Below are 71,326 nucleotides of genomic sequence, written 5' to 3' on the forward strand. Positions count from 1 at the left end.
CCAACATGCCATGAATTGGGGAGTAGATAAACCTATATGAATTTTCTTCCACACTTGAAAAATTGATTTGGAACTTCCAAAAATCTAAGTGAGCGCAGGAAGGACTTATCCCCTGAGTCAAAGCAACACACACACAAACCATCCCTGCGAGGCGGGCAGGGGAGGAGGAAGGGAAGGCAGGCAGGCAGCAGACATTTCTGGGGGCATAAGGAAGTGAGCCAAGAATAGTTTCAAAGCCAGTAATGTAAACCATCCCTGTGAGGTGGGAGCAGCACAGAGAGATGCCTTTTCTTTTGCATCCCATAACTAGGAGGCTAGGAGGATAAGAGTAAAGCTTTGTGATCCTTGCTTCAGAGTTGATTGACTGCACTGTGATCTTAGCCATTACTAAACAACAAAATAATAATGTTAATAGCAGTACTAATTAATATTAATAGCATCAATAACAACAACAACAACAACAATAAGGAGTTGAACCACAATGAAAGCCTGCCTGACTTCACTGAAGAGGAAAAGCCAGGAGAGCTTGGGCTATGGGGTGTAAATTTAAAATGGAATGAATGAATGAATAAATAAATAAATAAATAAACAAACAAACAAACAAACAAACAAAGGAGGGGTGGAATTAAAAGCAGCAGTGTTGCTGAATAAACAACAGGAAGAATTTTTTTAAAAAGGCTATGTCTGTCTTTTACCAGTAAGAGGAAAGTGGACGTGCCCAGGGGGAGGGGGAACTATGCCTATTTGACTGGCCCTGTCTAGGGACCATTCTTTAAGAAACAACCTGCCACTTCAACTCATGACAAGCATTAGTCTCCAGTGGTTAACCTTTGGAGGATTCTGATGATCCTCCAAGTGCAGGAGTGTGCACTGAGCATGTCCACATGCCCTAGGGGACCTCATCCCCTTGCACCACATCTATTCAGTTGTTCACCAAGGTTAGGGTGGGTAGCAGTGCTGTGTTTCCTATCTGTTATTTATTTGCTTAGTATATGATTTCAGGTTGTGTTTGTGCATTTGGTGGGGCTACTGTTTTAAAAAACACTGAGAAAAGTCCATTCAGACTAAGAAAGAGAAGTTTCCCAGTATCCTAAGTTACCCATTTTGCCTAACCCCTCCTCCAACTTTGGGATCATAACTCTGCCTCTCAGCACTTCAAAAAGGTACCTCTCCTGGGTTTTTTACCCGATTTTAAAAAAAATTCTAGCAAGCGAACCGCACCACGCAGAGAGCTGAGAGTAGGCTCAAAATGACCACCAGCCACGACTCTCTAAGCACAAGAAGTTTCAGAAAGATAGCTTAAAAAACAACACAGTTAACCCCTATTTTTTTCTGCAATTTTTTCGCTATGGGCGAAATTTTCCAAAATGGCGATCGGATCGGTCTGCGAAAAGAGAAGTGCTCCGCGTATGGGCACTTCTCTTCGCCGTGCTTCTAAGGGTCTGCGGTCCGCTTCTACTCCGCCTCTGGGCAAGGCAGAGCAGGCCAATTCGCTTCTGATTCTCCGATTCTAATCGGAGCGGAGCACATGCCTAATAAATATAACCTGCAAGGAACAAGAGCCATATAGGAAACAGCAGGAGAGACATTTGTAATAATTCTTTCTAATAGAGAACTCAAATTTATTTATTTATTTTATTTATTTATTTATCATACTTATACCCCGCTCCTCAGCCAAAAAAGGCTCTCGGAGCGGCTTACACTTGGCAAAAAAAGACAGTCCCTGCCCTCAGGCTTACAATCTAATAAAGACATGACACACAAGGAAAAGGAGTCAAGGAGGGAGGGAGGGAGGAGAGAGAGAGAGAGAGAGAGAGAGAGAGAGAGTCCAGCAGGAGCAGGCCCCAATGTTACTTCTGCCTGCTCCTGTCCCCTCAGTCCTTCTTCTTCCCCACAGGGCCAAGATGGCAGTTTGCCCTGCGGGGGGGTGGGAAGAGTCCAGCAGGAGCAGGCCCCGATGTTACTTCTGCCTGCTCCTGTCCCCTCGGTCCTTCTTCTTCCCCACAGGGCCAAGATGGCAGTTTGCCCTGGGGGGGGGGGGGGAAGAGTCCAGCAGGAGCAGGCCCCGATGTTACTTCTGCCTGCTCCTGTCCCCTTCGTCCTTCTTCTTCCCCACAGGGCCAAGATGGCAGTTTGCCCTGTGGGGGGGGGGAAGAGTCCAGCAGGAGCAGGCTCTGATGTTACTTCTGCCTGCTCCTGTCCCCTCGGTCCTTCTTCTTCCCCACAGGGCCAAGATGGCAGTTTGCCCTGTGGGGGGGGGGGAGAGTCCAGCAGGAGCAGGCTCCGATGTTACTTCTGCCTGCTCCTGTCCCCTCGGTCCTTCTTCTTCCCCACAGGGCCAAGATGGCAGTTTGCCCTGTGTGGGGGGGGGAAGAGTCCAGCAGGAGCAGGTCCCGATGTTACTTCTGCCTGCTCCTGTCCCCTCGGTCCTTCTTCAAATAGTTGAGTGCTGATAGAATTGGAACTAAAATCGGATCACACAGAAATTAGTGGGAGGTATTAGCATTCTCAGGTGAAGTCCAAGTCCATGGGGGGGGGGATTAATGAGGCAATCCTCCCCAAAAAACAGCCAGGCCCATAGCCCATGTTCCTCTCATCTCCTGTGGATGAGCCCTCCACTACCACCAAAGCCCATAGCTCATGTTTCTCTCTTCTGCTGTGGATGAGCCCTCCACCCCCACCCAAGCCCATGCACCATGTTCCTCTCTTCTCCTCTTGATGAGCCCTCCACCCCCACCCAAGCTCATAGCCCATGTTCCCCACTTCTGCTGTGGATGAGCCCTCCACCCCCACCCAAGCCCTTAGCCCATGTTCCTCTCATCTCCTGTGGATGAGCCCTCCACCCCCACCCAAGCCCTTAGCCCGTGTTCCTCTCTTCTCCTGTGGTGTTCCTCACTTCTCCTGTGGATAAGATCTGCACCCCCACCCAAGCCCATAGCCCATGTTCCACTATTGTCCTCTGGATGAGCCCTCCACCCAAACCCATAGCCCATAATCCTCACTTTTTCTGTGGATGAGCCCTCCACCCCCACCCAAGCCCATAGCCCATGTTCCTCTCCTCTGCTGTGGATGAGCCCTCCACCCCCACCCAAGCCCTTAGCCCATGTTCCTCTCTTCTGCTGTGGATGAGCACTCCACCCCCGCCCAAGCCCAAAGCCCATATTCCTCTCTTTTCCTGTGCTGTTCCTCACTTCTCCTGTGGATAAGCTCTCCATCCCCACCCAAGCCCATAGTCCATGATCATCTCTTGTTCTCTGGATAAGCCCTCCACCCCAACCCAAGCCCATAGCCCATGTTCCCCTCTTCTGCTGTGGATGAGTCCTCCATCCCCACCCAATCCCTTAGCCCATGTTCCCCTCTTCTGCTGTGGATGAGCCCTCCACCCCCACCCAAGCCCATAGCCCATGTTCTATTTTCCTCTGGATGAGCCCTCCACCCCCACCCAAGCCCATAGCCCATGTTCCTCTCTTCTCCTGTGGTGTTCCTCACTTCTCCTGTGAATAAGATCTGCACCCCCACCCAAGCCCATAGACCATGTTCCACTATTGTCCTCTGGATGAGCCCTCCACCCAAACCCATAGCCCATGTTCCCCTCTTCTGCTGTGGATGAGCCCTCCACCCCCACCCAAGCCCTTAGCCCATGTTCCTCTCTTCTGCTGTGGATGAGCCCTCCACCCCCACCCAAGCACAAAGCCCATATTCCTCTCTTTTCCTGAGCTGTTCCTCACTTCTCCTGTAGATAAGCTCTCCATCCAGACCCAAGCCCATAGTCCATGATCATCTCTTGTTCTCTGGATGAGCCCTCCACCCCAACCCAAGCCCATAGCCCATGTTCCCCTCTTCTGCTGTGGATGAGCCCTCCACCCCCACCCATGCCCTTAGCCCATGTTCCCCTCTTCTCCTGTGTTGTTCCTCACTTCTCCTGTGGATGAGTTCTCCACCCCACCCAAGCCCATAGCCCATGTTCCCCTCTTCTTCTGTGGATGAGCCCTCCACCCCCACCCAAGCCCATAGCCCATGTTTCTTTCTTCTCCTGTGGTGTTCCTCACTTCTCCTGTGGATAAGCTCTGCACCCCCAGCCAAGCCCATAGCCCATGTTCCTCTATTGTCCTCTGGATGAGCCCTCCACCCCCACCCAAGCCCTTAGCCCATGTTCCTCTCCTCTCCTGTGGTGTTCCTCACTTCTCCTGTGGGTGAGCTCTCCACCCCCACCAAAGCCCATTGCCCATGTTCCTCTATTGTCCTCTGGATGAGCCCTCCACCCCCACCCAAGCCCTTAGCCCATGTTCCTCTCTTCTTCTGTGGATGAGCCCTCCAACCCCACAAAAGCCCATAGCTCATGTTCCTCTCTTCTCCTGTGGTGTTCCTCACTTCTTCTGTGGATAAGATCTGCACCCCCACCCAAGCCCATGTTCCTCTATTGTCCTCTGGATGAGCCCTCCACCCAATCTAGGGTCTCCTGGTACCGCCAGGAAACTCCATGGCCATTGTGGGGGGCATTACAAGGAACGGGAGCTGCAGTCTCAGCCATGACAAAGGGGGGAGGGAGAAAAAAACACCACAAAAACTAAAAATTAGGAAGAGATGAAAGTGAGGGGTAGTGCAAGTCCACTACGCCACCTGGTACAGGTGGGGGAATAGCAGGCTGAAATGGATGGATGAGAGTGGATGAAAAGGGGGGGATGTAAATGAAAGTGAGGGCGGAGAGGTGTGAGGATGTAGTAGAGCAAGTCAGCTGGAGCACCCCATACAGAGGGAAGGAAGAAGTAAGCAAGTAAGTGAGCAGCCGGGAAAAGCCACGGACCCTGCTAGACCTTCCGCAGCCCCGGCCTCAGCCCAGGGCTGCGGAAAAGCCGGGCCATAACCGCATCCGGTTATCCCGGTTCAAGCGAGGACTTAGCCCAGCCTGATCCCAGGATCCCCTGTGTGTCATCTGGATGCACAGGAGGGAGACCGGCCTCACACTAGGCTAATGCCTCATCTAGCAACGGCCTTGGTCCCTACGCCTTTCATATGTTTAATATTGCTTTTAATTTTTGCAATGTAAAGCAATTTCTTAAGTTATCCTAGACATTATCCATTATCCAAGCAAACAAAATATGCCGACTTACCCAAACACTTTGGTAGAGGTCCCCACTTTTCGTAGTAAGTGCACTTTACTTCTTCAGATCCTTCCAAGACATAGCCAGGGAGGCACTCAAATGTTGCAGCACCATATGAGTCTTCCCCGTCTTCAATTCCATAAGCTCTTACAAGCCTTCCAAAATCAACTTCTGGTGGATGGCCACACACTACAATGTTATTTTTCATCAATATTATGAACAATCAAAGATGAAGGCTCTAGATTTTTGTATATCTAATGTTGCACACAACGGCAGCCATAATGGGCCATTTCCACAAATTAGAGGCCTGCAGGGAACATATGTGTCTCTATGTAAATACCTTGCGCTCACTCTCTCTCTCTCTCTCTCTCTCTCTGTGTGTGTGTGTGTATGCCTTCTGATTTAAGTATGTGTGTATGTTTCTTGTGCCTTGTCTATGTGTATGTTTCTTATGCCTTGTCTAGAATCCTAATCTCTCACATTGGCACCACCTTCGTAGCCGTTCTCCTAGGGCATTTTTCTTTCCCTTTCTATTCCTCTTCCAAGAACTGGGAGGATGGATGAGATAGCCATCTAGGACCCAAAGTTGTCGAATTTCCTTCCCAAAGCTTCAAAGTCTGACATGATTTCTTTGTAGCTTTGCTTGGCACTATCATTTGCTTCCACAGGGATGAGAAGAAAAGGATATGTGTCAGTGGGTTTTATGAGCTTTGGCAGCCCTTCAGTCATGTCTCTAATTTGTCCTCCAGGGAGACAGCATACCTGGCGTGTCCAGGGGTCTTCGCATCACCCTTGAGTTTCAATGCCGTGCAGCAGGGTATCTCCCACAACAACTATTCTTCTCTTCTTGTTGTTGTAGACCTTGGTATTGTTGCCTCTGCTCAACTGGCCTTCTGCCTCTTGCTCACTGTTGCTTGGGGTCCCCTGTAATTCTTCCTCTGAAGACTGTCCTCCAGTCTCATCTTCCAGTACCTGAAAGCAGTTACACAGCTCTAGTGGTTCCACTGGTGCAGAATGTCTTCTAGTTCTTCTGCTCCAGTTACCCTTTTCCAGGGAGCTTCCTCATCATTGGTTTTCCTTACTTCAGCATTCCCCACTTCTGCTTCAACTTGCTGTTGCTTTTCCACCTCCTCTGCTGTTGAAGTTCCACAGTTCTGTTTAAGAACTCTTCGTCTTCTCTTATTCATTAGAGGGTGGACACTCGTCGCTCAAGTATGCTCACTTTTTCTTCCAATAGTGCAACCAGCTTGCACTAGTTGCATGTGTCTGCCATGTTAATCTCAGGCAGGAACAGAAACATTGCACACACCTTGCAGCCACCACCACTGGAGAATCCTTTTTGTCCATAGTTAGGGTGACCATATTTTGGAAACCAAAAAGGAGGACAACATGGTCACCCCCAAGGGGGCGTGTCCAGTACCAAGGGGCATGCCCACCCGAACATAGCCTTGGTCACCTGTCTGATTTTACAGCACACATTTAAGACAAATCTGTTCTACATAACATCTTAATGTTAAAATCAATTAAATAAAGAACAAGTGAGAGATTCAATGTATCTGAAATTAACTTCACTCACTCCTACTTTTGTAGGTTTTGCTGTACTTTGAAGCTTTTGTTATACTCTGTGTGTTACATTCTCCCCTTCCCTCAAATATTTTTTTCTGACTGTATCTTCACTCATTGCAAGCTGCTGTTGTTGTTAACAGGGTTTGCTACTGGCCCCAGATCTGTTTCAAGTTTGGTGTTGCTAAAGCTCTACCTAAATCCTATCATGGTACAAAGTTTCATCTCTTTATCTTTAAAAATGACTATTTTAAAAATAATAATTTTAAAACCTCAATTTTAAAAAAAATTCTTAAAAAATCAATGGATGAACGGATCTGTTTCAAATTTCTTATGACTAAAGCCCTTCCTAAGAGCTACCATTGTGCCAAGTTTCATGTCTTTATCTTAAAAAATGATGGAGTTAAAAGCATTTTTGTTAATTCCCAATGAGCTGCCCTTTGATAAAAAAAAAAACGGCTTTCCCCTACCCCTCCCAGATTTGTCATCAAAAACCCGGACAAATCCGGGCAAAACCGGTCATATGGTCACCCTATCCATAGTCTCCTTTTGTTTCTGCCTTTCTGACTGTACTGGAATAGGCTGTGCTTTGATCTGTCCTCCCTGAAGTTTAACAACTGAGTCCCGTACTATATGTGTGTTACAAGAGCAACTTTTTGTTACCGACCTACTCCTTGACCTCCCCTGCTGAACTCCCCCTGACAAACTCCTGTTTGCTTTCCCTGATCACTCTCTCGTTCTCTCTTATTTATTTATTACATTTCTATACCGCCCAATAGCCGGAGCTCTCTTGGGAGCTCATTTCCTTATGTACCTTCTAATCCAGCTGGGGCAGCTTTCTCTTCTCTGCTCTGCTCTGCTAGGTCAGGAAACAGAATGAAATTCCCTTCCCACTCAGCTGCTGAGAGCGATCAGGCCATGCTCATTCAGGCCCAGCGGCAGCTCTCAGGACATGCCCCTTCAATCACAGCACTTAGGAGCACAAGACAAGTACATGGCAACTTGGAATAGGCAGCCTCCTGGATTGATTTGAGGCCTTTCTCCTCTTTCACTACACTCCCCATGACAAACTTCTGTTTGCTCGCCCTGATCACTCGCTCTCGGGGAGCTCGCCTCTTTATGTAGCTTCTAGTCCAGCTGGGACAGCTTCTTCTTCTCTGCTCTGCTCAGCTAGGAGTCAAGAAACAGAATGTTTTATGTATAATCGTATACTATTGTTTATTTCATTTATGTTTTGCCTTTCCTCACCTGTGAGGCAGGTGAGTCAGTCACTGAAAAATCACTGAAATAAGGAACAAGTGAGAGATTCAATGTATCTGAAATTAACTTCACTCACTCCTACTTTTGTAGGTTTTGCTGTACTTTGAAGCTTTTGCTATACTCTGTGTGTTACATTCTCCCCTTCCCTCAAATATCTTTTCTGACTGTATCTTCACTCATTGCAAGCTGCTGTTGTTGTTAACAGGGTTTGCTACTGGCCCCAGATCTGTTTCAAATTTGGTATGGCTAAAGCTCTACCTAAAAGCTATCATGGTGCCAACTTTCAGCTCCTTATCTTTAAAAATAACAGTTTAAAAAATAATAATTTTAAAACCTCATTTTTAAAAAAAATCCTAAAAAATCAATGGATGAACGGATCTGTTTCAAATTTGGTGTGGCTAAAGCTCTACCTAAATCCTATCATGGTACAAAGTTTAATCTCTTTATCTTTAAAAATGACCATTTTAAAGATAATAATTTTAAAACATCAATTTAAAAAAAATCCTAAAAAATCAATGGATGAACAGATCTGTTTCAAATTTGGTATGACTAAAGTCCTTCCTAAGAGCTACCATTGTGCCAAGTTTCATGTCTTTATCTTAAAAAATGACAGAGTTAAAAGCATTTTTGTTAATTCCCAATGAGCTGCCCTTTGATAAAAAAAAACGGCTTTCCCCTACCCCCCTCCCGGATTTGCAAATCCGGTCATATGGTCATCCTAAGTTATGCAGAATGACTATTGTTTCACACAAGTGAGTGAAAACCCAAAATAGCCCAAAGATGACTCAAAACAAATGGAAAAGAAAAATGTCTTGAGTACCTAACAACCATTTCCCCAGGTTTGTTCTTTTTAAAAATAATAATGATGATGATCTTATTTTAATAACTTACCATTATCAGAAGTACAGCATTTCCATAGAAGCAATAGAGAAATATACCTCAGCCAGCTAGTTTGTAGTTGCTGTGCTGTACACAGTCCTCACTTTCAGCTACTAATTGCTGTAGGGAGGTCAGCACTGCTAATACCTTCTTTGCCCTCTGGTATCACCCCCAACTCTATGCTGTAATTAATTATTAGCTGCCATGTCTGAAGAGTGATTTCTTTGATTGGTGTAAAACTTGGGAGGTAGATAAAATGATTGAAATGAGTCTTTTCTGTTGAAACATTCTATTGGTTTTGTGGCATAATTCTGGCAGCAAAATTCTGGCAGATCAGCAAAATTCAATTTTCCATGGAAAAACAGCTATATTTCCAATCACTATGAACCGAGTTTATCTGATGCCATGGCCATATCAGACACAACACACCTAACTCCAAAATAAGTTTATCTGATGCCATGGCCATATTAGACACTATTATTATTATTATTATTATTATTATTATTATTATTATTATTATTATTTATATAGCGCCATCAATGTACATGGTGCTGTACAGAGTAAAACAATAAAATAGCAAAACCCTGCCGCATAGGCTTACATTCTAATAAAATCATAATAAAACAATAAGAAGGGGAAGAGAATGCACCAAACAGGCACAAGTAAAACTAACAGTATAAAAGTCAGAACAAAATCAAGTTTTAAAAGCTTTAGGAAAAAGAAAAGTTTTTAGCTGAGCTTTAAAAGCTGCGGTTGAACTTGTAGTTCTCAAATGTTCTGGAAGAGCGTTCCAGGCGTAAGGGGCAGCAGAAGAAAATGGACGAAGCCGAGCAAGGGAAGTAGAGACCCATGGCCAGGTGAGAAACATGGCATTAGAGGAGCGAAGAGCACGAGCGGGGCAATAGTGTGAGATGAGAGAGGAAAGATATGAAGGAGCTAGACAGTGAAAAGCTTTGTAGGTCAACAGGAGAAGTTTATATTGGATTCTGAAGTGAATTGGAAGCCAATGAAGAGATTTCAGAAGTGGAGTAACATGGTCAGAGCGGCGAGCCAAGAAGATGATCTTAGCAGCAGAGTGGTGAACAGAAACCAATGAACTGATGTGAGAAGAAGGAAGGCCAGTGAGAAGAAGGTTGCAGTAGTCCAACCGAGAAATAACCAACAACACACCTAAATCCAAAATAAGTTTATCTGATGCCATGGCCATATCAGACACAACACACCTAACTCCAAAATAAGTTTATCTGATGTCATGGCCATATCAGACACCTTCCATTTGACCTCCAAAACGTCTGGAGATGTACATTCTGCCTGCCCTTGCTCTAGAGCAGGCTTTCCCAACTTGGTGCCTGTCAGATGTGTTGGGTTGCAACTCTCAACATGAGGAGATGCTCTAAAAAAGAGAAGTAGGTGTCCCTAAGTTGTTTGTCATCAGTTTTCCACAACCCCACAATCACCTCTGCATATCCTATTCTGCATCCTGTCCTCATGGTTTATCTGCTGTGGGAGAATGCGAATTTCACTTGCACTTTCTGCCTCCTTAAGGAGGATGTGGCGTTAAGGCTTTGGAGCCTTAACTCTCAAAATTCCCTGCTTTTTTGTGCTTGGTTGAACACTGTAGAGCCTTAACGTTGTTTTGTAAACTGTAGGTTTTTTTTGTTTAATGAATTTCATGACTTTGTGTAACGAATGACTGGATATTATACAGCTGACAACCAAGCCAGTGTCAGCCAGGATGTTACACCATGTTGACATCCAATATAAAATCAAAGCTGATGTTATGTGTTGAACCCACATTTCAAATTAATAAATGAGCCCCAGAAGTTATACTCTGATGACACTCATTTGAACTTTTCCATAGCCAGTGTCCAGAGATTAAAAGCTTTTTATCACTGCCTCATGAAAAGAAAGCATTTCGTGTTTCGTGTCTGTATTCGGACACAACTTGAAAAATTGTTCTACTGGAGTTAAAAATCCCTGATTAATTCTGGAAGCACACAAGATGATACAGGAAAATATTCTATATTAGAATAAGTTACATTTTCCTCTGTTAATTATTATAGCTCATTTTATGCTACATGCTTTTTCTTCCTATTCGGATCTCAAAGTAGCAGATTGTGGTCAAGATTGTGGTCAAGTTTCAAGTCTGCACAGGCTGCATTTCCAGCCATAGATATTTACTCAAAAGTAAGACCCATTGAATTTCCTTGGTTCTTGAAAAGCAACATATTTGCTTTTAGACTTGCCAGTCAAGGCCCAGCCAGGGGAGGTCAGTAAATTAAACCCAGAGGTGGAGGGTGAGATTCCATCAAGTTCAGCTGAGAGCAGTTGCTGTAGAACATGGACCTGTCAGGAGTGGTGAGGCTGTGTTTCTGGCAGACCCAGCCAGGCACCTTTATGGCCCATTAGTCCCTCTGTTTGGTAGCCTGCAGGAGCACCTGCCTCATAAAGCAAATGGGCACATATGGTCTGCCACTTTGTTTGTCTGTAGTAGTCTGTAGTCCAAACCTCTTCAGAAGGTGGAATAGTGTTATATGGTTGAGGTCAGTCTAAATTATATCCAGGGGACCCTGAGTGCCTCTGATTGCAAAGCACTCTTTGAATCCGATTCTGTAGCCAACTGTGGACCCACCTAGTGGTTGTTCCATCTAGCCCACTTTTAGCTAGTTTGATAATCAGAATGTCATGGAGTACTTTGTCAAAAACTTTGCTGAAGTCAAGATACATTATGTCCACAGCATTCCTACAGTCCACAAAGGAAGTTACCTGATCAAAGAATGCGATCAGATTAGTCTGGCAGGATTTGTTCTTGACAAATCCATGCTGGCTTCTGGTAATCACTGCATTGCTTTCAAGGTGCTTACAGACTGACTTATTTATAATCTGCTCCAAAAATTTCCCAGAGATTGCTGGGAAAACACAACATTAGCCGTCCTCCAGTCGTCTGACCCATCACCCGTCTTCCATGATTTTGCAAAGATAATAGACAGTGGATCTGAGAGTTCTTCTGCCAGCTCCTTTATTACTCTAGGATGCAGTTCATCAGCCTTGTTCAATGAATTTAGGTGCTCCTTTACCATTTGTTTATCAATCTCAAATGGCAATCCTTACCTTTCAGCTTGTACTTCACTTTTTCCATGGGGGTCACAGACCCACATTTGGGAGAAGTCTAAGCCAAAGTAGAAATTCAGCACTTCGGCCTTTTCTTTCTCCTCTGTTATCAATGTGCTATCCTCATTAAGCAGTTGAACCTCCATTGCTTTCCTCTGTCTTTTACTACACACGTACCTGAAGAAAGCTTTTTGTTGTTGTTGCTTTTAGCATCCCCCACTAGCCTCAGCTCATTCTCAGCTTTAGCCTTCCTGATGCCATTCCTGGATTTCTGTGCTACCTGCCTGTACTCTTCTTTTGTAGCCCGGACCACCTTCCACTTCCTGTATGTATCCTTTTTTTTTCTTTTCAGGGCATCTCTAAGTTTTTTGTGGAGCCACATTGGTTTCTTCTGTTGTCATCTATCTTTCTTCCTTGTTCAAATTGTTTGTAATTGTGCCTTAAAAAATTCCTTTTTTAAGAACCCTCATCTTGGACTCCTTTTCTCATGAGGGCCACTTGCCATGGGACCTTATTTATCTTAGTTCAGAGTTTATTAAATCAGCTTTCCTAAAATCCAGAGTACGCATATGGTTACACTCAGCCTTTGCTGCCTTTAAAATCAGGAACTCAAGTATGACGTGGTCACTTTCCCCCAGAGTTCCTGTAAATGCTACTTTATCCACTAAGTCATCCCTATTGGTCAGTATCAAGTCAAGAATAGCCGATCCTCTGGTTTTTTTTAGGGGTGTACAAGGACCCCCTGATCCGCTTCTCTTCGAGATCCACAACTTCCGGATCGGGTCCTCTCCACTCCACTCCAATCCACCTATAGTCCGCTCCGGTTCGCTGCGAAGCTCCGGATCTGGATCGGAGCTCCGCTTTTCCCCCCATAGGCTTGCATTGAAATACAAAAAAGCCTACAACTTTTTTTCTGTTAATGTTATAAACCTCAAACTCGGCACCATGATAGCTTATACATTTATACACATGCATGCCAAGCCTCAAGCAAATCCAAGCATCCCCTGATTATCAGGGAATTTTTGAAAATCGGACATGCCATTTTCAGACATGGGAGTTACTCTGTCATTTTGACAGATAAAAAACTTTGATGTAGGCACCCTCACAGATGCCATCTAGATCCACATTCATGGCAAGTTTCAAGCAAATCCCATCATCCCCTGATTTTTGGCGGGGCTTTAACCTTTTAACTCACCCCAAATGAAGTCCCATGCTAGAACTATGTCAATTTTCATGTTAGAAACGTCAAATTAGGCACCATGACAACTGATGTATGTATACACATGCATGCCAAGCCTCAAGCAAATCCAAGCCTCCCCTGATTTTGGGGGAATTTTTGAAAATCGGACACCCCAGTATCTCAGGGATTTAAAGCTGTAGACAGCTCAATGGGCTTTATTCATAGCCATTTCAAAGGAAATCCCAACATGCCATGAATTGGGGAGTAGGTTACCCTAAATATGAATCTTCGTCCACACTTGAAAAAAATATTTGGAATTTCAAAAAGTCTAAGTGAGTGTGGGAAGGACTTATCCCCTGAGTCAAAGCAAGACACACACAAACCATCCCTGCGAAGCGGGCACAAGGAAGTGTGGCAAGGATTGCTTATTTCTTTCTAAGCCAGCAGTAATGCATTGCAAACCAACCCTGTGAGGTGGGCACAGAGGAGGTGGCAAGGATTGCTTGTTTCTTTCTAAGCCAGCAGTAACGCATTGCAAACCAACCCTGTGAGGCGGGCACAGAGGAGGTGGCAAGGATTGCTTGTTTCTTTCTAAGCCAGCAGTAATGCATTGCAAACCAACCCTGCAAGGTGGGCACAGAGGAGGAGGACCGGGAGCAAGCATGCCAGAGGCTGGTGGGCACGAACCACAAAGCCCATCATGTAGTACAGCTCCCAGGCACCAGGCAGGCAGAGAGGCAGGCAGAGATATGCCATAGATCTAAGGGGGAGTCAGTCCAGGCAGATGCCCCACCGCAGCAGCACCCCGGGGGGAAGGCAGGCAGGCAAACAGGCAGGCAGCAGACATTTCTGGGGGCACAAGGAAGTGAGCCAAGGATTGTTTCAAAGCCAGTAATGCAAACCATCCCTGTGAGGCGGGAGCAGCACAGAGAGATGCCTTTTCTTTTGCATCCCATAACTAGGAGGATAAGAGTAAAGCTTTGTGATCCTTGCTTCAGAGTTGATTGACTGCACTGTGATCACAGCCATTATTAAACAACAACAACAACATTAATAATAGCAGTACTAATTAATATTAATAGCAATAACAACAACAACAACAACAACAAGGAGTTGAACCACAATGAAAGTCTGCCTGACTTCACTGAAGAGGAAAAACCAGGAGACCTTGGGCTATGGGGTGTATATATAAAATGGAATAAATAAATAAATAAATAAATAAATAAATAAATAAATAAATAAATACATAAACAAAGGAAGGTTGGAATTAAAAGCAGCAGTGTTGCTGAATAAACAACAAGAATTTTTTTTAAAAAAGGCTATGTCTGTCTTTTACCAGTAAGAGGAAAGTGGATGTGCCCAGGGGGAGGGGGATATGCCAATTTGACTGGCCCTAAGTAAGTACCAGTCTTTAAGAAGCTACCTGTCACTTCAACTCATGACAGGCATTAGCTTCTCCAGTCTCCACTGGTTACTCTTTGGAGGGCTCTGATTACCCTCCAAAGGCAGGACAGTGTGTGCACTGGGCACGTCCACATGCTCTAGGAGACCTCATCCCCTTGCACCACATTTATACAGTTGTTCACCAAGGTTAGGGTGGGTAGCAGTGCTGTGTTTCCTATCTGTTATTTATTTTCTTAGTATATGATTTCAGGTTGTGTTTGTGCATTTGGTGGGGCTACTGTTTAAAAAAACACTGGGGAAAGTCCGTTCAGAGACTAAGAAAGAGAAGTTTCCCAGTATCCCAAGTTACTAAGTATCCCATTTTGCCTATCCCCCCCTCCAACTTTGGGATTGGAGGATGCTTCATCAGGTGATCATGACTGGGAGTTGAATCTGCCTCTCAGCACTTCAAAAAGGTACCTCTCCCGTGTTTTTACCCCTATATTTTAGAAAATTATAGCAAGCAAACCACACCATGCAGAGTGCTGAGAATAGGCTCAAAATGACCCCCACCCACGACTCTCTAATCACACCAAGTTTCAAATAGCTTTAAAAACAAAAAAGTTAACTGCTAATCTTTTCTGCAATGCAATCCTATGGGCGAAAAAATCCAAAATGGCGGGCGGATCGCTCCGCGAAAAGAGGAGCGCTCCACCTATGGTTGCTTTTCTTCGCCATGCTCCTCCAGCCCCCTGACTCGCTTCTCTTCTGTCTCAGGGCAAGGCGGACCTGCCCAATTCGCTGTTGTTTCTCCGGTCCGAGGAGAAGCGGATCACACCCCTAGTTTTTTTCTGTAGGAGAAAAATATCACCCACACATGTCAGGAATTTCTTTGAAGGGCCACTTTTGGCAGAATTTGTCTCCCAACAGATATCAGGGTAATTGAAGTCCCCCATCATTACTACATCACATTTCCTTGAAACATTGACACTTTGCTTTTCAAAAGTTTCATTCTTGCCTTCTCCTTGATTGGATGGTCAGTAGTAGACTCTGCCTATCATGCTCCTGTTATTCCTTGCCCCATTTATTTTAATCCAGATGCTCTCAATGGGGCTACCAGGCTCATCCTCCAGTATTTCTGTGCAGGGATAAGAATTTTTAACTTAAAGTGCAACTCTGCCTCCCTTTCTATTTCTTCTGTTCTTTTTGAACAAATTATACCCTTCAGTTGCTTTATTCCAATCGTGGGAGTCATCCCACCAAGTTTCAATTATACCTATCAAGTCATATTTACCTTCATGTATTAAGAGTTCAAGTTCGTTCTGTTTGTTTCCCATACTCTGGGCATTAGTATATAGACATTGAAGACCATGTGCCTTATAGTCTGGCTTCATTCTTTTTTTTAACCTCAGCTTGAACGCCATGCATGTGAAGGGTGGAGCTTTCAAAATTACAACAGCACCATGGAAATGGATTTTTGTGGGTTAATCATATAGTGATCACACAATTTGTTCCCATGACTTAGGACTTCCACCGACACCCACCCCTCCTGGAACAAATTCAAATGGCTTTTACAGCCCTGACGTAATAGGTAAAGGGCACCTATATGAAAATATGAAGAGACTCTTAAATGAAACATATTGTCCGAAGGCTTTATACAGATCTCCAGAAGCTTGAGAGCAATCATGCAGGAGGCACCAATCATGCCACATGTTGTGATATGAAAAGTTGGATCTCAGTGCGTATCTATAAAAGTTCAAGCAGCTCATTTGAACAAATTCATTGTAATCACACCCACTTTTAGTTTTTATGACAGAGGACAAAAGAGCTCTTATATTCTTTTCTCTATTTGACTAAACAGGATGGTATTTCTTCACAATAAGTGGTGATGGACTTTAGAGTAAACATTTTCAATGGTCACAGCACAATTTCCTTAATTGTATTTTTAGCAGTGGTGAAAATGAAGTGGTGAGCTTTAGTGGACATTATTACAGACATTGAGGACTTGAATATTTTATTAATTTTAAATTGATATTGTAAGCGGATATAAAGTAAGTTCTACGAAGTCACTCATCACTCACATTTTTAGGAAACCTTTGTCTAATGGATAACAACAAAATCCTAGATTTCTGTTTAATTCGTCAGGCGACTGAGCACAACAACAATGTTGCAGTGTACCCTGACTTCCCTTTCCTCCCTTTCTGAAGCATAACTGCTGTTTGCTGCAAGGGCAATAAGGAGAGTGAGAGTTTAAATTGGACGAAGGCCATGGTATGGTGGGAGGGCATTTAAGCCCATTCTCGCACCAAGTATTTTTGAAATCACCACCACCACCGAACAAAACTGCTGTCAGATACACAGAGGGAAATATACTACCCTGTACTGGTAGTGAACCGCCCAGAGAGCTCCGGCTATTGGGCGGTATAGAAATGTAGTAAATAAATAAATAAATAAATAATATTTATTTATTTATTTATTTATTACATTTTTATACCACCCAATAGCCGAAGCTCTCTGGCCTATATCATGATGAGCAATGTCAGGGCATCTGTGAGCCATTTTCACCTCCATGGCAGCAGCAAAAAAAATGTTGGTGGTTTGATGCCCAAAGTTGGTGACAAACCACCATGGAGCAGTCATTTAGTCAAACTTACCTTGAGAACTAATAAAAGTTTGACCTATTTACTGCTACAGTGTGGTAAACAGATTGATTCTCAATTATCCCAGAGTGCAGGACACGGAATAATGGGGTCCAGTTACAGGAAGCCAGATTCCAGCTGGACATTAGGAAAAACGTCCTGACTATTAGAGCAGTACAACAATGGAACCAGTTACCTAGGGAGGTTGTGAGCTCTCCCTCACTAGAATAATTCAAGAGGCAGCTGGACAACCATCTGTCAGGTATGTTTTAAGGTGAATTCTTGCATTGAGCAGGGGGTTGGACTCGATGGCCTTATAAGCCCCTTCCAACTCTACTATTCTTTGATTCTATGATTCTTTTGCTGCCAAGAATTTCAGTGGCACAACTGCCACACAGGCCATACTAGGTGGCAGTGGGTGGGGGATCATGCAGGCCATGAGACATGTATCACCCACCCCAGAACTATACTCTCCCTTCACCTCCCATAGTATCCTCTTCCAACTCCATTTTTATTGGGAGGAAAACTGAATTTCAAGAGGAACTAACAAGGAAGTCCTAATCTTTTGTTCTTTGCTAGAAACAAGGCATATTTTAAAAATGTGGATTATGCCGTTTCATAGCAATTTACAATTGTTTCCCATCTGTGTTCATTAATTCATACCACTGAGTACCATGAGATTCTGGACATGTGTCATTTCAGTATATATGCATAATTACACGCATGTATGCTATGATGTGCATTTTGCAAATATTTTCTTTAATGAGCATAAAACCCTTGCAGCCAAAAGTAATTCCATTGCAATTATACAAATCCAGTATTATTTAGGGCAGGGCAGAAGGTAGAAGGTAGATCTCCAAATACTTTGGACATCAAGTCCCATCAACTGTTAGAAGTTGGTTAGTCCAATGTTTGTAGCCATTTTTAACTTCAGCCATAATAAGGGTTGCAGATGTAGCTTCTCTAAAAATGGATTTTCAATTTTGGTTGATGATCCATTGTGAGCAGCTGCATATACCAAGGAAAACATAAGTTGAAGCAGCAGCAACTTTTGGTAATATTAGTGAGAAGTGATCAACGATTTTTGAAGACCATATGTGGGTTGAAAACGTCCACTATACTCATCTTATACTTCCTATAAAATACAAAGTAAAGAATTAGAAAATAAAGTTACGAACATTGATTTTGAGTAACTATTTTCTTTGTAAATTCCTCTGATCTGCAACAGAAAGCTGTTTGACTATATCATGTTAAACTGGTTCAGTACACAAGCAATAGTTTGTGACTATTAGGGATATATATCTGCTTTGGATGAAGTCCAAAAACAGAAGAAAGAAAACATGTAACAAAACAGCATATTCTACTCATCACCTATTTTTCTTAATCTTAGCTTTTTGCCTGCACTTGGGACTAGTGAATGCCTATTCTGTTTTACCTTTTTCGTTTTTCTTTGCTACCTGCCATTCTATTAGAAGGCAGCAATGCCAAGTAATTTCCATCAACCACAAAGTCACCATTAGCAAATTAAAAAATCTACTATTTGAAAAAGAAGACCAGTAGTTATTGTTCTTTCAATATATTGAAAGAATCAGCAGCCAATTCCTTTCCCTGAGAGTGAGCACCCAAACAACTAATGTTTACACTAGTTAAAATGAATAGTGTGGAAGATTCCCAACATGATAATCACCACAGAAAGAGGCAAGATTTATTACAAAATCTTCACTCTCTTTCTAAGGACAGTTTCTATCACTTCCAGTTCCATCGATAAAGTTTACACATAATGTGGAGTTTGGAATATATTTCCACACCTCTTTTGCACCAGTCCTGAATTAATAATCTTTCAAATGATCCGAGATGGAAGTTGGTAGACGTCCAAATGACTCGTAGTTTGTTTCTGCAAGGAGCAAGAAATTCAGTTTGTACTGTATTTTAAATAAATACTAACCCAGGGATTTGCTGTACTGACGAAGGCCTTAGCTAGACCTAAGGTTTATCCCAGGATCGTCTCGGGGTCATCCCTGTTCATGTAAATGACATACAGGATATCCTGGGAACAGGCAGGGACGACCCCGGGATAAACCTTAGGTCTAGCTAAGGCCTCTGTCCTTTCTCTTCTAAAACCAAATGGTATACTTAGGAATTGTAGTTAGATTCTGTTATTCTAATCTTGTGGCTGTCATGAACCATGATTTTAAGTGAGTCAGCAAACATATAATATAAAGAAAAACTACATCCCCTTTCTTAGTCAGCTGCTACAGGGTTTTACCATAATTCTAGCTTTCTTCCCATCCCACAAAACCCCAGAGCCAGCTTTTTCCTCTTAGCTATAACAGAAGAGTTTACTTCTAGTGGGATACTAAGCAGGTAGAGGAGAAGCACTCATGGGAGCAAACATTCATTTTTGTAATGAATTCTCCCAACTTAGGAGGTTCTTATTTGTGCCCCACAATAAAAATGCTAAAAAGCACCCAACTGTTGCCATGTCAAAATGTAAAATGTGCAGTTTATTGAGTGAATAGGAGTCGCCATTTATCATTCATTGTTCCAAGATTGACATGAACACAGGAAATGACTGATAGCCGACATGAGGGGGGAAAATGTTGACCATTCTGGGGCCTTGAAAAAAACCTAAGGTAGTGTTGAAATGGAGTTAGAATCTATGTTACTTCTGAAGAAGACTTTTGAAACAGGCTACACCACCATTTCTATGACTTACACATTTTTGGAATGTGTATTTTGATCATTCAATCCTGTTTCATCGTATTTTAGTGCTGCTTTTGAATATTTTTACTTTTATTTAATAAACTGCATGCTTTACAGTGTCACATTACAACAGTTGGGTGCTTTTAGCATTTATATTATGCTCCTCCCCCACAAACACACTTTTCGGTTCTTCTACGTGACCTATTTTAGTCCCTTGCAATAATTTGCTATAATTATAGATATCAAAATCTTCCACATTTTGAGTTAACCAGATTCAAAAGTATTGAATTCCCTTCCACCCCATCAGTTACATTGCACATTACCCTCTAATTAAGAAACAGTGATTGTAAGCCTATGCGGCAGGGTCTTGCTATTTACTGTTTTACTCTGTACAGCACCATGTACATTGATGGTGCTATATAAATAAATAATAATAATAATAATAATAAATCACGTCTGAGAAGAATCCAAAACAAGCAGGAACTCTCATTTCTGGAGCTCTGCCATTGCCAACCAGCCTTTTTCCAGAAACTAGTGTTTCTACTTGTTTTGAGATTTCCCAAAGAAGCGCTAGATCAGCAAGAGAGTAAGCACCCCATTGGATTCTTCCCGTTACTCGTTTATATTTAGGAGTACCCTATCATACCACCCTTTTGGTTACAAGTTTTCTTATGCATTCATTTTGTTCCAGAAAATTCACTGACTTTTCCAGAAATTCATGCAGTGTTAAATTACATCCTCACAATGTGGAAGTTAAGAGGCAGCCAACAAAACTCAGACTTGCAAGACTTCATGGTCAAAAAGAGGGTTGGACACCAAGGTTTGAAGGATAAATGTCCACCATCCATCATTCACTAGACCAAGGACCCTCTTGGTCTCTCCATATTGTAACACATATCCTATCATCATCAATTCCTCTTGGACACTCACTCAGAGATTTGGACAGCATATACCAATGTATGCACCTAAATATTTCTTGTCTTTGCTCTGACATTGTTGACTGTTCTTGTTTTCAATTATTTTCGGTTGTTAAAAAAATAAGATATGGTGGTGGTGTTCTTCAGCTGGCAGAGAGGAGCTCCACTGATGTGGGGAATTCCACTTCTACAGTGACCCTCACTATGCCCTCCAAGAGGTCAGCAACAGAAAGCTTCCTTTGGCAGTATTCACATTAGCACTAGGGTGTGTAAAGCACAAAATGAGGCATTTAACCTATTTACATCAAACCTGTTTATGTTGATTATGTTATATTCATCACCTATGCTGATTACACTATTTTGCTTTTATACCTGGTTAAGCCATTTATCTTACTTAAATTGCTCATGCTGTTTGTTGTTGTTTATTCGTTCAGTCGTTTCCGACTCTTCGTGACTTCATGGACCAGCCCACGCCAGAGCTTTCTGTCGGCCGTCGCCACCCCTAGCTCCCCCAAGGTCAAGTCTGTCTCCTGCAGGATATCATCCATCCATCTTGCCCTTGGTCGGCCCCTCTTCCTTTTGCCTTCCACTTTCCCTAGCATCAGCCTCTTCTCCAGGGTATCCTGTCTTCTCATTATGTGGCCAAAGTACTTCAGTTTTGCCTTTAATACCATTCCCTCAAGTGAGCAGTCTGGCTTTATTTCCTGGAGTATGGACTGGTTTGATCTTCTTGCAGTCCAAGGCACTCTCAGAATTTTCCTCCAACACCACAGTTCAAAAGCATCTATCTTCCTTCACTCAGCTTTCCTTATGGTCCAGCTCTCGCAGCCATAGGTTACTACGGGGAATACCATTGCTTTAACTATGCGGACCTTTGTTGTCAGTGTGGTGTCTCTGCTCTTAACTATTTTATCAAGATTTGTCATTGCTCTCCTCCCAAGAAGTAAACGTCTTCTGATTTCGTATATTTATGCTAGATATATTGTAATTGGAAACATGACTTGTGTTGTGACAAGAAGGGTAAGCTTTTCAAGGATAAAATTGCTCATATTCTTTCTGACCTGTATACCATCTTTGACACAGTTCCAGAGGAAATGTCCAGAGGACTTTCTGGTTTGGTCTGATCTTCTGGGATCAGGTTCAGTTGTTTAGAACATAAGAACTTAAGAAGAGCCCTGCTGGATCTGACCAAAGGTCCATCGAGTCCAGCACTCTGTTCACACAGTGGCCAACCAGCCGTCAGCCAGGGATGTGCCATATCAGCACCTTCCTGCCCATTTCCCCCTGCAACTGGTATATATAGGCTTACTGCCTCTTGATACTAGAGGTAGCATCTCATGCAAATGTTCCAATCTGAAGATGTGTACAAAGTGCCTAGAGAAGTCTAACCAACCATTTGACTTCTTAGCCTTGACCATCGTAACTGCTGACATGAAGCCCAAGGGGACTGACCAGCTGGGTCCAAGAATGTATTAATCTCTCACTAAGAGTGGGAGAGTTCCCTTAATCTCCTATCAAGAGACGGATGGCACCCAACTGCTTCAAAGGAGGCATCCATAAGACCACTTCTTAACAAAGCCAGTAACTAAACAAGAATTGGTTTTATCTTATTCTTCAAACTAACTTAAAAAAATTAAAATAAAAAGCTTTTGGTTCAAGAGCAGGAATATGATACCATGCCATTTGACTAGCAACAGCATATGAGTCCCCCACCCCCAATTTGAATCATTCTCCCATCACTGTATTTTTCATTAAGAATGGGCAGTATTTTATCAATGAGAGGAAAGCTAGCAAATAATGAGGTGGAAAAGCTAGTACGCCCTTCCATGAGGTGGCCATGGAAATGGTGATGTTAAAGATATGAGTTGTTCTATGGATCTAAGAAGATTAGATACTGCATGAACTGAAGGGAAACCATAGAAGAAGGGGCTTTTCAAATCTCAAAGTGGTTATAGTTAAAGGTTCATGGAGTCCAGGTCCAGGCCCGATTCAAAGTGCTGGTATTAGCATTTAAAGCCCTAAACAGCTTGGGGCCAGGCTATCTGAAGGAACGCCTCCTCCCGTATGTACCTGCCTGGACCCTAAGGTCATCCTCAGGGGTCCTTCTCCGCGAGCCCCTGCCAAAGGAAGTGAGGCAGGTGGCTACCAGGAGGAGGGCCTTCTCGGCTGTGTAATGAGCTCCCTAAAGAGGTTCACTTGGCCTACATTATATGCTTTTAGACGCCAGGTGAAGACCTTTTTATTCTCCCAGCATTTTAACAGTCTATAAGTAAATTTTAACTTGGTGTTTTAAATTTGTAATTTTGCATTGCTGCTGTTTTTATCTGGCTGAGCTTTTATTTTGAATTTTATATTATGGTTTTATACTGTTGTTTTATACTTGGAATGTTTTTTAATTTTTGTGAACCGCCCAGAGAGCTCCGGCTGTTGGGTGGTATAGAAATGTAATAAATAAATAAATAAATAAATAAACAAACAAATATTTAAATAACCCAAGTGGAATTTGTCAGATTTAAAAGCAGATTAACCTGGGAGACACGATGGCAGATCTATGTGTCCATCCACACAGGTCCTTTCAGCTAAACTTCTTGCCGTGGCATATCCTTCCTTGCACTGGAATTCCAGTGTACTGTTATGTGGAATCACAGTCGAATGGCTTCGGCCCAAAGACCAAAGGATGTGGTTGGCATCCAACAGATCCTTTAAGATCATACAGGGTGCTAAAGGGGGAGAGAAAAGGGATAGGTATTAATTTATTACGCTTGGTTTAGCCTCTTTTTATCCTGCAAGATTACAGGCCATCCAGTCTTCACCACATCAATGGGAGGAAATTAATGCAACATCAAGGGCTCATTGTGGCTGAAGTATAGGCATAGTTACTCAGACACATATTCTATTATTATTTAAAATATTAAATATAGAGTTGAAAAACAGATCATTATATGTCCGTGTTAATGACAGAAATAGTGTTAATGTCACAAATCACAAAATTCAATTCAGCCCAAAGTACATCTCTGCTCCTCGTTCACGAGAAATGTGCTCATTTCCATTGAAGTTTCATTTCTTAGAAGACGCATTGAATGCCAGCATTATGTTCAACCGATGTTATTTATTTTTATTTATGGGGATTTATACACTGGGGCTAGATCTACACCAAGCAGGATATGACACTTTGAAAATGTTTTGAAAACTGTACATGGAGTGTGTCCTGGGCCCCAACGGTTGTCAAAACTGTTATAAATCATTTTAAAGCAATAGTGTAGATCCTGCCTGGTTTTGAAGGATTTATGGTGAAGGGAGCTCCCAAAATGTGAAGAGTCCATCAGAATTATGAACCACTGACAAATTTAGCTGATGTTGGTTGTTCTTGAACTTTCACTTTAGCGGGTTTTAAGGGCTTCTCCCCACCAGGCTTTTTATGCTGCAATTTATCAGGGTTTTTACTTCTGGATTCATTGAGGGATTGAGATTAGCTCCATATATGTGCTGACCCATGCTTCCCCCCACCCCCTGGACTTCCTTTGTCTACAAGTTCTCCATGTTTCGGAATTCTATTTAACTCCTTGGCTGTTGGCCTATGGAGTCCCTCAGGGTTCTGTTCTGTCCCCCATGCTATTCAACATATATATGAAAATGTTGGGAGAAGCTGTCTGGAGTTTTGGGGTGGGGTGCCACCAGTACGCTAATAACACCCAACTCTACCACTCCTTTCCACCCAATTCCAAGGAAGCTCTTTCTGTGCTAAACCCATGTTTGTTGGCAGTAATGGACTGGATGAGGGCAAACAAATTGAAGCTTAATCCAGACAAGACAGAGGTCCACCTGGTCAGTCGAAAAGCAGATCAGGGAATAGGGATTCAGCTTGTGTTAGATGGGGTTTCACTCCCCCTGAAGACACAGGTTCACAGCTTGGGTGTACTTTTGTATTCAGCCCTGAGCCTGGATGCCCAGATTTCAATGGTGGCCAGGAGTGCATTTGCACAGTTAAAGCTAATGCGCCAGCTGCGCCCGTTCCTAGAGGTGTCGGACCTGGCCATGGTGACAATAATAATAATAATAATAATAATAATAATAATAATAATAATAATAATAATATATTTCTTACTCGCCTCTCCACTTGGATCGAGGCGGGAAACAACAGTGAATATAAAACACATTAAAAACTGATTAAAAACATAGCATACTGTACATGATTAAAGCATCCTAAAAACATTATGAAATTTCACTGGAACGGCCTGCCGGAATAGATCAGTCTTTATTGCTTTTTTAAATGCTAAAAGACTGTCAAATTGATGAATCTCGTCCGGCAGGCCATTCCACTGGCTGCCTTAGTTATATCCCAATTGGATTACTGTAATGAGCTCTATGTGGGGCTGCCTTTGAAGGCTGTTTGGAAACTTCAGTTGGTTCAAAGAGCTGCAGTCAGAGTGTTGTCTGGGGCTGGTTACAGGGAGCAAATAACTCCCCTGTTACAACAGCTCCACTGGCTTCCGGCCTGTTTCAAAGTGCTGGTTATCACCTATAAAGCTCTATATGGCTTGGTTTCAGGTTATCTGAAAGACCGTATTCTCCCTTATGAGCCTGCCTGTACTCTGAGATCTTCAGGGGAGGCCCTTCTCTCAGTCACACCACCATCACAGGCGCGCCTGGTGGGAACCCGGGATAGGGCCGTCTAGTGGCTGCTCCAGGGCTCTGGAACTGGTTCCCTCCTTGATGTGCTTTCAGAGGCAGACAAAAACGTTCTTGTTCTGGCAAGCCTTTCATTAATAAATCTGGACCTCCGTCTATGCCTAGAACTTTTTAAATTGTCATGTATTTTAAAGGTTTAAATGTTTAAATATTGGAATGTATTTAATATATTTTTTAACTTTTGTGTATTTCTATTTATAGGTTTTAACTGTATGTGTTTTAATTTTGAAACGCTGCCCTGAGGCCCAGCATTGGGCAAAAGGCGGGACATAATAATAATAATAATAATAATAATAATAATAATAATAATAATGATGATGATGATGTTTCATTATACAGCCACCAGATGGCACTGTGATATAGCAGGACTGCGCAATTACACACAGCTATTAAAGCAAATTAACATTTACTATTACATTATCCCTAATCTTTTTAAAATTGGTATAAAGGCCAGAAATCATAAGAGTTGCCCTCCTAGAGGTTAGTGACATTGTGTAAAAGACCCACAAACTTCCATGAGTGACCAATCACAAGAGTGAAATAAAGCCTCAGGTAGAAATGTCCTCATTTAAAGAGGCCTGCTATGTACTCCTGGAAATAACTAGGATCATTTTGCTATGCAAATACTAATCTTTGCTGAAAGCTGATGCCACATTACAAATCAGTATCTTAACTGGGGCCTTAGCGAGACCTAAGGTTTATCCCGGGATCGTCCCGGGGTCATCCCTGTTCATGTAAATGACACACAGGGGATCCCGGGAGCAGGCAGAGACGACCACGGGACGAGGCCCGGAATTCACATGATGAGACTGCAAAACCATATTATTTGCTGAGCCACAAAGTAAGGCTCAGATGTTTCGTAAAAACAGTGAGTCATTTGGCAACTGTAGACAGACATGATCACCACCTCATATGCTTGCTCCCTGGTCCTTGCACATGCTACAAATTTTGCAGGGTGAAGAAACCTTTTAAAGTTATCCTAGATATTATTCACTCCTGTTTTAAACTTGCAACAAGCACACAAAACATGCCATCTTACCTAAACACTTCGGTAGAGGTCCCCACTTTTGCCTAGAGCACTTTACCTCTCCGGATCCTTCCAAGACATATCCAGGGTTGCACTCGAACGTTGCCGCACCATATGACTCATCACCACCTCCGATCGCATGACCTCTTAGAAGCCTTCCGAAATCAATGTTAGGTGGGCTGGCACACACTAGAATGTGAATTTTCATCAATATTATGAACAATCAAAAACCAAAACCATAATTGCATCAAATTTTGTGAACTGCCCAGAGAGCTTCGGCTGTATATAAACGTAATAAAATAAATAAATAAATTTAATTGTTTCCAAGATTACTTTGTTGTTGTTATCTGATAAATTGCTTACTGTTTACAAAGGTGTTGCCAATAGATTGTGTTATCATTTCTGGTTATTTATTCATGCCCTGCTCATGCTCCAGTTTTATTTCCTTTGCTAATTCTGTATGAAGGTCCCTGAAGCCCCTGCCTATTTTGCAAAGCTTCTTCGTATGTCAAAAACCTGCTGAAGCTGTTTCACCAGGGGCCAAACTGGGGAGAATGAATGAAATGAACAGGTTCACCATGCCAACACTGCTTTCTATTTTATTCAGGGTCATTTTGTATCCCCAGATATAAGAACCCTGCTGAATATGAAAAACAGCCAAAGACTAAACAATCATTGACCTTCTTGGAATCCTCAAATTAACTTTTTTTAAAGCTGCCTTTGGCTCAGTTGCAGAAATATGACAGCTAGTTATATAACCATGTTATTCAACAAGTAACAGCAATCAAGTGAATCTCCCCAAATTTGAAGCATTCATCTCTATCATGGTACGTTCATCACAAATGAGCAGCGTTTTATCAATGGAAGAAAAGCTAGCAAAGAATAGGGTGGAAAAGATCATCCATCCCTCATGAGCAGAGCATCTATAAAAATACATTAGTGTAACACTTATTACTAGAGATCGACCTGACCGATTTTGCTCATTGATTTTTATACTAAAGCCTGAGCAGTGTAGACGCGCAGAATATTTTGAAAGTTGAAAACAGTTCAAAGCTCAAGCTTTAATAGCAAAAGAGAATGTTTATTTGCTCTGCGCCATACAGTCCCCTATTGCTCTGTAATCCCATGCTGTCTTATATACTCCATGTCAAACAGCGCTAATCTCACATCTTGTGTTTTTTTGCTTCAAATTTAAAGAAATCCTAAATTATATTTTAAAAAGCAGCATCTCACCACCACCACCACCACCCACACACTTTTTCAGGGTTCATTCTGTACGGGACAGATTTTGCTCATTTTTGTTTTGTTTTCACCTTTAAAAAACAGGTGCCAGTTTTGTATATCAGCTCCCATGGCAACAGAGGCTTTACACCAGCACAAGTAAGGGCATGAGGCAAAGTCTTGAGATCTGAATCAAGGAGCTGCTTCTATACAGTTTTTGTATTTTATGAACAAGCCATAGTGAACTACAGTGGAGGCTGGTGTCTTTCATTTTGGCGGGGTTGCAATTCCATTCTGGATTTCGTTCAGAATGAACCAGAACTCTAAAGGACCTATCCAAGGTGATTAACTCTATCCCTCCCCCATCAGTTCTGCACTTTGGATAGCCCCTGGATGTTTCTGACAGTATCGAAGAATAAAATCACAGCTCCCTCAAAATTGGAGCCTCCACTAGTGAACACCTTTTAATACCTCAATGTAGGATAGTCAGCAGTTCATTGTGTATTTAAATAACCCAAGAGGAGTTTGTCAGTATCAAAAGCAAATTAACCTGTATAACATGTTGGCAGATCTATGTGCCCATCAACACAGGTGCTGACTGCAGAAGGGATAAAAGCATTGCTTTGCCCGCATATGAGTTCCACTGTATCGTTATGCTGAATTGCGTGTGAATGTCTTCTGTAGCCAGGCAAAAACAAGTCTTTGTTATCCAGCTGTTCCTTTGTGATAATGCAGGGTGCTAAAAGGAGAGACAAAGAGCATCTTCACACAGGGGGAAATCACATTTGCTTGCCGTCACTTCTCCGCCCATGCGTTTGTCCCTTTTGAAAGTAGAATTAAACAATGTGCATGCCATCCATTTGGTGGGCCGTTTTGATCAAGCTGCTTCTCCTGCACACAGCAGGAGATAGCAGCAATTTCCATCTGTATTTTAAGTCGGACTTACTTTTTGTGGCGCACAGAAGGCAAGATGGGAGGCAGGCGATGTCGTGAGAGGGACCCGGGAAAATCCGTGGTTGCCCAGAAATGTGGGTAAAGTAAAATGCTCATCTGATGGAGCTCAAAAGGTCAGGTACAGTTATCATACCTAAGGTGCCCTCTTGATTAAGGCAGTGCAGTCTTAATCAAATCAGCGGGGGCGGGGGGGACACCAGTAAGACCTTAAGGAGTTTATTGTGACTGAAGCACAGGCATCATTACACCGACATGTCATTTTAATTATGTTAAACTTTAAATGTGTTACTGAAAAGCAGGACATTATGACACTGTTGATGATTCTGTCAATGAAAATTCTATTCCATTTCTTTGTTTGCTTATTTATTATGTTTTAACCTACCCAGTAACAAATGTTATTTGTTAAAAAAAAAAAGAGGGGGGATTTAAATGCCATAGAATCAGTTAAAATATAAAATAAGATCTGGGCTCTAGTCCCCCACTTGGCCATGTGGCTTACTACATGACTTCGGGCTAGTCACTGACTCTCAGGCTAACCTACCTCACAGGGTTGTGATAAGGATAATATTGAGACAAGGACAGTGTAAGCCAGCTTGAGTTTCTTGCAAGGGGGAAAAGGGCAGGAAAAGTTGAGGATGATAGCTGAGGATCCAGGGAGGGAGAGGGAAAATGAGTCTACCAGCTCCATTCTTGCTGTTCTTGTTCCAGTTGTTCTCTAAATATGGAGGGTGATTGTGTGCAGTGGACACCCTCCTCTTTCTACAGAAACACTCCTTGGGATTTCAGAATGCTGACATTGGACATAACGCAAGCATGCCCACGACAGGTCTCCTGTCAGCATTCTGACTGTGGGAAGTGAGACAAGAGTGAGGTCATTTTGAGAGCTGAGGGAGTCATTGTGGCTGACAGAACAGTGGTGAAGAGAGGGAGTGATCAGAAATGGTTTTTACAATGTCCAAACTGTGCTTGCTAATAACTGCATACAGCAGTACTATTCTTTGATCTTTCAAGCCCAAGTACAGGAATGGAGGATGGAACACCTGAGAAAAGCAAAGATCACCGACAATTTCTCTATCCTGTATTGCTTCATGAAGCATCTAAACCTTACTTTGTTGCTAGAGAAACCCTCCCATACATTTACCTGCTTTTTGCTTACATTTACATCTGGCAGGACTGCAACACAATAAGGTCCAAATGTTTCATAAAAACAGTGAGTCATTTGGCAACTGTACACAGACATGATCTCCACCTGAGATGCTCAGTCTCTGGACTTTTCACATGCTATAAATTTTGCAGGGTGAAGAAACCTTTTAAAGTTACCCTAGGTATTATCGATTGTTGTTTTAAACATGCAGCAAGCAAACAAAACATGCCATCTTACCCAAACACTTTGGTAAACGTCCCCACTGTTGGTGACGGCACTCTACTTCTTTGGATCCTTCCAAGACATATCCAGGGTTGCACTCGAATGTTGCTGCACCATATGACTCATCTCCACCTCCGACCGCATGAGCTCTTAGAAGCCTTCCGAAATCAATGTTAGGTAGGCTGGCACACACTAGAACATGAATTTTCATCAACGTTATAAACAATCACAAACCAAAACTATAATTGTCTGAAATTTAACTCTGTTTCCAGGATTACTTCATTGTTGTTATCTGATAAATTGCTTATTGTTTACAAAGGTGTTGCCAATAGATTGTGTTATCATTTCTGGTTATTTATTCATGCCCTGCTCAAGCTCCTGTTTTATTTCCTTTGCTAATTCTGTATGAGGGCCCCTGAAACTCCTGACTATTTTGCACAGTTTCTTAGTATGTCAAAAACCTGCTAAAGCTGTTTCACCAGGGGCCAAATGGGGGGAATGAATGATATGAACAGGTTCACCATGGCATTTTGAGACTACTCTCACCTCTCTGCGTCGTGCAGGTCGCGTGCTATATTTTTTAAAAAATCGGATCAACAAACAGGGACAGCGCGGCTCAAACGGCGGTTTTCGGCTTTTCGCCCATAGGATTGCATTGAGGGAAAGAACCAGGGATAACTGGGTTGATTTTTAAGCTATCGTTCTGAAAATTCTTGTGCACAGAGAGTCGTGGATGAGGTCATTTTGAGACTACTCTCACCTCTCTGCGTGGTGCGGGTCGCGCGCTAGAATTTTTTAAATAATCGGCGGGAAAAACACCTTTTTCAAAGGGCTGAGGGGCAGAGTCAGCTCCCGGTCATGATCACATGATCCCAAAGTTAGAGGAGGGCATAGGCAAAACGAGTAACTTGGGATTCTGGGAAACTTCTCTTTCTTCATCTGAATGGACTTTTCCCAGTGTTTTTAAACACAGTAGCCCCACCAAATGCACAAACACAACCTGAAATCATATACTAAGCCAAGAATAAGAGAGCACTGCTACCCACCCTAACTTTGGGGAACAACTGAAAAGATGTGGTGCAAGGGGATGAGCTCCCCTAGCGCATCTCATCATGGACGTGCCCCCACTCTCTCCTGTACTGGAAGGCCATCAGAGCCTTCCAAAGAGAGTAAAACGGTGGAGCAATGCCTATCATGAGTCGAAGTGAGCGTTTACTTCTTAGTGGTGGAGCAATGCCTATTATGAGTTGAAGTGAGCGTTTACTTCTCAGAGCTCTTGGTGAAGCAATGGCTTTCTTGAGTTGAACTGGCAGCTGCTTCCCTCTCCCCCGGGCACGTCCCCCTATTACTGGTAAAAGACAGATATAGCCTTTTTTTTAAAAGTTCTTCTTGTTGTTTATTCAGCAACACTGCTGCTTTTAATTCCACCCCTCCTTCGTTTATTTATTTATTTATTTATTCCATTTTATATGCATTACTGGCTTATCCTTGGCTCACTTCCTTATGCCCCCAGAAATGTCTGCTGCCTGTCTGCCTGCCTTCCCTCTCTCCTCCCCTGCCCGCCTTGCAGGGATGTTGTGTGTGTCTGGCTTTGACTCAGGGGAGAAGTCCTTCCTGCGCTCACTTGGAGTTTTGGAAGTTCCAAATCCATTTTTCAAGTGTGGAAGAAGATTCATAGGTTTATCTCTACTCCCCAATTCATGGCATGTTGGGATTTCCTTTGAAATGGCCCCATTGAGAGGTCTGCAGGTTTAAGCCCCACCAAAAAACAGGGGATGATGGGACTGCCTTGAGTCTTGGTGTGCGGCGTATGTATCCCTGGATAAGCTGTCATGGTGGTGAGTTTGAGGATTTTTTTTAACGTGCAAATTGACGGAGCTATGGAAAGGGGTGTGAATGGGGTGCCTGATTTTCAAAAATTCCCCAAAAATCAGGGGATGATGGGATTGCCTTGAAACTTGGCGTCCGTGTGGACACATGGATAAGCTATCATGGTGCCGAGTTTGAGGTTTCTAACATGCAAATTGACAGAGCTATGGAAAGGGGTGTGAATGGGGTGCCCGATTTTCAAAAATTCCCCAAAAATCAGGGGATAATGGGATTGCCTTCAAACTTGGCGTCCATGTGTACACATGAATAAGCTATCATGGTGGTGAGTTTGAGGTTTCTAACATGCAAATTGACAGAGCTATGGAAAGGGGTGTGAATGGGGTGCTCGATTTTCAAAAATTCCCCAAAAATCAGGGGATGATGGGATTGGCTTGAAACTTGGCATGCGTGTGTATACCCCCATGAGGTGTCATGGTGCCAAACATGAGGTTTCTAACTTGAAGAGAAAAAAAGTTGTTTACTTTTTTAGCTTTCAATGCAACCCTATTGGGGGGGGAAACGGAGCTCCGATCCGGATCCGGAGCTCCGAGCGGAGCGGAGCGGAAGTGGGCAGAGCGGGGGCGGGGCGAAGCGGCCCGCTCCAAAAATCATGGATCTGCAAGTGAAGCGGAGCGGGGGGTCCGTGCACACCCCTAATATGAACAGGTTCACCATGACAACACTGCTTCTAGCATAGTGCTTTCAACTTTATTCAGGATCATTTTGTATCCCCAGATATGAGACACCTATTGAATATGGGAAACAGTCAAAGGCCAGATCTACACCAAGCAGGATACGACAATTTGAAAATGGTTTGAAAACTGTAAATGGAGTGTGTCCTGAGCCCTTACCATTGTCACTACTATTATAAAGCACTGTTGTAGATCCTGCCAAAGACTAAACAATCATTGGTTTTCTCTGATTCTTCGGATTAACTTTTTTTAGGCTGTTGGCTCAGCTGCAGAAATATGACAGCTAATTAATCTAATCGTGTTATTCAACAAGTAACAACAGTCATGTGAATCTCCCTGAATCTGAGCCACCAGCCACCACTACGGAACAGGCTTTAACACCTCAATGTGGAGTAGTCACCAGTTCATTGTGTATTTAAGTAACCCAAGAGGAATTTGTCAGAATTAAAAGCAGATTAACCTGGGGAACAAGATGGCAGATCTATGTGCCCATCAACGCAGGTCCTGACCACAGAAGGTCTGGTCCCACCGCATGTGAATTCCACTGTACTGTTATGTTGAATCACGCGTGAATATCTTCTATAGCCAGGCAAAAACAAGTGTTTGTCATCCAGCTGTTCCTTTGTGATAATGCAGGGTGCTAAAAGGAGAGAGAAAAGGTTAGGTATTGTTATTATACTTAATGTACTCTCTTTTTACCCTGCAATGTTACAGGCAGTGCAGCCTGAACCAAATCAGTGGAGAAGAAAATGAGTAAGACCTCATGGGGCTGAAACTAAGCATTGTTACGCAAAAATGTCATGTTAATTAGTTTCAATATTTAATGTGGTGCTGAGAAACAGGGAATTAATATGACAGTATTAATAATATTTTGTACAGTATGGGGTTAGGGTGAGATACTCTAATACCCTCCTCTTTACCCGTTCTCTTTCAATTACAGTAGTAGTATAAGCTGCCTTGATAACTTATTTGATGGTGGGTTATGAATCGTAGGTTTTAGCTAGTCCTAAGGTTTATCCCAGGATTGTCCCGGGGTCATCCCTGTGCATCTAAATGACACACAGCAGATCCCGGGAACAGGCAGGGACGACCCCGGGATAAACCTTAGGTCTAGCTAAGGCCTCTATCATCAATAAAATACAATCTATAAATCTATAAATCTTTATACAATCTATAAATACATTTTAACTCTGTGTTTTAAATTTGTAATTTTGCATTGCTGCTGTTTTTATCTGGTTGAGCTTTTATATTGTATTTTATATTATGGTTTTATACTGTTGTTTTATACTTTGAATGGTTTTAATTTTTGTGAACCGCCCAGAGAGCTCTGGCTATTGGGCGGTATAGAAATGTAATAAATAAATAAATAAATAAATAAATAAATAGTAAAATCTCTTCTCCTTAAGAAGCTTTCTTGGACAATCATGTCTGCAATATTCCTTAGCAATTTCATCTCAGCCAACAGCTATTTCAGACATATGTACCATCTGTCACACTTTATCTAGTTCAAAGGGTTGTAGGTTTGTCCCTTCTCTACTTTCTTGCAAATAATCTCTTCGGTCTTGCCCAATCCCCTTTCTGGAAAGCACAGCCAGTGGCACGCTGCCTACAATTCGACTGAATTAACTGTGATAGTACAGATACTGATGCTGCACCAGGTAATGACACATGTTCTAGCTGATCCAAGGCTTCCTTCGCACAGCAATCCTCCCCTGTTTGGGACAACAGCATCAGTAGAATGCAGGAAACCCCTTCTTCTCTGACTGTATAGCCCATTCAACCATTAACTCTTAACATATACTGCAGTATGAGTAAAAAAAAAAAAAAATCGTCTCATCCCCGGTATGGAGAGGCTTCATTTGTCATGCATATAGGAGTATTCTCAGATGTCTAGTAACTCTAGACATCTCCAGGCAGCTCAAACTTGGTCCGTAGGCCCTTGATATGTTTTAAAGTGCTTTTAAATTTTGCAGTGTGAAGCAACTTTTTAACTTATCCTAGACATTATCCAAGCAAACAAAATATGCCGACATACCCAAACACTTTGGTAGAGGTCCCCACTTTTCATGGTAAGTGCACTTTACTTCTTCAGATCCTTCCAAGAAATATCCAGGGAGGCACTCGATAGTTCCTACAGCATGTGAGTCTTCTCCACCTCCAACTCCATGAGCTTTTACAAGCTTTCCGAAATCAACTTCAACTTCTTTGGCACACTCTACAATGTTATTTTTCATCAATATAATGAGCAATCATAGATGGGGTCTCTAGATTTCCATATATCTAATGTTGCACACAATGGCAGCCATAAAGGACCGTTTTCACAAATTAGAGGCCTCTGATAAAGGGGACAGATGTGTGTCTGTATAAATGCCTCGTTGTACAAATGTGTGTGTTGTTGTGTGTGAATGCCTTGTGATTTATCTGTGTGTCTGTATTTCTTGGGCCTTGTGTGTGTGCTTTTGTGTAGACTGTGTTATTCAATTTCCACCACCCCCTTCCCCAGATACAGTGGGCACTCATGATTTCAAAGTCAGTTCATTTAATTTCCTTCTCTGTGCAATATGGGTTATTGTTGGAATGAAAGAATGGGGTTTCAAAGGAGTGCTTTCACATGGATTATTATTACCATGGTTGTTACAACATGCAGAAAGATAGATTTTGAATGTTCTGAGAACTAACTATTATTATTTTATTTATTTATTTATTTATTTATTTATTTATTTATTTATATAGCACCAGCAGTGTACATGGTGCTGTACAGAGTAAAACAATAAAATAGCAAAACCCCGCCGCATAGGCTTACATTCTAATAGAATCATAATAAAACAATAAGAAGGGGAAGAGAATGCACCAAACAGGCACAGGGTGGAGTAAAACTAACAGTATAAAAGTAAGATCAAAATCAAGTTTTAAAAGCTTTAGAAAAAAGAAAAGTCTTTAGCTGAGCTTTAAAAACCGCGATTGAACTTGTATTTTGCAAATGTTCTGGAAGAGCATTCCAGGAGTAAGGGGCAGCAGAAGAAAATGGATGAAGGCGAGCAAGGGAAGTAGAGACCCTTGGGCAGGTAAGAAACATGGCATCAAGACAAAGAGTGTTGAGAAGTATGTCAGTGAGGATAAAAGAGAATTATTACAAGATTTTATGGGGGTGGTATCTAACCCCAGTGCTATTAAATAAAATAAATAAGCTGTATTCAGCAAATTGCTGGAGAGGATGTAAAGAAAAAGGAACATATTTACATATGTGGTGGGAATGTGTATTTGTTCAAAAACTGTGGAAAATGGTGTTTAAAGAGATAAATGATGTAGTGGGAATGAAGATCAAAGAGACACCTACAGTGGCATTGCTATCATTATATGGAGATTTAAAATGTAATAAAGAAACAAAAGAATTGATAACGAATTTGTTGACAGCAGCAAGGTTGATCATATCTAGGAACTGGAAGGTGCAAGGAGATTATCAAATAATCTCTTCTCTCTGGTATAAAGAGATTTGGGATATTGCTATAAATGATAAATTGACATGTAATATAAAAGTAAGAAGAGGGATAACAAAAATGAATGATTTTGAGGGAATTTGGAATTAGTTCCTAGAATATGTATTATCTAAGGGGAGTGGAAAACCATCTCCAGAAGAATCAATGAGATTTTGGAAACAAGAATAGATCCCGGGGTTGGGGGTGCACTTTATGTTATGCAATGATGTAAAAGCATTAAATTAGAAATGTTATAAGGTTATTCAATTTATGTATTGTGTTTTTTCCTTTTGTTTTTGTGTTGTTGTGATTATTGTAGTATTGTATTAGTGTATTGTTAAATACATTTTTTTTTAAAAAAATTAAGAAACATGGCATCAGTGAAGAGCATGAGCAGGGCAATAGTGTGAGATGAGAGAGGAAAGATAGGAAGGAGCTAGACTGTGAAAAGCTTTGTAGGTCAACAGGAGGAGTTTATATTGGATTCTGAGGTGAATTGGAAGCCAATGAAGAGATTTCAGAAGTGGAGTAACATGGTCAGAGCGGTGAGCCAAGAAGATAACCTTAGCAGCAGAGTGGTGAACAGAAACCAATGAACTGATGTGAGAAGAAGGAAGGCCAGTGAGAAGAAGGTTGCAGTAGTCCAACCGAGAAATAACCAGTGCATGAACAAGCGTCTTGGCAGAAGAGACAGACAAAGATGGATCAAAACCTGGCAATATTATACAGGAAAAAACGACAGGATTTAGCTACTGCTTCAATATGAGGAATAAAGGAGCGCGAGGAGTCAAGTGCAAGAAGTCTATAGGTGTTATACTCGTATCATTGGGAGGGAGGGTAATATATGGCATCAATGTAGTGTAGTTCAGAGTTGTTATCCAGTTGGCTAGTAGTTTGGGCTGGTTTTGTTTTAAGGGAAATGCAGTGAGTTGGGAATAGGGCTGTGAAGTATTCCATGAAAAGAAGGATACATATCTTCATTTCCTTCATTAAATTTACTTTTCACCTCATTATTTAAAAGCCCCCCCATACACCATATATACCGTGCAAAAAACTGAAAATCCCCATAGTACCCCATGTATCTGATAAAGTGGGCTACAGTCCACAAAAGCTCATGCCACAATAGATTTGTCAGGCCTTAGCTAGAGCTAAGGATTATCCCAGGCAAATGGAGGGGTCGTCCCTTCCTGCTCCCGGGATCCCCTGCGCATCATTTGGATGCACAGGGGTGATCCTGGGATGATCCCGCAATATAGGCCTGATCTAGCCATGGCCCAAGTCTTTAAGGTGCCATAAGATCTTTGTTGCTTTTGCTACTAATAACATATTTTTGAGTTGATGTACATGCAGCAGATAGAGGCATATGGGTGGGGCATATGAGAAGCAAGGGAGCGTTTTTCAAATGTTGAATATTTAATATAGTTATAAGAGTTGGTGTCAGTCTGCAGTTTCCCTCCCCAGAGTCCATATAAGATAAAATATCCAAGTGAAGTACAGGCTGCTTCCCAACTTTAGTGCACATGCATGTAATAATGCAACGCACAGGTGGCCCTTTTACATGCTAGGGAAGCTTGTAATAAACGCTGCGTAAGACAATTGTTTTTCTAGTATACAATTATTTATTACATTTATGTCTTGCCTTTCCTCACCTGTCAGGCAGGATGGGCTGAGAAATAGTGAATGGCCCAGATCACTCTATGAGAAATCATAGAATCATAGAAAAGCAGAGTTGGAAGGGGCCTACAAGGCCATCGAGTCCAACCCCCTGCTCAATGCAGGAATCCACCCTAAAGCATCCCTGACAGATGGTTGTCCAGATGCTTCTTGAATGCCTCTAGTGTGGGAGAGCCCACAACCTCCCTAGGTAACTGATTCCATTGTCGTACTGCTCTAACAGGAAGTTTTTCCTGATGTCCAGCTGGAATCTGGCTTCCTTTAACTTGAGCCCGTTATTCTGTGTCCTGCACTCTGGGAGGATCAAGAAGAGATCCTGGCCCTCCTCTGTGTGACAACCTTTTAAGTATTTGAAGAGTGCTATCATGTCTCCCCTCAATCTTCTCTTCTCCAGACTAAACATGCCCAGTTCTTTCAGTCTCTCTTCATAGGGCTTTGTTTCCAGACCCCTGATCATCCTGGTTGCCGTCCTCTGAACACGCTCCAGCTTGTCTGCGTCCTTCTTGAATTGTGGAGGTGGGAGGTGTTAGCTGGTCCTCCTCATGCAGCAAAATGTCCTGGGCCAGCACTGGCTGCATACATGTTTGTCCTATTTGGCTGTTGCATCCAACTGAATCATTGAGTCAGTCTATCTCTTTTTCTTGTGTGTGTGTGTGTGTGTGTGTGTGTGTGAGAGAGAGAGAGAGAGAGAGAGAGAGAGAGAGAGAGAGAGAGTGTGCGTGTGTGTGTGTGTGTGTGTGTGTGAGAGAGAGAGAGAGAGAGAGAATGTGTGTTTATGTTTTCTGTGTCAGTGTGCTGTATGCTATCAAAGGTAGGGTGACCATATGAAAAGGAGGACAGGGTTCCTGTATCTTTCACAGTTGCATAGAAAAGGGAATTTCAGCAGGTGTCATTTGTATATATGGAGAACCTGGTGAAATTCCCTCTTCATCACCGCAGTTAAAGCTGCAGGAGCTATACTAGAGTGACCAGATTTTTAAAAAAGGGCAGGGCACCTGCAGCTTTAACTGTTGTGATGAAGAGGAAATTTCCCCAGGTTCCCCATATATACAAATGACACCTGCTGAAATGTCTTTTTCAATACAATAGTTAAAGATACAGGAGCCCTGTCCTCCTTATCATATGGTCACCCTAATCAAAGAGGAAGCTTGTCTTTGTACTTAAGTTTTCTATCATGGAAGAGATATAAGTCATTTGCTTCCAAGGCAGCATGGGAGATGATTTATACTAGAATATGTAGTGAATTATTATTATTATTATTATTATTATTATTATTATTATTGCATTATTATTGTACATTGTTGACTTTGGATATCTGGGGGTGGTTGTGGTTGTGTGGACATGATTGTTGTGTGTGAATTCAGTATTTTGGGTAGAATAGGAGGATCACTACAGATGGCTACCATGGGGCCCATCGTGGTCTTGAGCTGGCCTTAGCTGTGTGGCTCTGAGAATATCACCATTAGCATTTAATATCGAGAGTCCACATGGTTCTGAGAGGGCAGTGGATGTCTGGGCATCCAGCCCTTGTGGACCCACACCTGAGTGCTCACAAGCCTCAGGTATGGGTCTGCCCTGGCTTCCAGGTTGCATTCTCCCTCCCCCCGTGTCCCCCCCCTGGGTTAATGGCAGCTGCCATTAATGAAGTGGGGGGGAAATACGCAATTTCCCCAAGGCTGGGGAAATCATGTATTTTTCATGTATAGAGGGGAGGGAGAAAATATATGATCCCCCCAGTCTTGGGGAAACTGCATGTTTCTTCCCCACCCCCCAGCCGATGGAGGCTTTAAAGGGAGCCTTGCACTAAGAGGACCTTTAATGCCCCAATTTGTGCAGGGGGGAGGGAAAGTGCACATTCCAGGGCCTCCAGAACATGTGCAATTACCCCTGTCCATGATAATGGCATGGCCAAGGGAAATTGCACACTTTCTGGAGATCTGCTAAGTGTGCTTTGCCGATGGCTCAGGGAGACTCAGGAGCCTCCCAAGTGCTCAGCAAAGGCTTGCACAGCCCGTTTCATTGAGGCAAAGGCCTCATCCGCCACAACCCCAGTGACCTGGATCGCAAGCAGATTCTCCTGGGAAACAGGCATTCAGGGAAAGTCATGGCAGGCCTATCCAGTGGAATTTTAGGATGCTTTTAGTATATTTTTTAGGATGTTTTAACAACGTATACTATGTTTTGAATCAGTATTTTATGTATTTTGTACTTACTGTTGTTCCCCGCCTCAATCAAAATGGAGAGGCAGGTAAGAAATTATTATTATTATTATTATTATTATTATTATTATTATTATTATTATTATTATCCCTGAGCAACTGTTTCCCAGCAGAATCAACTGACTCTGCTGTGAAGTGGGTGTGCAGGGATGATGCTCCCTGCAAAATGGTTTCTCAAGTCCTGAGATGGTTGGAGCCAAAGTGGCGCTATTTTAACGGCACCACTGGGGGCACTCCAAGTTGTGCAGAATGACCATTGTTTCACACATGTGAGGCAGAATGACGGCTCGAAACAGATGGAAAAAAACAATGACTTGAGTAGCTAACAACCATTTCTCCAGGGTTGTTCTTTTTAAATAATAATAATAATAATCTTATATCTTACCATTATCAGAAGTACAGCATTTCCATAGAAGCAAAAGAGAAATATACCTCAGCCAGCTCATCGTAATATTTCAGGTAGTTTGTAGTTGCTGTGTTGTACACAGTCCTCACTCTCAGCTACTAATTGCTGTAGGGAGGTCAGCACTACTAATACCTTCCCTGCACTCTGGTATCACCCCCAACTCTACGCAGTAGTTAATTATTAGCTACCATGTTTGAAGAGTGATTTCTTTGATTGGTGTAAAACTTGGGAGGTAGACAAAATATTGAAATAAGGCTTTTCTGTTGAAACTTTCTGTTGGTTTTGTGGCATAATTCTGGCAGCAAAATTCTGGCAGATCAGCAAAATTCCATTTTCCATGGAAAAACAGCTGTATTTCCAATCACTATGAGCCAAGTTTATCTCATGTCATGGCCATATCAGACACCACTCACCTAAGTGGGGCAAGAAGCTAACAGTGCAATCCTATGCATTGCCATTCAAACCCAAGCCCCAACGAGTTCAGTGAGATGTACTCTTGGGCATAGGTGAGCACAGAACATTTCATTAGGGTGTGCACCTAGGGATTGTTTTTTAAAGGAGAACATTTATTGCATATTTAATCACAAAGGACATTATTTTTATTCATTTATTTATTAAACACCATAGACATTATTTTTTAAACACCGTAGACTCCGCATTTGGCTTGCCTGACCACAGGAGGGCACAGCATTGGTGGCTCTTTGTGGTGACACCACCCGGAGGAGAGGCTTAGGAGGTGATATTAGCCATCGTGGTCCTTCCTCCTGGCCTTTCTGAAATGTGGCTCCTGGCAGAGAGGCTCCCAGCAGAGCAATAGGAGGACCATTCTTGCTACATCTGGATCCCTACTCAATGTCCCCCTCAGTTTGGTGCTTATTGCTTGAGACAGTAGGGTGTGCCTGGGCACACCTGGCACACCCCTTGCACACGTCTATGCTCTTGGGTAACTGTGTATAGGCCTGGAGCCTAAACTATGAAAGAAGAGAAAAAAGAAGACTTAAAATGTAAAGAATATTACTGACTCTGTGAATCAAAAGAAATATTGCAAAATGTCTGAACCCTACATTAGTAGTTCTTAGTGCCCTTATTTCCAACGAATTTAATGAGATCTACTCTCAGGTAAGTGTGTTTGGAATTGGAACCTAAACTATGAAAGAAGAGAAAAACAGACTTGAAACATAAGGAATATTACTGACTCTGTGGAACAAAAGAAATAGTGAACATGGAAAGTGTCCAAACCCCCCACATTATAGGGCTTTAGTGCTCTTATTTCTATTACTTTTACATTTTAGGAGTTTACCTCCTAAAATTATATCAGCCTGAGATATTTGTAAATAATAAAAAGGGGGTCATTATTTCAGGAACTATGGAAGCAGACATTTTTAGGTGATGATGTCTTATCTATTGAAAGAAAGTACGGCAGCCATGTAGAAAGAGCTGACTTTCTTTCCAATTCATGACCCCGATATTCCTTTGAGGTATAAGGGGCCAATTCTGCAGAAATAATTTCTTAATAACAATGCCTTGGCTGGTACTGTTTATTTTATGAATCACGCATCAGGAGCAAAATGAAGTCATCTGTCAATGAATGTTTAGTAAATCAGAAGCAAGAGCTTCCATGACATGCAAGCGGAGTTGTCTGGCTTTTGCCCAGAGGTGGTAAATCTATTTCTCTTTAAAGGCTTGGAAGGGGAGAGCTGTTCCGCCTTTCCATGGAACCATTGGAAAGGTTCCTTTCCATGGAACCAGCTCCATTGGTCCCTTCTCCCACCATCCTCTTCAATTTGGATCAAGCAGAGCTGGCAAGTGAGAAGGAAAGATAAAAGCAGCCCTGGGTATTTTTGCTTTGGTATTTTTATAGAAGCAGGAACCTGGCCAACTTCACTTTACCCTATCTGCAAGTTGTTGTTGTTGTTGTTGTTGTTTAAAAAAGTGGGAAAAGTCCAGATTTACTTAGGGCTGCTGTGTAACATCGGTTGAAACCAGAAGTGATTGGGAAACTCCTTTAAAAAAAAAAGTGAAACTGCAGGGGGCTCTTATCTAGATCAAGATTTGCAAATTCAATTTTCACGTATCAGCAGTCTGTTGAAATTGGTATCTGATACAGTGTTGGCTGATGTTATAAAGTAGACAATATTGTTGCATTCCATATGGTAGAATCCAGTCTTTTTATCTGAAAGCAGGAATGTGACTGTCTGGAAATTACTTTGGGTTTGGAAGTAAAAAAAAACAAACTATCAAGAATATATCCAGAATAACTTTTTTATATAAATGAACAAAACATTCAGTGTACAACTATACTATTTCATTAACCCACACTAGGTCTAGTTATCTACATATGTATTTCATTTGTTTATTCTAGTTGTATTTTTAATCAACTGGGTAACAAGAGTTTTTCTGGGTGGATTAAAAACAGTTAAAGGAATAAAATATAATTAAAAAAACAAAAACAAAATACAATACAAATATTTAAAAGAATAATATACAAGTCAAAATGACAAACAGCACATAAATAGATAAATATAGATATATGTACAAACAGCCATAAAAATCTAAAAATCAAGTCTCTAAAATGCCTGAGGGGCGGGGGGAGTTCTTCACCTGGTGCCGGCTTTGCCAAAGCCCCACCCTCCCTTTCGATGGTCTCTTTGAGTTTCATTCAGAGGACGGGAGGAGCAGGTCGGGTTTGAGTGAGCTCTGTGATTTTGCTTACATATTTTCTATTTTGTGCATGTATTTCCTTTTTCTTCCCACCTTATTTACTCTCAACTATTCTATTTTATGGGCTTGTTACCTTGAGCGACTCCCACTGAAAACTGAGATAAACCGTTGTTGTTTTTAACGTGTATAAATATTTTTTACCTTGATGCCCTTGGCAGAAAGGAAATTGAAGGGCTATCTGCTGCTGGCCGTGGAAGGTTTTTGCCTTTTGTTTTTAATATTTTGATTTTTTATTCTTGGTTTTCTATTTTTTAAAACTTTTTAACTTGAACTCTTAATCTTCGATTTTAACCAGCAAGTTTGCTTTTCATTTACTGTGTTGCACTTAATTGCTTTCCATTGAGCCTAAATACTTCACAGTTGCTTTTGATTTCCTTAACCAATCAAGCACAGAACAAATACGGCTGCTCTGGCAAATCCTGTGGTTGACTTCGCATTCCAAAGGATAATTATTTGGCTATCTCTTCTGCTTTGATTTATTCCCTTCTGTTTCCCTCCTCTTCATTGTTATAGAGGAGGTTGAAATTACAAACCAGCACTGCAATAAATCTCCTGTTCGGAATATTTAAGGGACTAATGTAGAAAATATCACTCTCTGGGAGTAAAAGAAGTGAGTCCCCCTGCCTTTAGTATTGCACGAGGAACTGTGTGCTGGGTAGTTCATCTTTTATTCCAATGGTTTCTACAAGAAGTATTTATAGAAGCCAGGGGATGGTGCCAGTCCCTCCCCTTGATCAAAGGGTAGGTAAATGTGCCAAACAAATGAAAATCATGCAGTTTTGTATCCCTAGTGGGACAAAGAACAAATATAAGGAGACAAGAGAAGAAATGACTGATTCTTTGAACTCTTTACCTGATTGTACAGTAGAAATAAACGGATTAGAGGGAGAATGTGAAACACCCATTATGGAGCTGCTTCCTAAAGGTCTTGCACAAGAGCACTTTAGGATCAAAAATTTGACCCTGCAAAATCCAATATATTCCCCTGAGATCGCTGAGCTAGAAGATCCAGAGTTAAAGGAATTAAATGAGTCGATGAAAGATCAAATGGAGAAGTTAAAAATTAAAAGGAAATCAGTGACTTTAGAGGGGGAAATAAATAACACTAAGTTGTTTGCTGCACAAGAACAGATAAGAAAAGAAAGCCTAACAATTGAAGGTGGGCTTTATATAATAATGAGAGAGAGAGAGAGAGAGAGAGAATTAATTAAAAAATTCATATCTGAGTGCAACACTCTTTTAACCACCCTTGTGGAAATGTACATAAAAACAGACCAAAAACTAGAAGATGTGGGTTTAGGAAAAATCTGTAATAAAAACTTAGCACCGAGAAATAACCTCACACTGAAGAAGGGTGAGAAACAGAAGAAAGTAGAAAAGAAGACAAATGTAGTTCAAGCAAAGAAAAGTAAAAATAAAAAGACCCCAAAGATACAACATTATAATAAAAAGGACCTTGAAAGGTTATGCAAATTATTGGACTCTCCTCCAAGTAAAAAAATGAAAATAAGGACCAAGAAACAAACTAAACAGGGATCATCATCAAAGGAATCTAACGACATTAAGGCCAAATCTCTCTTGAAAGAGGCAGCTGTTTCACCTCTAGTTACTGCCCAAACACAAGTCGAGGCATCAGAACAATTGGACCCTTGGGACAGCGTATGTATGCAATCTTAACAAAAGCAAAAGAACTCCCCAGATAACAAAAAGTGGTCGTATAAAACCGCCAAAAATTGGTGATGTTACTACTTACACAAACCAAATGCAAACTACATCTTCTAAAAATTCTGAATGTGACTTCTCCAGACTTATTTACTATAGATGAAATAGTTCAGGTGGAATATTTATTCTACAACTATATTTCCGCACGTGCTGTTATCACTTTTAGACATTGGGACAGTGTTAAATTAGCTCTCAAATGTAAAAATGTACTTAAAACTAGAGAGATTTTACTGTCAAGATTCTTTGAGAACCAAGCTCCACCACAGGATTTAACGTTGGGTCCATATTTATATCAAAAAAATAACTCAATCAGAATAGAGATCCCTGTGGGGAATCTAATTGATCTTAACTCCGGGGAAGTGCCCACTCTAAGGCATAAAAGTAGTGAGTTGCTTGAATACAGAAAGGAGAAACAAACAGAGCCTAAAGCACAAACATTAACCACAGGAGATAAGACTGCTCTAATCGAAGAAGAGAAAATGTTATTGGACTCTTTCTCTGCACTCCCACTAGTAGAGCAAAATGAAATTATGCTAAGGCTTTCACCACACTGAAAGGCGAGACCACGTGGAAGATGAACTTGACACAGCACATATGACTGATTTGGATATTGCGAAGGCATGTCGAATAATAAAGGAGGATTCATGTCGATCAAAGAAAAAGACCTCCAAGTTCCAGTTATACGCAGAAGTACACCAACCTCCCAAAAATACAGGGCCAAGCAAAAATGAGAAGAAAGTACTCCCAGTCCAAGCCACTGTAGCACCTGGGACATTAAACCCTCTGACCTGGTTAGACCTGAGATGTCTAGATAAGGAGGAAAACGGATCACCAAAGAAGGAGTCTAAAGAAATCAATCCACCGAGTAAGAAATCTGGCATACTTTGCCCAGTGATCTCAAATGTGAGCACTTTAAAAGCATCTTTGGATATTATAGAACATCAATACCCAAAGGATACCTGGCTGAGACCTTCAAATGCTCTGAATAACAGAGAGCTCTGCCAAAAGCAACTAGGCACTGAGCTTTTATCAAGTAGAGATTGACAGATAGCAGACCTCGCAAGAGCTCACTTGAAGATACTTTCATGGAACATTTCTGGATGGAAGGGGAAAGTGGCAGATCCTTCCTTTTTAAAAATTATAAAAAAGCATGATATAATTTTGCTGCAGGAGACATGGGCCATGGATGATATTGCATTGGATGGCTTTGCAGCATATCTATTAGATGCAGAACTAAGCAGAAAGGGGGATCGGCCTAAATGGGGTCTCTTACTTTTGGTTAATTTAAGTATTGAAGCTAAGTTCATCATTCTTGATCCTCTCCCTGGGCTTCCAAATGCCCTGATTGTAAAATCTAAGTGGGCAAGTCTATTTATTATAAGTGTGCATCTCCCCCCTCAGCGCCAAAAGAACTTGGTAAAGGAAACCTGGTGCAGACTAGAAGAATATTTGTCAACTAATATTGCTCTGTATCCTGAAGCCTCCATTTTAATGGCAGGTGTTTTAAATGCTAGAACGGGACAAAGTGAGGAGGCTATATATTCGTATTTTCATATACCCCGCCTATAAAAGAAGAGATTTTAAAATTCCCAGTTTTGAAGTAAAGTAAAGTAAAGAGAAGTTTATTTGTGTAGCCAAAGCCATTACAAACATATATATAATCAAATAAAACAGAATAATCAAATATATTACAAATATATAAGATTACATTACAAGACTAAAATCATCCAAAAGCATCATTCTATAGACTCTATTCAGTCGCAACTTAAAACTTGATCATCATCATTAAAAAACGTCCTCCTTAAAATTGATGCTTTAAAAGCAAAACAGGCTACCTTTTCAGAAATGGATGGAGTAGTATCCCCCAATAAAAATTTAATCAAATATGAATGAGACCTATTAGGTATAAGACCTAGGTCTTTAAACAAAGCTATTCTTACATCTTCATAAATTGGGCAGACAAGCAGGTAGTGAGTTAAATCTTCAACTATATTAGATCCACATGGGCAAACTCTTTCCTCCAAGGGGATCCGTTGGTAGCGTCCCTGAATCACTGCTGAGTTCATTGACTGGCACCGAAGAGCTGTAAATGCATATCTCCACTTAGAATTAGTTATACTATTTAAATACTGAGGGTAAGGCATATGAATAGGCAATTTAGCATACCAGGGGGCAAGTTTTGACAAGCAGGCAGAAGTGCGATCAGCTTGGAAATCATATTTTAGGATATGAGACTTCAAGTAATGTGCTGCTCTCTCAAAACTTAGAGCACCTAAAGAATCCAGTGAAAGACCATACAAATCAATAAGATGCAGAATTTCCTGATTCCAAGGCGGATTTATCTTACAGTTGTATCTTGACATTTCTTCAAAGGCAGCAAAAACTAAAGCTGAGCCTATTCCTTTTCTCAATTTCAACCAGTATTTAATGGCATGTATATGAACTATAGCCTTCACTGAACGAAGGCCGGCTTCCAGCCGAAGGATAGAAGTTTCAAATCCTTTGGGTAAACCTAAAATCGCCCGTAGGTAATTGTTTTGGGCTATTTCTAAGTCTGTTTTCAGAGAAGACCCCCAAAGTTCAGCACCATAACAAATCTGGGCAACAACTTTAGCCTCGTAAATTTTTAGAGCAGGAGGGATCTGTTTGCCACCACTGCCCCAATAGAATCTTATTAAGGAATTAACAGTATTGATGGGGAAAAAATTAGTATTATCAAAATGATTTTTCCACGAGCCAGTTGAGGAGAAATTTAGACCTAAATATTTAAAGGCCTTCACTTGTTCTATAGGATGTCCATCAATCTGCCAAACATGTTTTTTATATCTATTGGCAAATGCTAATATTTTTGTCTTTTCATAGTTGATTTTTAGTTTATCTTGTACAGCCAGTTGGTTAAAGGCTTTCAATAATCTCCTCAAACTTTGTTGCGTTTGTGACAGTAAAATGGTATCATCAGCATACGTGAGTACTGTTATTTTCCTAATACCCAATTTAGGAGGCATATAATTATCATTGTTGCTTAAATCGGTTATTAGTTAGTTTACATAAATATTAGACAGTGCTGGGGCTAGCAAACAACCTTGGCAAACACCTCGAGTGGTTGTTATCATATCTGATAACGATCCAGAGCGGTTCAGCCTAACTTGGATCTTAGTATCAGAGTGAAGCTCTCGCATTAGCATCAGCAATCTTTTGTCTATAGATGTTTTACTCAATTTATCCCAAAGACGATCCCTGTTAATGGAGTCAAAAGCTGCTGAGAAATCAATAAATGCCGCATATAAATGTCTTCGTTTCAATTTAACATACTTGTACCTCAAGTGAGACAAAACAAAGCAGTGATCTACAGTTGAACGATTGTATCGGAAACCCGCCTGTTCTTCTGTTATCATCTCACTGGACTCAAGCCAATGATTTAGTTTTTTTGATAGATACTTAGCATAAATTTTGACGTTATATCTAACAGGCTGATAGGGCAAATATTGGCTGGTTTGCTAGGATCACCTTTTTTAAATATAGGAACTACTATGCTAATATTCCATTGAGGAGGGAAATAACCACTATCATTGATTGATGAAAATAAAACTGAGAGGATAGAGGCCCACCAGTTTGGTGCCGCTTTATAGAGTTCACCCACAATTCCATTGGCACCAGGCGCCTTCCCATTCTTTAAAGTGGCAATTATTTCACAGTTCTCACTAGGGGAGACAGGCTCCTATGCTGGCAAATCTGCTCCCGACTTGGGAGTAAGTCTATTAATCTTTGTTGAAGTCTCCAAGAAATTATTATTAGAGGGTTCATTAAATAAATCTCAAAAATGGTCTTCCCATACCTGTGAGGGAATTTTTTTAGTTCAGTAAATAATTGCCCATTTGACCTCGATTTATTAATAAGCTTCCAGTATTGCTGGGAGTCTCTACTTTGGGCTGCCATCAGGAGATCATTCCATTGCAAACTAATATATATTGACTTTTTATAATTTAATAATTTCTTATAATTACTTCGTAGTTAACAATAGGAATAGATTAATCTAGGGGCTTGTGTCTTGCAGGCTATTCTTGCCGCTGCTTGTAACTTGGACCATTTTACACTCCCTGTCATACCACCCAGGAAAGTTGGATTTCTGTGATTCTAAAAAAGCTTCCTTAGGGAATAATGCCTGTAAGATTTCAGAGAACTGTGTAATTAAATCTTTATGTTCTGACATATGGGTAATTTTACTATGTAGCTGTAGACATTTCTCATCATAGAGTATCCCCAGCAATTTGTGTTCCACTTGCACAGACCATCTGTTTCTTTTAGGAAGAATACAATTAGAGATGTTCTTAGAACTTTCTTCCTGTGTTGGGCATATCTTAGAAGTCACCAGAAGTGATAAATACATTGGGAAATGGTCGCTCTCTGGATGGCAAATTACTTCAAATCCATTTATGTATGGAATTAAATCGGGGGAGACAACAACGTAATCTATAACACTTCCCCGCCCCCAACCAGCAAAAAAAGTTATTTTGCCGGGTCTGTCATTAGGATGTTTGCCATTGAGAATATACAGGTTAAATTTCAAAATTATGCTGTAGAAGGCTTTCCCATATTCATTGATCACACTATCCTTTGATTCTCTACCTGCATTTAAGGGAGAAATTTGAGACTGTAGATTATACATATTGAGGTTGCTCATAAAGCACTCCTCATTTGATGCAATACGGGCATTTAAATCTCCCATCAGAATTATAGATGCTCCTTGATTTATAAAATCCAGTTGTTCAATAAATGTCTCCAAATCCCCCCATATATTTCCAGATTTGTATTTAGAATTCTTAGGTGGAATATAAATGTTTATCAGGTAAAAATTAGTTTTGGTGATCAAGTTAACTATATTAATACATTGAAAATTGGGATTAGCTCTGCTTATCTCAGCACATTTGATATTGTAATTGGCTGCTACATAAGTAATTAAACTTCCACTTGGCCTGCCATATTTTGCCAACTTACATGCAGGTTTCAACCAATGGTTGAATCCATCGAGGCTAACATTAGTATATTTGGAACAGATCCAAGTTTCCTGTAAACTGATAATAGCATGTTTCTTTAAAAAGCTTATCATGAATCTTATTTGCCCATCCAGCCACATTCCATTTTAGAGTCAATGTATGGATTGAGTGACATGCAGTTTCCAGTCGGACAATATCCTTAGATGTAAATCTGGGAACTCCGAGGGCCCTAGATAGAAATTTATGCTGTACTACTGCTTATGGTGTGATATCTGCATGGGCCCAAATGGGAGCTCCATACAGAATCTGAGGGAATAATTTGCTTTTAAACAGTTGTAACAGTGGTGCTATCCACTGTCCTCCTGCACCAGCTGCGAAGCGGAAAATAGTGTTAGCTGTTACGTTGGCTGCAGAGGCTGCTGCACCCAAATGCTCAGACCAGGATACGGAGCTTTGAAAAGTTACTCCTAAGTATTTATATTTATTCACCTGATCAAGCGGGAGACTATCTAGCTGCCAATGATATACTTTCCTCCTTTTCCCAAAAACTAAGATTTTGGTTTTATCCTAATTGACCTGAAGGGCTTCATTCTTACAATATACGCTTAGCGCTCTCAACATCCTACGCATCCCCACTTGCGTATGTGAAAGGAGAACAGCGTCGTCTGCATACAATAGCACCGAAATGTTCCTATACTTTAAGCAGGGTGGATAGAAGTTACGAGTAGTTAGGGTAGGGACAATATTGTTTAAATATAGATTGAATAAAAGGGGAGCTAGCAGACATCCCTGATGAACTCCTTTATTGGTAGGGATGGGGTCTGATAGATCACCATCCGCAGAGGTTCTCACGCATAAGCTAGAGTTTTGGTGCAGCCCCTGTATTCTCCTGAGTAACCTCTGGTCAATGTTTAAGAGTGATAGCCTCTGCCAAAGGCGGGGACGGGGTATAGAGTTAAAAGCCGCTCTGAAGTCTACAAATGCTGCGAAAAATGAGTGATAAGGAGGGGCTGTATATTTCCCTACTAGGTGTTTTAGTAAGAAGCAGTGGTCTATTGTAGATCTGCCACTTTGAAAGCCTGCTTGTTCTTCGGCCAGGAGGTTTTCTCCGGCCACCCATAATTCCAACTTATCTAGAAGATGTCTTGCATATAGTTTACTGGAAATATCCAGCAGGCTAATGGGGCGATAATTTTTAGAGACTGACCTACTCCCTTTTTTATAAATGGGCACCACAATTGCCACTGACCAATCTTTGGGAAATTTGCCAGATCTGTCAATTGTAGTAAATAGGGCTGCCAACACTGGAATCCACCAGTGAGGGTAGTCCATCAGGAAGTCTGGTGGGATACTGTTCCTCCCCGGGGCCTTGCCCCTCTTTAGCTTTCTTATCAGGGAGGCTACTTCTTCACAGGTGACGGGGGCCCAGCTATTTTCCCTCCGATGTGTTTTTTTCTTTTCAGAGTAACTCTTTATTTTCTCATTTAAAGAGTTTATTTCTCCAGAGAGACCATCCGAGGGGGTTATAACATCTAAATCAGCTTGTTTGCTTGTGATTTTGGATATCTTATTTAACTCAATTAATATTGTTAGCAGCTCATGGGATTCATATAAAAAAGCTTTTATCAGCTTCATTTCTTCTAGGATATCCTTAACCCACTGAAACAGTGAGTTACTATCCTCCCTCCTCCTCACTCTGATCAGTTGCATTTAAAGGGAGGTCATTCTCAAGTTGAGTATGATGCTGTGCCAGCTCATCTATCTGCACTAGCATAAATTCATCCAGTACCTTCCCTCCCTCCACCTGTTTTGCCCTACTGGCTGCAGATGCATTTTCTGCAGCCTCCATCTCCATTGCCAAATTAGTAGAGCACTCTTCTGAGCCCATTGCATATGTGGAACATCTGTGGTCAATAGACCAGTCTAAGCTAGGCTCAGGGGGCGACAGGGGTATAACCTCATTATCTACCCCTCCTTCTTTGGGGGGGGGGGGAAGAAGCTGGTAATTTTCTTTTGTCCCCTTTTCTTTTTGCCTGATGAATTCCCAAGGATTAGAGGGATACCCTGTTTCTTATATCCCTGTCTAGTGAAGACCATTGTACCAAGCTATAAGTTAGACAGAACTGGATAGATCAAATTGATCCACAAATGCAGTTATACTGTTAAACAACTAGAGACCAAAAGGAGGGGAAGGAAATGTCTTTTGTCCAAAACAAAGCAAAAGTCTTCATAAATCCAAATAAAAACTAAATAGAAATAGAAGTCGCCACTCCCCAGAGTCAGGACTCCTTCTGTCAGCAGGTTCTTGTATAGTTCACATATTACTCCAAATTACCCAAATGGGTTCCTCAGGTCCAGGGAAGTCTGGGGTGGCTAAGACAAGGGTTATTAATACAAGCCAAGACTATATTCCTCTGCTGTCCCACGCATTAAGCTAATGTATTCTCCTTCGACCCTTTGGATTCTTGTTTGGAGGGGTCCACCAGAATTAAACAAACCGAACAAGCCAAGCAGCTGCCTGTTGTAAACTTTGTGGGGCTATTCACTGCCTTGCCTCCAGCAACTTCCCTTAATGAGGCCTGGGATTACTAAAAGTCTGCTTCACACAGCTTCAATAGACTATTTCTTCATTTACTTCTTTTAGTTGGAATACTACGTTTACAATACTAGGCAGTACTGACCGGTGATAGTCAAAATCTCAGTCTGGCTTTCTTAGCTTGTTTGAAGGCCTCTTTAATTAGCCGTTTGTTCGGTTACTCACAGCAGAGACTTTTTCCTACTGGATCTATGGCATCGTTAATCACTTTCTTCTTTGTGAAGACAAAGTATTTATGTTCTTTAGATAAGTATTCTTATCACCGTTGTCCTGAGCTGCAACTGTGTGAACGACGTGGAAGTGGGAGAACCGCCCCACTCTGCCGGTATGGGGAAGGGCAATACTTTCTCTGATGTACTTTCTGCCCGAATGACCGGCTTGTCTCAAAATTACTAAAAGTCAGCATAAACATTGATATAGAGCCTCCGGGGAAGAGAACCATCTCAAGGTTAAACCCAATTAAGCAGTCCAGTGTTGGGGAGTTAAAACAACAACTTTAAAAGTAGAAAACGTTTTTAAAAGCTTAGCAAGTTTAAAATAGCACAAGAGTGTTTCACGCCCTGCTCCTCACGCTGCCGTAGAGCTTCTGTATTGTCTGCTCGGGAATGGGTTTCATGAACAACGAGATTAATGGGTCAGAGTCCACCAGAGTTTTTTTTTAAAAAAATTAAAAAATGGCAGAAGGAGATGCTCCATCTTCTTCAAGCTTTGCCTTTTTTAATTTCTGAAGTTCCATCTGAGCCAAATATCTTCGCCAGTGCTTCTGAATTACAACTGTTGCATTAAATCTTTGCTTCTTGGTCTGACAAGAGAGAGAAACCACAGCAGACTTAATGAATGTGAACAACTCTGTCTTCTTCCTGTAGAGTCAATTTCTGTTGACAATTTAGAGCAAATTGTAAGGCAATAGAAAGAAATACCTGAGCAAGCTTTGCTTTCAATCTGTAATTCCTCCAAGCAGATTGAATCAGACGAGCTGCTCGAATCTCTTTAGAAAGATCTAGAAGTCGTGAACACAGAAACGACACATAGATGAGAACTACCTAAAAAAAAGAGCAGAGAACACACCGGAACTTAGTAAGGTCTGATTGAACAAGACAAATGTGAATTTTAAGGTCATGATTGATTACCTTCTCATCAGGTATTGTATTAGACATGTCTGAATGGTGAATCATTGCTGGAACACCACCAAGATCAGAAACTGCAGCATTAATCAGCTGGAAGTTTCTCTTCTCATTGTCAAGGAGTTCTTTATAAAGCACTGAAGTAGTTATAGCTTTATATAACGGAGACAAAAACAGGTTGAATTTATTACACCAGATACAATGAAAACAACCATCTCCTGTCTGCCTTCAAGCACCATTTAATGAACTCACTTTGGTCAAAAGTTCCGTTCAGCAGATTTAGAGAAGCATCAGACTCAGAGGATGAATTCAGTGCGAGCGTACCACTTTTGGTGCATTCTACTGTTTGAGTAGTGTGTTGACATATAGCTTCCAAAGGAACATAACATGGATGATAATGATGAATCAAATAACATACAAATTTTATTCATGGCTACCCTGAATGGGTTTTAGCCAAACACATATTATCACACATTATTACATAAAAAATTAAAAATTAGCCAAACTCTGTACAGCAATTACTCCCATCAGCACACATCTTCTACAGTAAACATATCCTAATTTCTCATTGTACTCTGTATATCTATGGTATATGTATTGTTTATAATCATCCACCTGAACGTGCTCCTTCCTAATTTTTGCAGCTCTTACCGCAAAATAGGCCAAATTCAGTAGGGTCGATTTCTCTGCCGTTAATAGGTAGTCTAATTTCGCTTGGTCTGTTAAATGCACCATAGGGGCCAAATACCTAGCTAAATATTTATTCCTAGGGCTATTGTATAATCTGCAGTATAATATATAGTGAACAGAGTCCTCCACGTCTTGTTCTCCACAACAGCAAATTCTTTGATCTCTGAGTATATTATTAAATCTTCCTCTAAAAATTCGTCTGCATGGTCTGCATTCTCAGGCTTGTAAGAGCTTTACGCAAGACTGGATTCATAATTTCAATTAGGTATTTTTCTTCTCTATGCTTTAATTTTATGAAAGGATAAATATTGGAGAATTTGGAAGCTTTAATTGCATTAATATCAAGCTTACCGAAATAATTCCTCAATGTTTGTCTAATCGTCATGCATTGTTGGTCTATATTTCCTTCTAATATCGTTTTAGGATCTATTCTGAATTGTCTTAGCTTGTAAACACCTTTCTATCCAGTTGCCATGTGAGGGGTATTTTCTCTGATCTTTCACCACCAGCTTAACTAGATTATTTGTTGATGTTTTCATTTTGAGGTAATAAAAAAAACATGTTCCTCCAGATGGTATACTCTATTGGGAGCATCCCAATTTCCGCCCTCATATAACAAATGGGTGTGTCAGGGGGAAGACCCAACAATATCCGTAGGAATTTATTTTGGACCACCTCAAGTTGCTTTATATTATCGTTGGCCCAAATTTCTGCCCCATAGAATAACTGAGGCAAAACCTTTGCCGCAAAAACTTTACATGCTGGGCCTATCATTTGTCGTCCTCTTATTGTGGTCGAAGGGTGGACGCAAGAATAAAGATGCAGACACCAGAGCTTGGGTTAACTTGGGCCTCTTTATTAATAATCAAAATCCTGTCCCTACCTGGATCTGCCATGGGAGTGCGGGAATTAGTTCTAAACTCAGGCTTGTTGCCTGCACAAAGGGCGAGCCACTCTCAAAAGTAAGAAGCAGGAAATCCTTCCTTCCGCATCCCCTCCCACTGCCATAAGGGACAGTGAGTGGATGAAGACAGGAAGGCCTCCAAAGGCATACCATAGCCTGGCACGTGAGCCACATAGCCCCGAGGAGCAGGTCCTCTGGTTATGCCGATCACCGCAAGGGGTGCCAGAGTGCTCACCATCCCTATCTTAACAATCAATTCCCGCACCTTTCCTGCCACAGATTAACCTAATTATTCACCCAGAACTGCGCTAACGCTACCAGTATGAAATAGGCAAAAACCATTATTGGAAAAAAATCCTACTTAGCCCTCCCCCCAAAGGGAGCGACTGGCTAATCCCATACTAGGAACGAGGTGGGTGGGTGGGAGCCAAAATCGAAAGAGGCCGAGACGCTGAGCGTGGCCACCTTTTATAGGTGCCGCCCCTGACTTGGCTCACGTGGCTCCTCTGCAGAGCCCCATGAGCCGTCTTCTTCCTGCCCCACCAAGCCCACAACAGCCGTTTCCCACCCAAACCGTTGGTTGGGCGGGAAACGGGCTTCTGGTGTATTTTAACACTGTCTGCATTGATCTATTTGCTTTCAATTTTACTGCCTCCATATGATTCGTCCATGCACCATTTTGTTTAAAAAATATACCTAAGTAGTTAAATTGATTGGTTTGTTCCAGGCGGTGTCCATTTAATGTCCATTTATGTATTTGTGGGCTTCTCCCAAAAACCATTACTTTTGTCTTCTGATAGTTAATGGTTAGTAATTCCTTCCTACAAATCTCACCAAATACTTTGAGTGATCTTCGCATACCCACTAGGTTTTCTGATAATAATACCATATCGTCTGCATATAATAAAATGTTCAGTTTTCTTGAACCTACTGCCACAGGGAAATTCTGTTTATTTACTAATTCACCAATGATATTATTTGCATATATATTAAATAGAGTTGGAGCTAGCAAGCAACCTTATCTAACCCCAAAAGATGTTTCTATTTCATTGGATAATTGTCCACCTCTACCTACTCTTACCCGCATGGAGGTATTTGAGTGGAGATTTTTTTTATCAGCCATAAAAGGCGCCAAAGCTTATACCATAAACAATCCCTGTCAATACTATCAAAAGCTGATGTTAAATCTATAAATGCAGAGTATAGGTGTTTCTTCGGGTATTTACTATATTTCTCCCTGAGGTGATTCAAAACAAAGCAGTGGTCAATTGTCGATCTGCCGCTATAAAAGCCGGCTCGTTCATCACTTATAATATTATTTTGATGCACCCAATCTTCGACTTTATTAAGAAGAAACTTAGTATATATATTTTAAGGACACATCAAGCAAACTTATAGGTCGATAATTAGCTGGACACATTTTATCACCTTTTTTATAAATTGGGATAGTTATACTTTGTGCCCAACCCTCGGGGAATTTGCCATTCTGATTTATGTAAGAGAACAGTTTGGCTAGAGACGGGGCCCACCAATTTTCATTCTCCATATACAGCTCTGAGGGCACCATGTCTTCCCCAGGTGCTTTTTTTTTTAATGTGGATATGAGTCGTTTTACTTCACTAGGGGTCACATCTGGCCATAAATCTGTCTCCTGCATATTTAAATAAGGCAATTGTATGTTACCAAATAATCCCTCTGGGTTATGTTTTTTTATATAATATTCCTCCCATTGCCTGCTCGGTATTGGGACTGCAGGGACATATATTGGTTCCTGTAATATACATGCTACCAATTGCCAAAACTTAGATACATTTCATTCTTTGGCAGCTTGTTCAATATCGACCCATAACTTAGTTATAAATGCTGTTTGCTTGCTTTTAAGAAGTTTTCTATAACTACGTCTTTTCGTAACCATATCTATTAGGATCTGTGGCTGTTCCTCACGTTTGTATTGTCTACTCATAGCATTAAGCTCTCGTCTGCTGTGTCTGCACTCTGCATCAAACCATTCTTCCGGGTGGGGTCTATGCTTGATTGGCAGAGGTTGAACACATTAAACCTATTTTTTCAATCATAATTTGAAAGTTTGCTATGATGTTTTGTGGCGATAATTTAAGATAATCTGATCTTGCGGAAATCCATTCCCAACTATGGAGTGTATCCCTGACCTTTTCTTGTATAGTAATGTCCTAACTTATTCTACGTTTGCCCTGTTGAATATAGGACCATTGTTGCTTGTCTTCATGTTTCAGGTCCATAAAGCATGATATTTCTGTTATTACCGGTTGGTGATCACTTGCCAGCTGGTTCCCTATTGCAAATTTCTTTACATAAGGGGCAAGCTGAATATTCGCCATAAGGTAATCTATAACACTTCTCCCATTCTTATTCTTGCATTAAAGTCGCCCATTACTACCATCACACAGTTAGGCATTGATTGGATAACTGAGTCCATCAGAGACTCAAGCATATCCCAGCTGTCAGAATCGTACATTGCTGAACCTTTAGGTGTGATATAGACATTAATACATACTAGGGTCAGATCTTTATGTTTAGTTATCTGTGCTGGTGTATATATTTCTTTAACTTCAATATTTAAACTTGCTGATATACACATGGCTAGGCCTCCTGAACACCTCCCTTTCTTAGACATCCGTCTAGCGGGTTTAATAAACTTTTGGTATCCCTGGAGTTCAATATCATCTTGTGGCCATGTTTCCTGTAGGGCTATGATATCAAACTTATATAGATATTCTTTAAATCCTATGTCCATCATCTTGTTGTTCCAGCCAGAGATGTTCCAGGATACAAAACTTATTGGAGATTGCAATGGAGCTTTAAGTAGTTCCCCAGTCTGTTGAGTGTGGCGGTGTCTATCTTCCCGATTATATGCTTTAATTGTCTGTCACTCTATATTGGCCTTTAACTTTCTTGTGATAGGGTAGTTTCTCTTTTCCTTGATTACTGGAGATTCAGTTATTGAGCAGTGTCAATTTCCCTGCAAAGACTGTCACCTTCTCCACTAAGAAAGTCTCGGGAAAATGCCAATAATATCTGTTTACTAGACTGGAGAAAAAGAAATAAATCATTATGTGCATACATATAGCAGGGCTACAATCACGAGTAATTAGAAGGGTTTCCAAGTAAAGCTGCATAGGATTACGCTGTAAGTTAAGCAAAACACTCCTATCATCTCCCTAAGTTTGTTTCAATCCAATCATGGGTATTCGTCCCAAACATTAAGGCTGCTAGTTACCACTTATTTCTCAAGCTAAAACTTCAATAAAAACAGATCACTGTGTGCCTATTACTCAAATAAAACAAAAACAATTTTTATTTCACACCAAGCACTTGTTTTACTTCTATGGATAAAAGAATATTTTTAAGGCAATACACAAGCATCTGAAAATTAATATGCCAGTTCTTTCTTGTGGCTTGCAAATAAATCTACTAATTATGCACAAAACTAACATAATAGAGTTTTAAATGAGGGTACCTTGAATTCTGCATTTGTGCAAAAGAGGCAAGGATCATGATCAATAATTCTAGACAATTTGGCATGATCAAGAAAGCAAACCAGTAAGAGAAGTTTTTTCAGCGTAAATTTGGATAATGCTTCTTCATGACCTATAATACAGTATTAGATTTTATACAGATATGCATGTTTCAACTATAAATCAGATTATAAAAGAGCAAAGAAAAGCAAGTACCATCTCGATAAAGGTGAGGCACAGTTGGGTGTCTATATTCAGCTGCTATATCTGGGTTCCACAGCAAGCGATTGAGTACAAACATTGCCAAGCCCATCACATCACTGTTACTTTCCAAGGCAATAAGTTCACCATAAACGGTCTGTTAGAGAATGACAGAAACATTTTTTTTAAAAAAATCCTCATAACAATACAATTCAGATCTTCAGTTTAGATAAGACATTAAAAAAACCAATAACAACACAGTATTTACAGTATTTGCCTTGACAGAACCCACGAGAATAGTTAAGGCCTCCTGATCAAGTTCTTCATGCTGTGGCCGAACACATTCTTTCCAGCTCTTGTGAGGTGCAACCCATCCCTTGCCAGCAGTCCATGTTCCAAGTAGCGTAGCCCGTGGTCCCAGAATCCAAAACTCTCACGTTGGCACCACCTTCATTGCCAGTTGTTCATCAGGAGTATTTTTCTTTCCCTTTCTAATCCTCTTCCAAGAACCGGGAGGATGGATGAGAAAACTACCTGGGCCCCAAAGTTCTTCAGTTTCCTTCCCAGAGCTTCAAAGTCTGAAATGATTTCTTCGTAGCTCTGCTTGGTGACATCATTTGTTCCACATGGATGAGAAGAAAGAGGTATGTGTCCGTGCACTTTATGAGCTTTGGTAACCCTTCAGTCACATCTCTAATCTGTGCTCCAGGGAGACAGCACACCTGGCGAGTCCATAGGTTTTCACGACATACTTGGGTTTCAATCCCACGCAGCAGGGAGTCTCCCACAATGACTACTCTTCTTTTTTTCTTGGGGCCTTCCTAGACGAGGCCTTAGCGCGCCTTGAGACCCGGTTTCCCTGCTGTGCATCCAGATGACGCACAGGGGAATCCAGGCCCAGGCCGCAGTGAGGCCTCCTCCAACGCGCCATAAGCAAAGTCGCTTATGGTGCACCTTTTTCGCAGCCCCAGCCTCAGGCCGGAGCTGCGAAACGTGTGGGAAGGTCCGCAGCTTTTTGCAGCTACTCACTTAGCCGTGAAAAGCCACGGACCTGGCACAGCGCTCATATGAGCGCTGTGCCCATCATGCCAGGGGGTGGGTGATCCGGGGGGGAGATGGCAGAGGGCGACGAAGGAGATGGTGAGGGGATGGCGGAGGGCGACGAAGGAGATGGTGAGGGGGGGCGGAGGGCGACGAAGGAGATGGTGAGGGGGGCGGAGGGCGACAAAGGAGATGGTGAGGGGATGGTGGAGGGCGACGAAGGAGATGGTGAGGGGGGCAGAGGGCGATGAAGGAGATGGTGAGGGGATGGCGGAGGGTGACGAAGGAGATGGTGAGGGGGGCGGAGGGCAATGAAGGAGATGGTGAGAGGGGGCGGAGGGCAACGAAGGAGATGGTGAGAGGGGGCGGAGGGCAATGAAGGAGATGGTGAGAGGGGGCGGAGGGCAACGAAGGAGATGGTGAGAGGGGGCGGAGGGCAACGAAGGAGATGGTGAGAGGGGGCGGAGGGCAATGAAGGAGATGGTGAGAGGGGGCGGAGGGCAACGAAGGAGATGGTGAGGGGGGGCGGAGGGCGACGAAGGAGATGGTGAGGGGATGGCAGAGGGTGACGAAGGAGATGGTGAGGGGGGGCGGAGGGCAACGAAGGAGATGGTGAGGGGGGGCGGAGGGCAATGAAGGAGATGGTGAGAGGGGGCGGAGAGCAACGAAGGAGATGGTGAGGGGGGCGGAGGGCGACGAAGGAGATGGTGAGGGGATGGCGGAGGGTGACGAAGGAGATGGTGAGGGGGGCGGAGGGCAACGAAGGAGATGGTGAGAGGGGGCGGAGGGCAACGAAGGAGATGGTGAGAGGGGGCGGAGGGCAACGAAGGAGATGGTGAGGGGATGGCGGAGAGCGACGAAGGAGATGGTGAGGGGGGGCTGAGGGCGACGAAGGAGATGGTGAGGGGGCGGAGGGCGACAAAGGAGATGGTGAGGGGATGGTGGAGGGCGACGAAGGAGATGGTGAGGGGATGGTGGAGGGCGATGAAGGAGATGGTGGGGGGGCGGAGGGCAACAAAGGAGATGGTGAGGGGATGGTGGAGGGCGACGAAGGAGATGGTGAGGGGATGGTGGAGGGCGATGAAGGAGATGGTGGGGGGGCGGAGGGCAACGAAGGAGATGGTGAGGGGATGGTGGAGGGCGATGAAGGAGATGGTGGGGGGGCGGAGGGCGACAAAGGAGATGGTGAGGGGATGGCGGAGGGCGACGAAGGAGATGGTGAGGGGATGGCGGAGGGTGACGAAGGAGAAGGTGATGGGGGCAGAGGGCAACGAAGGAGATGGTGAGGGGATGGCGGAGGGTGACGAAGGAGATGGTGAGGGGGGCGGAGGGCAACGAAGGAGATGGTGAGGGGATGGCGGAGGGTGACGAAGGAGATGGTGAGGGGGGGCGGAGGGCAACGAAGGAGATGGGGAGAGGGGGCGGAGGGCAACGAAGGAGATGGTGAGAGGGGGCGGAGGGCAACGAAGGAGATGGTGAGGGGGGGCGGAGGGCGACGAAGGAGATGGTGAGGGGATGGCGGAGGGTGACGAAGGAGATGGTGAGGGGGGTGGAGGGCAACGAAGGAGATGGTGAGAGGGGGCGGAGGGCAACGAAGGAGATGGTGAGGGGGGGCGGAGGGCAACGAAGGAGATGGTGAGAGGGGGCGGAGGGCAACGAAGGAGATGGTGAGGGGGGGCGGAGGGCGACGAAGGAGATGGTGAGGGGATGGCGGAGGGTGACGAAGGAGATAGTGAGGGGGGCGGAGGGCAACGAAGGAGATGGTGAGGGGGGGCGGAGGGCGACGAAGGAGATGGTGAGGGGGGGCGGAGGGCGACGAAGGAGATGGTGAGGGGATGGCGGAGGGCAACGAAGGAGATGGTGAGAGGGGGCGGAGGGCAACGAAGGAGATGGTGAGAGGGGGCGGAGGGCAACGAAGGAGATGGTGAGAGGGGGCGGAGGGCAACGAAGGAGATGGTGAGAGGGGGCGGAGGGCAACGAAGGAGATGGTGAGGGGGGCGGAGGGCAACGAAGGAGATGGTGAGAGGGGGCGGAGGGCAACGAAGGAGATGGTGAGGGGGCGGAGGGCGACGAAGGAGATGGTGAGGGGATGGCGGAGGGTGACGAAGGAGATGGTGAGGGGGGGCAGAGGGCGACGACGGAGATGTTGAGGGGGGCGGAGGGCGACGAAGGAGATGGTGAGGGGGGGCGGAGGGCGACGAAGGAGATGGTGAGGGGGGCGGAGGGCTACGAAGGAGATGGTGAGAGGGGGCGGAGGGCAACAAAGGAGATGGTGAGAGGGGGCGGAGGGCGACGAAGGAGATGGTGAGAGGGGGCGGAGGGCGACGAAGGAGATGGTGAGGGGGGGCGGAGGGCGACAAAGGAGATGTTTAGAGGGGGCGGAGGGCAACGAAGGAGATGGTGAGAGGGGGCGGAGGGCAACGAAGGAGATGGTGAGGGGGGCGGAGGGCGACGAAGGAGATGGTGAGGGGATGGCGGAGGGTGACGAAGGAGATGGTGAGGGGGGGCGGAGGGCAACGAAGGAGATGGTGAGAGGGGGCGGAGGGCAATGAAGGAGATTGTGAGGGGGGGCGGAGGGCGACGAAGGAGATGGTGAGGGGGGCGGAGGGCAACGAAGGAGATGGTGAGAGGGGGCGGAGGGCAACGAAGGAGATGGTGAGTGGGGGCGGAGGGCAATGAAGGAGATGGTGAGGGGGGGCGGAGGGCGACGAAGGAGATGGTGAGGGGATGGCGGAGGGTGACGAAGGAGATGGTGAGGGGCGGCGGAGGGCGACGAAGGAGATGGTGAGAGGTTGCGGAGGGCGACGAAGGAGATGGTGAGGGGGGGCGGAGGGCGACGAAGGAGATGGTGAGGGGATGGCGGAGGGTGACGAAGGAGATAGTGAGGGGGGCGGAGGGCAACGAAGGAGATGGTGAGGGGGGGCGGAGGGCGACGAAGGAGATGGTGAGGGGGGGCGGAGGGCGACGAAGGAAATGGTGAGGGGATGGCGGAGGGTGACGAAGGAGATAGTGAGGGGGGCGGAGGGCAACGAAGGAGATGGTGAGGGGGGGCGGAGGGCGACGAAGGAGATGGTGAGGGGGGGCGGAGGGCGACGAAGGAGATGGTGAGGGGATGGCGGAGGGCAACGAAGGAGATGGTGAGAGGGGGCGGAGGGCAACGAAGGAGATGGTGAGAGGGGGCGGAGGGCAACGAAGGAGATGGTGAGAGGGGGCGGAGGGCAACGAAGGAGATGGTGAGAGGGGGCGGAGGGCAACGAAGGAGATGGTGAGGGGGGCGGAGGGCAACGAAGGAGATGGTGAGAGGGGGCGGAGGGCAACGAAGGAGATGGTGAGGGGGCGGAGGGCGACGAAGGAGATGGTGAGGGGATGGCGGAGGGTGACGAAGGAGATGGTGAGGGGGGGCAGAGGGCGACGACGGAGATGTTGAGGGGGGCGGAGGGCGACGAAGGAGATGGTGAGGGGGGGCGGAGGGCGACGAAGGAGATGGTGAGGGGGGCGGAGGGCTACGAAGGAGATGGTGAGAGGGGGCGGAGGGCAACAAAGGAGATGGTGAGAGGGGGCGGAGGGCGACGAAGGAGATGGTGAGAGGGGGCGGAGGGCGACGAAGGAGATGGTGAGGGGGGGCGGAGGGCGACAAAGGAGATGTTTAGAGGGGGCGGAGGGCAACGAAGGAGATGGTGAGAGGGGGCGGAGGGCAACGAAGGAGATGGTGAGGGGGCGGAGGGCGACGAAGGAGATGGTGAGGGGATGGCGGAGGGTGACGAAGGAGATGGTGAGGGGGGGCGGAGGGCAACGAAGGAGATGGTGAGAGGGGGCGGAGGGCAATGAAGGAGATTGTGAGGGGGGGCGGAGGGCGACGAAGGAGATGGTGAGGGGGGCGGAGGGCAACGAAGGAGATGGTGAGAGGGGGCGGAGGGCAACGAAGGAGATGGTGAGTGGGGGCGGAGGGCAATGAAGGAGATGGTGAGGGGGGGCGGAGGGCGACGAAGGAGATGGTGAGGGGATGGCGGAGGGTGACGAAGGAGATGGTGAGGGGCGGCGGAGGGCGACGAAGGAGATGGTGAGAGGTTGCGGAGGGCGACGAAGGAGATGGTGAGGGGGGGCGGAGGGCGACGAAGGAGATGGTGAGGGGATGGCGGAGGGTGACGAAGGAGATGGTGAGGGGGGCGGAGGGCGACGAAGGAGATGGTGAGGGGGGGCGGAGGGCGACGAAGGAGATGGTGAGGGGATGGCAGAGGGTGATGAAGGAGATGGTGAGGGGGGCGGAGGGCAACGAAGGAGATGGTGAGTGGGGGCGGAGGGCAATGAAGGAGATGGTGAGGGGGGGCGGAGGGCGACGAAGGAGATGGTGAGGGGGGCGGAGGGCGACGAAGGAGATGGTGAGGGGATGGCAGAGGGTGATGAAGGAGATGGTGAGGGGGGCGGAGGGCAACGAAGGAGATGGTGAGGGGATGGCAGAGGGTGATGAAGGAGATGGTGAGGGGGGGCGGAGGGCGACGAAGGAGATGGTGAGGGGATGGCAGAGGGTGATGAAGGAGATGGTGAGGGGGGCGGAGGGCAACGAAGGAGATGGTGAGTGGGGGCGGAGGGCAATGAAGGAGATGGTGAGGGGGGGCGGAGGGCGACGAAGGAGATGGTGAGGGGGGCGGAGGGCGACGAAGGAGATGGTGAGGGGGGCGGAGGGCGACGAAGGAGATGGTGAGGTGATGGCGGAGGGCGAAGAAGGAGATGGTGAGGTGATGGCGGAGGGCGACGAAGGAGATGGTGAGGGGGGGCGGAGGGCGACGAAGGAGATGGTGAGAGGGGGCGGAGAGCAACGAAGGAGATGGTGAGAGGGGGCGGAGGGCAACGAAGGGGATGGTGAGGGGGGGCGGAGGGCGACGAAGGAGATGGTGAGGTGATGGCGGAGGGCGACGAAGGAGATGGTGAGGGGGGGCGGAGGGCAACGAAGGAGATGGTGAGAGGGGGCGGAGGGCAACGAATGAGATGGTGAGAGGGGGCGGAGGGCAACGAAGGGGATGGTGAGGGGGGGCGGAGGGCAACGAAGGAGATGGTAAGGGGATGGTGGAGGGTGATGAAGGAGATGGTGAGGGGGGGCGGAGGGCAACGAAGGAGATGGTTAGAGGGGGCGGAGGGCAATGAAGGAGATGGTGAGAGGGGGCGGAGGGCGACGAAGGAGATGGTGAGAGGGGGCGGAGGGCGACGAAGGAGATGGTGAGAGGGGGCGGAGGGAGACGAAGGAGATGGTGAGAGGGGGCGGAGGGCGACGAAGGACATGGTGAGAGGGGGCGGAGGGCGACGAAGGACATGGTGAGAGGGGGCGGAGGGCGACGAAGGAGATGGTGAGGGGGGGCGGAGGGCAATGAAGGAGATGGTGAGGGGGGCGGAGGGCGACGAAGGAGATGGTGAGGGGATGGCGGAGGGTGACGAAGGAGATGGTGAGAGGGGGAGGAGGGCAACGAAGGAGATGGTGAGGGGGGGCGGAGGGCAGCGAAGGAGATGGTGAGAGGGGGCGGAGGGCAAAGAAGGAAATGGTGAGGGTGGCGGAGGGCGACGAAGGAGATGGTGAGAGGGGGAGGAGGGCGACGAAGGAGATGGTGAGAGGGGGCGGAGGGCGACGAAGGAGATGGTGAGGGGGGGCGGAGGGCAACGAAGGAGATGGTGAGAGGGGGCGGAGGGCAACGAAGGAGATGGTGAGAGGGGGCGGAGGGCAACGAAGGAGATGGTGAGGGGGGCGGAGGGTGACGAAGGAGATGGTGAGGGGATGGCGGAGGGCGACGAAGGAGATGGTGAGGGAGGGCGGAGGGCGACGAAGGAGATGGTGAGGGGATGGCGGAGGGCGACGAAAGAGATGGTGAGGGGATGGCAGAGAGCGACGAAGGAGATGGTGGGGGGGGGAGGGCGACGAAGGAGATGGTGGGGGGATGGCGGAGGGCGACGAAGGAGATGGTGAGTGGGGGCGGAGGGCGACGAAGGAGATGGTGAGGGGGGTTGGAGGGCGACGAAGGAGATGGTGAGGGGGGGCGGAGGGCGACGAAGGAGATGGTGAGGGGGGGCGGAGGGCGACGAAGGAGATGGTGAGAGGGGGCGGAGAGCAACGAAGGAGATGGTGAGGGGATGGCGGAGGGTGACGAAGGAGATGGTGAGGGGGGGCGGAGGGCAACGAAGGAGATGGTGAGAGGGGGCTGAGGGCAACGAAGGAGATGGTGAGGGGGGGCGGAGGGCGACGAAGGAGATGGTGAGGGGGGCGGAGGGCGACGAAGGAGATGGTGAGGGGGGCGGAGGGCGACGAAGGAGATGGTGAGGGGATGGCAGAGGGCGACGAAGGAGATGGTGAGTGGGGGCGGAGGGCGACGAAGGAGATGGTGAGAGGGGTTGGAGGGCGACGAAGGAGATGGTGAGGGGGGGCGGAGGGCGACGAAGGAGATGGTGAGGGGATGGCGGAGGGCGACGAAGGAGATGGTGAGGGGGGGCGGAGGGCAACGAAGGAGATGGTGAGGGGGCGGAGGGCAACGAAGGAGATGGTGAGGGGGGGCGGAGGGCAACGAAGGAGATGGTGAGGGGGGCGGAGGGCGACGAAGGAGATGGTGAGGGGGGGCGGAGGGCGACGAAGGAGATGGTGAGGGGATAGCGGAGGGCGACGAAGGAGATGGTGAGGGGGGGGAGGGCAACGAAGGAGATGGTGAGAGGGGGCAGAGGGCGACGAAGGAGATGGTGAGGGGATGGCGGAGGGTGACGAAGGAGATGGTGAGTGGGGGAGGAGGGCAACGAAGGAGATGGTGAGAGGGGGCAGAGGGCGACGAAGGAGATGGTGAGGGGATGGCGGAGGGCGACGAAGGAGATGGTGAGGGGGGCGGAGGGCAACGAAGGAGATGGTGAGAGGGGGCGGAGGGCGACAAAGGAGATGGTGAGGGGGGGCGGAGGGCGACGAAGGAGATGGTGAGGGGGGGCGTAGGGTGACGAAGGAGATGGTGAGGGGGGGCGGAGGGTGACGAAGGAGATGGTGAGGGGGGGCGGAGGGTGACGAAGGAGATGGTGAGGGGGGCGGAGGGTGACGAAGGAGATGGTGAGGGGATGGCAGAGGGTGACGAAGGAGATGGTGAGGGGGTCGGAGGGTGACGAAGGAGATGGTGAGGGGATGGCGGAGAGTGACGAAGGAGATGGTGAGGGGATGGCGGAGGACGACGAAGGAGATGGTGAGGGGGGGCGGAGGGCGACGAAGGAGATGGTGAGGGGGAGCGGAGGGCGACGAAGGAGATGGTGAGGGGGAGCGGAGGGCGACGAAGGAGATGGTGAGGGGGGGCGGAGGGCGACGAAGGAGATGGTGAGGTGATGGCGGAGGGCGACGAAGGAGATGGTGAGGTGATGGCGGAGGGCGACGAAGGAGATGGTGAGGGGGGGCGGAGGGCAACGAAGGAGATGGTGAGAGGGGGCGGAGGGCAACGAAGGAGATGGTGAGAGGGGGCGGAGGGCAACGAAGGGGATGGTGAGGGGGGCGGAGGGCGACGAAGGAGATGGTGAGGTGATGGCGGAGGGCGACGAAGGAGATGGTGCGGGGATGGCGGAGGGTGACGAAGGAGATAGTGAGGGGGGCGGAGGGCAACGAAGGAGATGGTGAGGGGGGGCGGAGGGCGACGAAGGAGATGGTGAGGGGATGGTGGAGGGTGACGAAGGAGATGGTGAGGGGGGGCGGAGGGCAACGAAGGAGATGGTGAGAGAGGGCGGAGGGCAACGAAGGAGATGGTGAGGGGGCGGAGGGCAACGAAGGAGATGGTGAGGAGGGGCGGAGGGCGACGAAGGAGATGGTGAGGGGGGGCGGAGGGTGACGAAGGAGATGGTGAGGGGGGACGGAGGGTGACGAAGGAGATGGTGAGGGGGGGCGGAGGGTGACGAAGGAGATGGTGAGGGGGCGGAGGGTGACGAAGGAGATGGTGAGGGGATGGCGGAGGGTGACGAAGGAGATGGTGAGTTGGGGCGGAGTGTGACGAAGGAGATGGTGAGGGGGGGCGGAGGACGACGAAGGAGATGGTGAGGGGATGGCGGAGGGCGACGAAGGAGATGGTGAGTGGGGGCGGAGGGCGACGAAGGAGATGGTGAGGGAGGGCGGAGGGCGACGAAGGAGATGGTGAGGGGGGCGGAGGGCAACGAAGGAGATGTTGAGAGGGGGCGGAGGGCAACGAAGGAGATGGTGAGGGGGGGCGGAGGGCGACGAAGGAGATGGTGAGGGGATGGCAGAGGGCGACGAAGGAGATGGTGAGTGGCGGCGGAGGGCAACGAAGGAGATGGTGAGAGGGGGCGGAGGGCAACGAAGGAGATGGTGAGGGGGGGCGGAGGGCGACGAAGGAGATGGTGAGGGGATGGCGGAGGGTGATGAAGGAGATGGTGAGGGGGGGCAGAGGGCAACGAAGGAGATGGTGAGAAGGGGCGGAGGGCAACGAAGGAGATGGTGAGGGGGGGCGGAGGGCAACGAAGGAGATGGTGAGGGGGGGCGGAGGGCAACGAAGGAGATGGTGAGGGGATGGCGGAGGGTGACGAAGGAGATGGTGAGGGGGTGGGAGGGCGACGAAGGAGATGGTGGGGGGATGGCGGAGGGCGACGAAGGAGATGGTGAGTAGGGGCGGAGGGCGACGAAGGAGATGGTGAGGGGGGTTGGAGGGCGACGAAGGAGATGGTGAGGGGGGGCGGAGGGCGACGAAGGAGATGGTGAGGGGGGGCGGAGGGCGACGAAGGAGATGGTGAGAGGGGGCGGAGAGCAACGAAGGAGATGGTGAGGGGATGGCGGAGGGTGACGAAGGAGATGGTGAGGGGGGGCGGAGGGCAACGAAGGAGATGGTGAGAGGGGGCTGAGGGCAACGAAGGAGATGGTGAGGGGGGGCGGAGGGCGACGAAGGAGATGGTGAGGGGGGCGGAGGGCGACGAAGGAGATGGTGAGGGGGGCGGAGGGCGACGAAGGAGATGGTGAGGGGATGGCAGAGGGCGACGAAGGAGATGGTGAGTGGGGGCGGAGGGCGACGAAGGAGATGGTGAGAGGGGTTGGAGGGCGACGAAGGAGATGGTGAGGGGGGGCGGAGGGCGACGAAGGAGATGGTGAGGGGATGGCGGAGGGCGACGAAGGAGATGGTGAGGGGGGGCGGAGGGCAACGAAGGAGATGGTGAGGGGGCGGAGGGCAACGAAGGAGATGGTGAGGGGGGGCGGAGGGCAACGAAGGAGATGGTGAGGGGGGCGGAGGGCGACGAAGGAGATGGTGAGGGGGGGCGGAGGGCGACGAAGGAGATGGTGAGGGGATAGCGGAGGGCGACGAAGGAGATGGTGAGGGGGGGGAGGGCAACGAAGGAGATGGTGAGAGGGGGCAGAGGGCGACGAAGGAGATGGTGAGGGGATGGCGGAGGGTGACGAAGGAGATGGTGAGTGGGGGAGGAGGGCAACGAAGGAGATGGTGAGAGGGGGCAGAGGGCGACGAAGGAGATGGTGAGGGGATGGCGGAGGGCGACGAAGGAGATGGTGAGGGGGGGCGGAGGGCAACGAAGGAGATGGTGAGAGGGGGCGGAGGGCGACAAAGGAGATGGTGAGGGGGGGCGGAGGGCGACGAAGGAGATGGTGAGGGGGGCGTAGGGTGACGAAGGAGATGGTGAGGGGGGGCGGAGGGTGACGAAGGAGATGGTGAGGGGGGGCGGAGGGTGACGAAGGAGATGGTGAGGGGGGCGGAGGGTGACGAAGGAGATGGTGAGGGGATGGCAGAGGGTGACGAAGGAGATGGTGAGGGGGGGCGGAGGGTGACGAAGGAGATGGTGAGGGGATGGCGGAGAGTGACGAAGGAGATGGTGAGGGGATGGCGGAGGACGACGAAGGAGATGGTGAGGGGGGGCGGAGGGCGACGAAGGAGATGGTGAGGGGGAGCGGAGGGCGACGAAGGAGATGGTGAGGGGGAGCGGAGGGCGACGAAGGAGATGGTGAGGGGGGGCGGAGGGCGACGAAGGAGATGGTGAGGTGATGGCGGAGGGCGACGAAGGAGATGGTGAGGTGATGGCGGAGGGCGACGAAGGAGATGGTGAGGGGGGGCGGAGGGCAACGAAGGAGATGGTGAGAGGGGGCGGAGGGCAACGAAGGAGATGGTGAGAGGGGGCGGAGGGCAACGAAGGGGATGGTGAGGGGGGCGGAGGGCGACGAAGGAGATGGTGAGGTGATGGCGGAGGGCGACGAAGGAGATGGTGCGGGGATGGCGGAGGGTGACGAAGGAGATAGTGAGGGGGGCGGAGGGCAACGAAGGAGATGGTGAGGGGGGGCGGAGGGCGACGAAGGAGATGGTGAGGGGATGGTGGAGGGTGACGAAGGAGATGGTGAGGGGGGGCGGAGGGCAACGAAGGAGATGGTGAGAGAGGGCGGAGGGCAACGAAGGAGATGGTGAGGGGGCGGAGGGCAACGAAGGAGATGGTGAGGAGGGGCGGAGGGCGACGAAGGAGATGGTGAGGGGGGGCGGAGGGTGACGAAGGAGATGGTGAGGGGGGACGGAGGGTGACGAAGGAGATGGTGAGGGGGGGCGGAGGGTGACGAAGGAGATGGTGAGGGGGCGGAGGGTGACGAAGGAGATGGTGAGGGGATGGCGGAGGGTGACGAAGGAGATGGTGAGTTGGGGCGGAGTGTGACGAAGGAGATGGTGAGGGGGGGCGGAGGGCGACGAAGGAGATGGTGAGGGGATGGCGGAGGGCGACGAAGGAGATGGTGAGTGGGGGCGGAGGGCGACGAAGGAGATGGTGAGGGAGGGCGGAGGGCGACGAAGGAGATGGTGAGGGGGGCGGAGGGCAACGAAGGAGATGTTGAGAGGGGGCGGAGGGCAACGAAGGAGATGGTGAGGGGGGGCGGAGGGCGACGAAGGAGATGGTGAGGGGATGGCAGAGGGCGACGAAGGAGATGGTGAGTGGGGGCGGAGGGCAACGAAGGAGATGGTGAGAGGGGGCGGAGGGCAACGAAGGAGATGGTGAGGGGGGGCGGAGGGCGACGAAGGAGATGGTGAGGGGATGGCGGAGGGTGATGAAGGAGATGGTGAGGGGGGGCAGAGGGCAACGAAGGAGATGGTGAGAAGGGGCGGAGGGCAACGAAGGAGATGGTGAGGGGGGGCGGAGGGCAACGAAGGAGATGGTGAGGGGGGGCGGAGGGCAACGAAGGAGATGGTGAGGGGATGGCGGAGGGTGACGAAGGAGATGGTGAGGGGGTGGGAGGGCAACGAAGGAGATGGTGAGGGGGAGCGGAGTGCGACAAAGGAGATGGTGAGGGGCGGAGGGCAACGAAGGAGATGGTGAGAGGGGGCGGAGGGCAACGAAGGAGATGGTGAGGGGGGGCGGAGGGCGACGAAGGAGATGGTGAGGGGATGGCGGAGGGTGACGAAGGAGATGGTGAGTGGGGGCGGAGGGCAACGAAGGAGATGGTGAGAGGGGGCGGAGGGCGACGAAGGAGATGGTGAGGGGATGGCGGAGGGTGACGAAGGAGATGGTGAGGGGGGGCGGAGGGCAA

The 71,326-nt window shown here is 45.5% G+C and overlaps 2 protein-coding genes and 1 long non-coding RNA gene across 4 annotated transcripts; all 3 read right to left on the minus strand.

Moving 5' to 3' along the window:
* Nucleotides 1-2,289: 2,289 nt before the first annotated feature.
* LOC134404489 (uncharacterized) lies at nt 2,290-8,874 on the minus strand. Its single transcript, XR_010025884.1, has 3 exons — nt 8,817-8,874; nt 5,112-5,291; nt 2,290-2,464 (listed from the first exon to the last, which is right to left on the minus strand). It is a non-coding gene; the product is annotated as an uncharacterized LOC134404489 (long non-coding RNA).
* Nucleotides 8,875-17,855: 8,981 nt separating this feature from the next.
* LOC134404435 (complement factor H-like) lies at nt 17,856-40,461 on the minus strand. Of its 2 annotated transcripts, XM_063135124.1 has the most exons (9): nt 40,310-40,461; nt 34,591-34,770; nt 33,016-33,195; nt 30,010-30,186; nt 28,225-28,413; nt 26,466-26,642; nt 23,266-23,457; nt 18,926-19,011; nt 17,856-18,252 (listed from the first exon to the last, which is right to left on the minus strand). In XM_063135124.1, exons 1-8 carry the CDS (start codon nt 40,368-40,370, stop codon nt 18,947-18,949), a joined length of 1,221 nt encoding a protein of 406 aa, XP_062991194.1. In that variant the 5' UTR covers nt 40,371-40,461; the 3' UTR covers nt 17,856-18,252; nt 18,926-18,946. The 2 variants fall into 2 exon arrangements, with proteins under 2 accessions (XP_062991194.1, XP_062991200.1); XM_063135130.1 differs by lacking the exon at nt 18,926-19,011.
* A 12,569-nt stretch (nt 40,462-53,030) lies between these two features.
* Nucleotides 53,031-53,839, minus strand: LOC134402164 (abnormal spindle-like microcephaly-associated protein homolog). Its single transcript, XM_063131549.1, has 4 exons — nt 53,740-53,839; nt 53,494-53,639; nt 53,284-53,406; nt 53,031-53,165 (listed from the first exon to the last, which is right to left on the minus strand). Exons 2-4 carry the CDS (start codon nt 53,536-53,538, stop codon nt 53,031-53,033), a joined length of 303 nt encoding a protein of 100 aa, XP_062987619.1. The 5' UTR covers nt 53,539-53,639; nt 53,740-53,839.
* Between the last annotated feature and the right edge of the window lie 17,487 nt (nt 53,840-71,326).

Source organism: Elgaria multicarinata, chromosome 1 (assembly GCF_023053635.1).
Source record: "Elgaria multicarinata webbii isolate HBS135686 ecotype San Diego chromosome 1, rElgMul1.1.pri, whole genome shotgun sequence".
Taxonomy (NCBI): domain Eukaryota; kingdom Metazoa; phylum Chordata; class Lepidosauria; order Squamata; family Anguidae; genus Elgaria; species Elgaria multicarinata.

Coding starts and splice junctions, on each gene's coding strand:
- LOC134404435 (XM_063135124.1), bottom strand. CDS start 40,370: ATGAGCTGGCTGAGGTATATTTCTCTTTTGCTTCTATGGAAATGCTGT. Junction 30,187..33,015: donor TCTGCCATCTTGTTCCCCAG/GTTAATCTGCTT, acceptor TTCATGTTCTAG/TGTGTGCCAGCCTACCTAAC. Junction 23,458..26,465: donor ACCTCTACCGAAGTGTTTAG/GTAAGATGGCAT, acceptor CTCCCCCTTTAG/CACCCTGTATGATCTTAAAG.
- LOC134402164 (XM_063131549.1), bottom strand. CDS start 53,538: ATGATTCACCATTCAGACATGTCTAATACAATACCTGATGAGAAG. Junction 53,407..53,493: donor ATACAATACCTGATGAGAAG/GTAATCAATCAT, acceptor TCTTTTTTTTAG/GTAGTTCTCATCTATGTGTC. Junction 53,166..53,283: donor TGAAAGCAAAGCTTGCTCAG/GTATTTCTTTCT, acceptor CTCTCTTGTCAG/ACCAAGAAGCAAAGATTTAA.